This window comes from Carex rostrata, chromosome 3, assembly GCF_964058835.1.
Source record: "Carex rostrata chromosome 3, lpCarRost1.2, whole genome shotgun sequence".
NCBI lineage: Eukaryota > Viridiplantae > Streptophyta > Magnoliopsida > Poales > Cyperaceae > Carex > Carex rostrata.
In genome coordinates, this window is record NC_135920.1 from 1,195,285 (window position 1) to 1,266,899 (window position 71,615).

At 34.0% G+C, this 71,615-nt stretch overlaps 6 protein-coding genes and 1 long non-coding RNA gene across 12 annotated transcripts; 5 read left to right on the forward strand and 2 right to left on the reverse strand.

The window, feature by feature from the left end:
• Positions 1–12,041: 12,041 nt before the first annotated feature.
• Positions 12,042–16,901, forward strand: LOC144552138 (uncharacterized). Of its 2 annotated transcripts, none has more exons than XM_078300252.1 (4): positions 12,042–12,191; positions 15,450–15,899; positions 16,177–16,317; positions 16,598–16,901. In XM_078300252.1, exons 1-4 carry the CDS (start codon positions 12,186–12,188, stop codon positions 16,619–16,621), a joined length of 621 nt encoding a protein of 206 aa, XP_078156378.1. In that variant the 5' UTR covers positions 12,042–12,185; the 3' UTR covers positions 16,622–16,901. The 2 variants fall into 2 exon arrangements, with proteins under 2 accessions (XP_078156378.1, XP_078156379.1); XM_078300253.1 differs by lacking the exon at positions 12,042–12,191 and adding an exon at positions 15,315–15,335.
• On the forward strand, positions 13,292–14,285 carry LOC144552140 (uncharacterized). Its single transcript, XR_013510957.1, has 3 exons — positions 13,292–13,341; positions 13,605–13,745; positions 13,994–14,285. It is a non-coding gene; the product is annotated as an uncharacterized LOC144552140 (long non-coding RNA).
• Positions 16,902–17,923: 1,022 nt separating the features above from the next.
• LOC144552139 (uncharacterized) lies at positions 17,924–19,245 on the forward strand. Its single transcript, XM_078300254.1, has 4 exons — positions 17,924–17,944; positions 18,059–18,508; positions 18,786–18,926; positions 19,207–19,245. Exons 1-4 carry the CDS (start codon positions 17,942–17,944, stop codon positions 19,228–19,230), a joined length of 618 nt encoding a protein of 205 aa, XP_078156380.1. The 5' UTR covers positions 17,924–17,941; the 3' UTR covers positions 19,231–19,245.
• A 9,655-nt stretch (positions 19,246–28,900) lies between these two features.
• Positions 28,901–32,217, reverse strand: LOC144552141 (violaxanthin de-epoxidase, chloroplastic-like). The gene is made up of 6 exons (XM_078300256.1): positions 32,109–32,217; positions 31,736–31,958; positions 31,205–31,380; positions 30,778–30,874; positions 29,830–30,221; positions 28,901–29,562 (listed from the first exon to the last, which is right to left on the reverse strand). The coding sequence occupies exons 2-6, from the start codon at positions 31,943–31,945 to the stop codon at positions 29,070–29,072; spliced, it is 1,368 nt and encodes a 455-aa protein (XP_078156382.1). The 5' UTR covers positions 31,946–31,958; positions 32,109–32,217; the 3' UTR covers positions 28,901–29,069.
• A 1,345-nt stretch (positions 32,218–33,562) lies between these two features.
• On the forward strand, positions 33,563–38,481 carry LOC144552156 (uncharacterized). Its single transcript, XM_078300275.1, has 11 exons — positions 33,563–33,709; positions 33,798–33,903; positions 34,392–34,455; positions 34,766–34,867; positions 35,140–35,201; positions 35,522–35,664; positions 36,353–36,572; positions 37,009–37,067; positions 37,440–37,553; positions 37,926–38,109; positions 38,232–38,481. The coding sequence occupies exons 1-11, from the start codon at positions 33,633–33,635 to the stop codon at positions 38,322–38,324; spliced, it is 1,224 nt and encodes a 407-aa protein (XP_078156401.1). The 5' UTR covers positions 33,563–33,632; the 3' UTR covers positions 38,325–38,481.
• Positions 38,482–41,599: 3,118 nt separating this feature from the next.
• Positions 41,600–43,084, forward strand: LOC144551944 (uncharacterized). 2 transcript variants are annotated; one of them, XM_078300054.1, is made up of 3 exons: positions 41,600–41,905; positions 42,133–42,213; positions 42,670–43,084. In XM_078300054.1, exons 1-3 carry the CDS (start codon positions 41,770–41,772, stop codon positions 43,026–43,028), a joined length of 576 nt encoding a protein of 191 aa, XP_078156180.1. In that variant the 5' UTR covers positions 41,600–41,769; the 3' UTR covers positions 43,029–43,084. The 2 variants fall into 2 exon arrangements, with proteins under 2 accessions (XP_078156180.1, XP_078156179.1); XM_078300053.1 differs by having other exon boundaries at positions 41,601–41,905; positions 42,655–43,084.
• An 11,886-nt stretch (positions 43,085–54,970) lies between these two features.
• On the reverse strand, positions 54,971–58,607 carry LOC144552142 (Galactose oxidase/kelch repeat superfamily protein). 4 transcript variants are annotated; one of them, XM_078300259.1, is made up of 4 exons: positions 58,535–58,607; positions 57,272–57,336; positions 56,194–56,963; positions 54,971–55,760 (listed from the first exon to the last, which is right to left on the reverse strand). In XM_078300259.1, the coding sequence occupies exons 3-4, from the start codon at positions 56,649–56,651 to the stop codon at positions 55,133–55,135; spliced, it is 1,086 nt and encodes a 361-aa protein (XP_078156385.1). In that variant the 5' UTR covers positions 56,652–56,963; positions 57,272–57,336; positions 58,535–58,607; the 3' UTR covers positions 54,971–55,132. The 4 variants fall into 4 exon arrangements, with proteins under 4 accessions (XP_078156385.1, XP_078156384.1, XP_078156386.1 ...); XM_078300258.1 differs by having other exon boundaries at positions 57,272–58,110; XM_078300260.1 differs by lacking the exon at positions 57,272–57,336 and having other exon boundaries at positions 58,535–58,551.
• Positions 58,608–71,615: the final 13,008 nt, after the last annotated feature.

Genomic DNA, 71,615 nt, shown 5'->3' on the forward strand with positions numbered 1-71,615 from the left:
ATAAGATTGTAGATAAGATTTGAATTCAAGTTTTCTTATAAAAGTAATGAAAAACTTCAACCATTATTCTGCAAGTAAACATTTTATTTATAAGGAGGACTGAATTATATAAAAAATTTAAGAGAAAAAATTAATTGAATTTTAATATACATAATTTAATAAGTTAGAATTATAAGGGTGGATTAGCGCTCTTTGAAGTATACAAAGATCCGCCTCTGTACAGACGCCATCACTAGTGTTTTGAGTATCTATATAAAAAAATTTAAAGAAAAAATCTAATTGATTTTTTTTTTTGAAAGAAGTGACATAGTCACCGATTTTCATATAAAAAAAGACCTTACAATATCCAACTAGTACCAATTGTCTGGTACCAGATAAATCAACAGAACAGAGACTTACGACAATATGTAAAAAACCTAATACATCATAACAATAACAAAAACATGCATAACAACCTATAACAACATAAATAATGTTATACATAGGCCAACATTCAAAAAAGATCATGTAAAATTATGAATTGGCAAAAGATACGAGGAACTTGAATTGGCAGTGTCTGTTGCACTAAGGGGCACCTCTAATTGATCAAAAACTGAAATTAAATTGCAATTGAAAGTAAATAGATGAGTTTAGATAAATTTGACACGCGGGATGATAACGGAGTTCGGCAAAACAAAGGCCTACGTCTCCGGGGCTTCGCAACCTTGTGTGGTGCGCCTTTCTATTACCCAATACGAAAGGATTACAACTTGTGAACCGTTGAGCCCTTACACACCAAGCGGGAAGTCAAACGGCCAACTCAAAGAGATGAGAACAAGGTCTCGATTGTCTAGAACACAAGAGAAACACTCAATAGATCACTCTAACCTAATCTATATCAAGATTAGTGAAGTAGGTTTGAGGTTGCTTGAGGGATTTTGAAGTTTTAAGCTCTCACAACAATGGAGTAGGCTAAGCTCTCAGAAAATCACTTTTAAAATTATTAGGGTCGGCTGAGATGATTTGGGAAGAGATCTCATCACTCTATTTATAGTGTCAGCTCAAAAATGAGATGTTTGACATAAAACGTTACAACGTTTAATTCAAATGCGATTTTAGGGTTTTAATTTTCTGACAGCTTAGCAAAACATTATAACGTTTGCAAAACGTTATGACGTTTTAACCTGTAAAAACTTGATCAAAATAGAAGTTATTTGAAGCTTAAATATACTTGAAACGTTACAACGTTTCATGTTGGTACAGTACAGTTGTGCTTCAGTAGTTCTGTAGCTATTAAACGTTACAACGTTTGTTTAACGTTATGACGTTTGTAAAACGTCACAACGGTTGTATAACGTTATAACGTTATAACTTGATTCTTCTTTTGATCAGTTTGTCGTTTCTTACCAATATAAAACGTTACAACGTTTTGAAAACGTTACCAACGTTTTATCCCAATTTAATCAACCTCACACATACTTTACCAAGTTTCTGATTTTACAATTTGTATTCTTGATAAAAGTCTTCGTGATTTCTTCAGTCCAAGCATATTATACTGCAGTTCTTACTCTTCTTGGACCTACATAATCTCAAAATAGAAGAAATCGTAAAATTCAATAATTGTATGTTTTTGCAAATTAGTCAAATAGACGTAAAAGATTATTGTACGAACAACAGTGTCATCCACCAAAGCTATCAATGTTCCATGCATATGGATTGAATCTTGTATAGCTTCTATGGAAATCATAGTGGAACCTATCAGGTCCTTCAAATCAGAAGGTAAGATGAGGTTAAGCTGAGATATAATATTAGTCTTTTGATTCTTATAGCTACATCAATAATCTTGCCCCTAAAACCTATACAGCATGAATCCGCCCTTCATTAAACAAAATTCTATTTCTATCAAGCCATAAGGTCCATAAAACAACACCACGAATTATCTCTACTAGATTAACATCTTTGAGAGGGATGCAATAATATAATTCCCTTAAATCAACAACATAATTGCATTAAAAAACAAACATATTATACGTAGCAATCCAAGACCATATAGATCTAGTAGAAATAATAAGTGACAAATAAGTGATCAACGAACTCCATCTCGGAACAGTATACACATTGCCTATTTCCAGACCAACCCCTTCTACTAAGGTTATCCCATGTTAAAACCCTATTTTGCTTAACAAGACATTAAAAAAAAAAACTTAGGGGAATGTTAGCACATCATATACTCTGAAATTCAAGATTAGGAGCCCCACCATGCTCAAGCCAGCTATAAAAGGAATGAACTGTAAAATTGCCATGTGAAGTCCATCTCCACAAAATTTGATCTAATATGTCATTCAACCTAAAACTCAAAAATTGATTAACTAGAGAGCACCATTCTATAAGATATATCCCATTTAACTGTCTCGCAAATTCTAAATTTATAAAAGCACCTGACAGAACCTCCTACATAGAAATATGTTTATTATATGTAATCTGAAACAAATAATTAGGGTATCATAAAAAAGAACACTCTCATCATACCATCTATCAAGCCAGAATATAACATTCTTTCCATTACTCACCTACCAAAAAGAACTCACATGTATAATATGACTAATCTTTAGAATACCTGACCATAAACATGATTTGGCTCTCAACTCACATGTACTACTATGTTTATAATTTAATTTAATTTTAATAGACATAATTAAATAAGTTAGAATTATAATGGTGGATTAGCATTTTTTGAAGTACACTAAGATTTGCCTCTACATATACGCCATCACTAGTCTTTGAGTATGAATCACTTATGAAGTGAAATAAAGAAACTAACATTTAGGGTATTGCTCTCGGGTAGGGGCAGGGCGGGCCGGGCATACCCGGGCACGGGCACGGGCACGGGCACGGGTATCACGGGTATCTCGGACTGGGTATCTTGGGTTTTTTTTTTCAAAAACCGTACCCTGCCCGTCCTATACCCGTGCCTATTGTACCCTTGAGGGGCAGGGCGGTCCGGTCCGTTTTTTTATTTTAATTTTTTCTCTTTTTTTCTGTTTTTTTTCATACAGAAAATATGTGGACTGGATTAAATCAATGTTATTAAAAGATAGATGTATATTATTCTTTTAGGAATTTACGTGTTCTCTGATAGTTTTTATCAAATAATACTTAAAACTTGTATAAGTTATTATTAGAGCAATGTTGTAAGAATACATATATTAATGCAAACATAGTTGTAATATAACATTTTCAACAAATTGCATGCATAATAAAAAAATTCGTTTAATTCTGGAGTTGTTTCGAGCTAAACTAGTAAAATTACCTCAAATAATTACTAGAGCAACTTAATTAAATTAAAATCTCTTGCAATGCAATTCAGGAAAAAGAAAACGTACATATTAATTGTTTTCAATTAATTTTGGACATATTTCAAGAATTTAAATCACCAAAACTAGTTGTTATACTCCAACTAATATGTAAAAAATAAAAAAATAAAACGGTGAGGGAGGATTTTTTGAAAATTTTGAATTTCAAAATAAAGTGGGTCGGGTAGGATACCCCGGTAGGGATAGGTCGGGTATACGGGTACGGGTACGGGCACAACGGGCACGGGTATGGTCGGGTACGGGTATAAGTCGGTCCGGGTATAGTCGGATTTTTGCCCAAAAAATGGTGACCGGTCTGTTTTTTGCCTGTACCCGTGTACCAGTTTACCCGACCTATACCCAGGCTCGAACACGGGTACCCCGGGCATAGGGTACGGACGGGTAGGGCACGGGCTGCCCTATGTGGGCATAATCAATCCACTACTAGCATTTATCTAGCAATATATGGAATGAGTGAATATTACTAGAGGTGACTAAGTCGTCCTGAAAGTTTTTAAAATTTTAATAATGTATATTATAACTTAATTGATACTTTTATTGTGGTCTTACTAGTTTTTTATTTTATTTTATTTCATTACGTGTGATCTATAAAAAAAAAAAAGATATCTATATTATTGTAGTTTAGATTTTTTTTTTTGTAAAATTTAAACAATCAAATAAGCTGAGTAGAAATAAGATATTCTTAAGCTCATCAAACACTTTGTGAGCTTAACTTGAAAAATTATCAAATTAAATCTAAATCACGAATCCAAACCGTTAAAATTGATCTACTTCAAAAGTAATGTTTTTATATCGCAAACCTATAAATTTTCGAATTAATTTAGTATAAAGTCAAATGATCAAGTAATCATGAAAAATGAACACATTAAAATTGATTTAGAAACTTTGTTTTTTTTTTACCACTTGAATTTATATTAAATTGAAACAAAAAATTACAAATCTGGCATGTAAACACATCAATCATGAAGCAAATCGGTTCCAACGATTTGAATTTGTTGTTTGAAGTCATTCGGATAGAATTTTGAGTTAACCTTACTAACAAACTTGATGAGCTTAAGAACACCTCAGTTCTACTCAAAGAAGTTACTGGAAAAGAACAAAATGAAATGATATAGTATAAATTAATCTCGACAGTATTAACCTTTCTCGTATTCAAATCTTAATTTTGTGGTGGGAGGTTGTGAGTTCAAAATCCGAAAGATAACTTTTTTTTTATTATAATAACAAAAGTATTAAATAGCTAAGTGAATTGATCTCCAACTTTTATTTTAAAAAAATATAAAAAAAATTCTGCTCATGTATTAATTGGAAGTCGGAATTAATTCAAATAATAAGACAAAAGGATAGAAGAGTTGCGCAAGGCAAAGACTTAACTATATAAAAAATAAATAAAATAGACCCAATAAAATCATGTGTTAAATTACCCTACACTATTCTGTTTTATTGTAAGTTAGTGGAAGCAAGTTTTAAAAAATGTTGGTTCATTTTTTATTTTAGCATCTGAGTTGTTGTTGTTTTTTTTTTTTTTTAGGAAAGCATCTTAGTTGTTGTTGCAGAGAATTTTTTTTTTTTTATATTGTTTGTCTAACAAGGAGAAGTTTAGTAGAAATCAAAGGTTAGTCAAGGGCAAACATTTTAACAGAGCAGTTTTGACTTTTAAAACGCACATACTATATAATTGCTGGGATGTACAATAATTTCCAAATTAGCAAAAAATTTTTAAAAGAAAACGTTTGTTTAATGACATGGTGGCTAATTAATTGGTTCAAATTCTTTCTTTCCATATCTGTAGCACTCTCTCTCTCTCTGACAAAAAATGAAGATGTGTTGATGTGGACATAGAAAGAAATTAAAATTAATTGCACTAATGCAGCAAATTAATTCCTAAAATTTCCATAACCGTTGTTTAGCAATTAATTCCAATTGCTGGATTGGAGATGCTCTTAGAAGTTATTATACGCGGTAGAGGATCATAGGGATACGACCGGGGGATGAGTAGTGTGATCAAGATTTTCTAAAATAACTCAAAAAATTTATGTTGGAATTCAAATTGTCTGATTAGAATTCGAATTAATCCAGTCTGAAATAAAATTCCAGAGACTTCCTTTATTACTCAATATTCGTGCAGATTTTGATTGGATGGTCCATATTCAAACTCAAACATTTGAGTAAATTAGGAGATCCTAACATTGAAATAAAAGAAACTCGAGTGCGGACTTTTTCTATAGAATTCTTGACAAAGCAACTCAACTAGATTGTATGTGTCCAGGATCGCAACTAGAAAATTTAGATTGGGAGACTAAAAAATAAAATTTTAAAATATATAAAGTTGTAAATAAAATTTGAACTCAAATTCTCCCACAACCACAATAATTAAGCAACTTGAACCATTGTGCTACAAGCAAATATTTCATATTTTATAAAAAATATTGAACTATATAAAAACTTAAAAGAAGAAAACTCAGTTAAATTTTAATATACATAATTAAAGAATTTAGAATTATAAGGATGGCTTAACACCTTATAAGAATGTCTTTGAGTATGGATCGCTTATGAAGTGAAGGAAAGAAACAAGTATTGATCTAGCAATATATGGAATGAGTGGATCTTACTAGAGGTGACTAAGTCATTCTCAAAGTTTTTAAATTTTTTATCATACATATTAGAATTTAATTGATATTTTTATTGTGGTTTTACTAGTTTTTTTTTTTTATTTCATTATGTATAATCTATATATAAAAAAAGATATCAATATTATTGTAGTTTAGATTATTTTTTTAATTTAGTTTAAACAATAAAATAAGCTGAGTAGAACTAGGGTATTCTTAAGCTCATCAAGTACTTAACTTGAAAAAATTCCGAACCGTTAAAGTTGATCTATTTCAAAAATAATGTTTTTACATCTCAAATTTATAAATTTTTCAATTAATTTAGTATAAAGTCAATTGGTCAAATAATGATGAAAAATGAATGCATTAAAATTAACTTATAAATTTTTTTATTGCTTGATTTTATACTAAACTGAATAATTTTTTTACAAATCTGGCATGTAATTCATCAATCGTGAAGTAGATCAGTTCCAAACTTCCAACGGTTTATATTTGTCATTTAAAGTCACTCTGGTAGAATTTCAAGTTAAGTTTACAAACTTGATGAGCTTAAGAACACCTCAGTTCTACTCAAAGAAGCCATTAGAAAAGAAAAAAAATATATATATATATAATATAAAATAATCTTGACAATATTATTTATAACATAAAATCTTAATTCTATTTTGGGAGATCATAGGTTTAAATTTTGAACTCCGAATAAAAAAAAATATTTATGAGAATAACAAAGATATTAAATAGTTGAATTACTTTATCTTTATTTTTTATAAAAAAAAAAAAAAAGAAGAAGAAGAGAATCTTAATTATGGTCATGTATCGATGGGAAGTCGGAATTAATTAAAATAGTAAGACAAAAGGATAGAAAAATTGCTCTGACTAGAATGGGACAAGGCAAAGACTTAATTATATAAAAAATAAATAAAATAGACCCAATCGAATCATGTGTTAAATTACCCTACACTATTCTGTTTTATTGAAAATAATTAATAGAAGCAAGTTTGAAAAAGAAAAAAACAATTGCTTCGTCAAAACTCCTTTTATCTATATGTGCGGGCTATGAGAAAACGACTTCTTTCTAGAACATAGATAAGAATTTAATTGAACTGGTACACAATAAATCAATAGGAAAATAAAAAAATTGAAAACAAATTGCTGTATAATCTTAAATAAAAACAAATATTTGTTCACTTTAAATTCAGACAATTTAAAGTTAGTGTGTGTTTCTTTTGCTAGTACCTCTACTCGTTCTATGGTTAGAGTTGATTAGTATGTGCTTATCAGGTTAGTTTGATGTGCTTATCAGGTTAGTTTGATGTGCTTTGTTTTGTTGGATATACTGTGCTTTAAATAAACTGAGAATATGTTATGCCTTTATGTTTTCTGATATTCTTTTGGTGCTTCACACCTTGAGAATTTTATTATTTCTAGTTTTCTATGTTTTGTAAGAACTGTTATGTTTTTAATGAAGCAGGTGGCTTGCTACTTTTAGTTTTTTTTTTTTTTTTTTTTTTTTTGAAGAAAGCATCTTAGTTGTTGTTACAGAGAATTTTTTTTTATTTTTTCTAACAAGGAGAAGTTTAGTAGAAATCAAAGGTTAGTCAAGGGCAAACATTTTAACAGAGCAGCTTTGACTTTGTACAACGCACAAACTATATAATTCAAAGAACTCTGCATGGGATTCATCCGTTGCACGAAGCCAAAATTGTTCTGTTAAAATCTTTACCCGTTTGTCAACGGGTGTTAGTTGAGGTGGGCAATAAAATTGAAAATTTTACTTAAGCCACGTGTTAAGTCATAAGTGATTCTAAATATGAATAAAACAAACAAGACTGCTGTTGATAAGCTACCACTTACCAGTCCAAATTAATTGTATCATTACATTAAACAAAATGGACCGTCATGTCTCAAATCTCAATCATTCACTTGAGATAAGATTTTAATATTTTGAATAATAAAATCAACATTTTCATTCGAACTAACAGCCAGGAAGATCGTATATAAAGGCTTAATTTTCTATTTACCCTTCTACTCTATGTTATATCTAATATATCTCTCAACTTTGATTTTCGTTTTTCTATTTGACCATAGAGTTAATTATTCATAGTAGAATATTATCTAATTTATTTGTTTCCGATCATGCCCTTGCCTTTCTCTCTTCTAATCAACCATGCAACAGAAACCACCTAGAAGAGAGCAGTCACAACTTCTCTTCAAATTAGACAGTTGTTTTGCAAGAAATATATCTATATTGTTTCCATCAATCATCAGCTTAAGAAACCCCAACTCCAAATTGTTGGTTTTCTTCTTGTGTTTACAGATCAAATTTTTAAATCTTGACATGACGACAAAGATATCAAAATATATACACATCGCCATCTCAAAATACCTATCTCAGAGCAAGTTTGTACCGAGATAATGCTTCCTCGTACTCTCTGGCACCGAATAGGTTGTTCCCTCATGCTTTTACACCATTAGCTTGGTCTTTTGAAAGAAAAGTCGAACACGAGATATGATCAATTTATTATGGCACCAGTAAACAGTACCAACAAAATTTCTTTGTCTTATTATGGGGTTCTAGAAACTATATATTCAACCTAGTCATTAGGTGTCTCCAAATTCACCCAAAATCAACTAGATTCAAACAATGAACAAAAGAGAAAGCACTAAATCCGCCACAAACTCCTTCAGTGGAGGTCACCATAAGAAAAATATGGGCAGAGCGGAAAAAGAGACGGATGAACTTCCAAAATTAAATAATGGAATAAAATAAGAAAGGGTATTATTGACTTTTATTATTTTAACTAAGGATGTAACTATAGTTAATTTCATAGTTATTGTGTAATAGGTAAAAAAGAAAGAGTTTTAAGAGTTGAGGGATAAATTAGATAAATTTGAAAAAGTTAAAAAAGAAAAGAAAATATGGATTGTGATTTGTGGGCATTGTCTTATATTCATAAAATGTAGATCGTGATCCATACTGACGATCTTACTATGTTGATTGAAAATAATATATTCTATCTGTTTTCGTACATCTCTTTTTTATAATTAGTATAAATAAAAAATTCCCGAAGATCTGGATAAGCTGGCGATGTTATGATGTCATACAATTTGATTCCCTTTCGTCAGTTGTGGGCCACTCTTTTGCGTGGTTAGTTGATTAGTAGTAGTCTTTTCGAATCCATCAATGCTCTGCTCTAACTCAGAAAATTAGTTTAGATTTCATTTTTAGACCCCTGGTTCATGGATCATGCATCAGGTATAAAAAAATTATTAAATTATCATAGGTACACGTACATCTGAGTCTGACCCAACTTTTTCTTTAAAAAAAAATGTTTGTTTTGGTTAAAATGAGTATGAATTTCAATTGACAGAGATATTTATTTTGATTAAAGCGATGTATAATTTTTAATTGTATGACAGCATTTATCTATACTAATACTAGGCAGCGATGCATCCTGAGCCGTCAGATTTGAAGGGATCATAGGATGAGTGAACTGATTTGATTTGATTTGATCTGAGGTGCAACTTGTAGCTAGTGTGCTGTCAGATGTCAATTTAATTAGTTGTGCATGGATCTCAACCCCATGTACATGTTATGTTAGCCACGGGACCTGTTCAATACACTTGAATTTGAATAGTCGTTGTTAGCTGGCTCTTGTTGGCACCTGATACCTGTAGTTGACATATATAACTTCATATGACTTGATTTGGATTGGGTGGAAAATTTACAAGACATGTTTAAATACAATTTTGTAAGAATGCATTTACAGCGCGCTTGAATGCGTAAGTCCAGCTTATTTTTAATCAATTTTGACCGCATTTCAAATTGTAAGGTCCCCAAAATTCTCAGATAGACTTTAACTTGTGTTCTTGATGCATTAAGCGTACATTTGGGTGTGTTAATTTACAACACATATAATACTCACTTAGATTCTATGAAAATATTGTATCAGCTCCTTTCTCCCTCATTTCTTATTGGAACAGAGTCCAGGGGCATAGGTATGTCCAATGAATGTGTTAATTGACCTCTTTTATTTTTATTTTATATTTATGTATGATTTTTTTTTTATATAATTTAGAGATAAATGCCCCCTGCAGAGGCGGGCCACACCCCTACCAGACCGCCCTCTGCAGGGGCGGGCCATACCTCTAGCAAACCGCCCGGGTCAGGGACGGTCCACTAGGGACCAGACCGCCTGTGGTATGAGCGGTCCTCTCTTTTTTTTATTTTTTTTAGAGAATCTTAATAATTTTATGAAGAAAATGAATATTGCCCTTGAATGCAACTAGGTTAGATGGATCAGAGTAAAAATTAAACAGGACTTGCCAGTATTAATTAAAAAAAATTCTTAGAAATTAATTATTTAAATTTTCAATGGTAGATCTCTCTCGTTGTAATTATCGGGTTCGGCCAACCTTATTTTCAAATTAAGTTGATCTCATCTTTACAAATAGCACGAGTATAACATGCGATATGTTTGACGAATATATGCATAGTCTTGTGTTATTTGTTAATTTGCACTAGACATAAAACATATCAAGAAAGCTACCATTCTACAATAGAAAAAAAGGCTTGTTGCTTCTTGTAGTCTAACATTTGATTAAATGACTCCCAAAAATATTGTAAGGTACCTTACACTTTAATTTTGATCAAGTAATGAAAAAACTAATTTATTTAAAAAAAAAAATTAGTACATGATTCACAAATAGTAATGTACTTCCAAAAACTTTTGAGAATACATATACTTTTTTTTAGAAGAACAAATAATGATACTTTAAATCAGTGTTGTAAAAAGCGACTGTTTATACTGATTTAACAAAAATGAGTTTATAAAAAAATGACTTTATATATACATATATATACACATGTATTATATATACCATTATTACAACTTAAACTTAAACTTCATTATATATACATATACATATATTATAAAAAAATGAGTTTAAAAAAAAAAAACCGACATTTATAAACAAAATACTGATCGTTGTATACCTACTGAAAACATAAACTGAATTTTTGAGGCACTAAACGATATTTTTTTGAAATTCTGATGCTTCCAATACCCAAAGGTGACCCCCAAGGTGATATTCAGATTCGTCTCGTCCCCCCTTTCCGAAAAGTGGTCATATGCGCAAATCCGACTTTCCTAGCCAAAGTTATGGCTGTTTAAAGTTTTTTCAAAAGTCAAACTTTGGAAATTCATAAATAATTGTAGAAAAATTCAAATAAATTGAAATTTGTGTCAATTATGTGTATTTTTTAATGCTCTACATGTTAGTGTAATCACTTTTGCAGTTTGGTTCCTGTATCACTCCATACTTGCTAATTTACTAGATGAGGTCAAATTTGATGTTTTTAGTATTTGACTGTTGAGTTTGGACTTGGTACCGTACCAGATGTCAGTCTAGAGTGCATTGTCCATGGACAGAGATCTAATTTGAGATTTTAATATATTTTAGTAGCTCTGAACTACTATTTTAGTACCAGAAATAAAGAAAAGAAGATCAACAAGCTGTCAGATGTTGGAAATTTTTGAATCAATGTCAAGTCCTTAATTAGTGTTATCTTTAAACTTGTGATATCCAAATGACAAACCAAATCAAAGTTATAAAAAGTTACGACATCACTTCAAAATATTAAGATCTCTAATAAAAGAGAGAGAGAGAGAGAGGACCGCCTGGACCCCAGGCGGTCTGGTCCCCTAGTGGATTGCCCCTGGCTCGGGTGGTCTGCTAGAGGTGTGGCCCGCCCCTGCAGGGGGCGGTTTGGTAGGGGTGTGGCCCGCCTCTGCATGGGGGCAGTTTGGTGGCTTTTTGGGCCGCTCGTGAGCCCAGCAATCGAGGCATTTATGAAAAAAACTCCAATGCAAGGTTATTTTTAAAATTAACTTTTTTTTGAGGTATTAATAAAAATGGCCGTCCTATTCCTTTTATTTGACTGTTTCAGATGCGGGAATAGGAGGACAAAACTATAAAATATTTTGGAATTGTGTAGTTTGAAGGGTTCAAACAAATATATATACTAGGCGCTCGTCAACGGTCTCTTTTTATTTATTTTTTCTTTTTCTTCCATCTCTCCCTCTGACAAGTCTACCTTATCGCCTCAAAGTCAAGACTTGTTTCTTCTATAAAATAGACAGAGTGCAGAGGCGAAGGAGAGATATCTTTTCAAGCTCCTTTAATTAGAGAACCACCAAAAGTGATTTAATTGAAGATATTGATGGCGGTTAGCCACTTTTTTATTTCTAATTTTTGTTTACTTTGAACTTCGTTTCTCTTTGAATTCATTAATTTGGTGTTTTTTCTTTTGGATAATGCTGCTTTTCTTTGAGGGGGGTCATTTGCTGCTGAATTTGATTTATAAACTGACACTTAATTGGTCTTGAATTTGTTTCAATTCTGTTATCGATCTAGATTGAGACCCCCTAACAATATTCAATTATTGAAAATGGAGAGGTTATTTTGTAAGAAATGGGATTAACATGAACTAGTTTTTCTTTTGGCTTTTTAGATATCACACAAACCTATTCAAATGATCACACTATTAGAAATTTCCAAATCACAAATTATTTTAGGCTGGTACACAAAAAAAAATGGCGGTACCACTGGTTGCACAATTAATCATAGTTAAGCATGATTAACTCTTGAGTTGTGCAATTAAGCTTCATTTTGCACAATCTAAGATAAATTATCCCTTAATTGCAAATCCTGATTTGAAACCCATACTGGTATTTGACCTAATCAAACTGTATAATATAATATGGTAATTAAACTAATGCACATAGATTTTATTTCATAATATTTTTCACTTAGATTGTTCCTAAATATTCAACAAAAAAGATAGCTAACAACTCATCTTTCTTTCTTTGTTTGTTTTTTTTTTTTTTTTTTAGAATCAGCAATCTTACATCCCTCCATTTCCTAACAGCAATGCATCAGCTGACACACCATATACCCAGGTCTTTGAGAAAGCTCGGAACCAAAGAAAATCAGGTGGTGCACCTGAACCTGTTTTGGCAAACCCCAATACCCCACCGAACCCAAGGCATCGTGAACCCGACCCCCCTCGTGTTACCGCAAGTCCATTAGACCAGAGCTATTTGCCGGGTGGAAAATCTCCACTTCACCAACAAGGGAGCAGCGGGAATGGTTCACGTGGCAGTGGCAGTGGCAGTAGCAGATCGGGTAGTTCACATAAACCCGTTAACCCAAATTACCAGAGCCACCCAAGCCCAAAGCCTTCTGGCACTAGAAATGGTGGAAATGGGAGGTCACATGAGGGTCAAATTGGGTCTAGTACACCAGGTAGACAAATTGGATATGGTACACCAGGTAGACATACTCCAAATAGAACCCACCAGAGGCCTGCAGAACAGGTAATTCATGGCATAATTAATAAACCATCATAATTTGAGAAAATGCGGTACTGGGTACCAGTACCGCACCTGTTGTAATCAGTATTATTGCATCAAGATCGGTAATATATGCCTTATTGGCACCTACTTCCTTGAAAAATGTTGTTACCAGATAGAAGGAGGTTATATGACCAGTAATCCGCTGGTAGTCTGGTACAGCAAGCATGAATTTTAAATTGGTCTCCAATATTCTGATGGTATATATATTTTTATTTCTGGTTCAGTATGATCTGGTGCCTCCATTTCCGTCAGATGGTAAGGAGACAAACTACACTGAGGTGTTTTCACGAATCCGCAATGAGTCTTCTAATCCTCCATCAATGGTACCTTATACACCGCAGCGTGATCAGAGCCCCAAATTAAAGGTACCATTTTAATCTGTACCCTTATGTGCTGATACTGTTCCAATGAGAACTGGAGCCGATACCTCAATTTTCGGCACACAGAAACAATGTAGCATGCAATTCAGTTACTGGTACACATTGCCTTGTGCAAACTGTGTAGTTATGCTTATATCAATTTTAATAACAACACAACTAAACAATAGCATTACTGCGAAAAAACAAGAATGACGAAATAATCTAACTCTTTTATTATTATTTTTTTCTTGCAGAGATGCTCATGCTTTGGGTTGTGAACTGCATTAAATGAAAAACCTCTGAGTAAGGGGGCCCACTCTTACAGAGGAAATATATTCTTAGTTCTTTTTTATAGAGTGCTCATAAGCCCCTTGTATTTTTAATTGATTATTTTTTGTGTGAGTAATTAATTAGAAATTTTCCCATTCCCTTTTTTTTTTCGGTCGAGATGCTTTGTTGCTTATCAGAATCTAAACAGGCTGATATAAATTCCAATGTTGAATTAATTGTAACTTGTAATGAAGAAATAATAAGCATTCTTTGATAGCTCTTATTACCAAATTATGTTATGATTACTCACATTTAAAAGGTCATCATGAAAAAATGACAGAATTCTGAAAGATATTATGAAACTTCATGATCCTAAAGATCCCACAGTATATATAATATATTTATAATAATATGGAAAGAAAATCTATCTCAAATGATGACAACCTTTAATTTCAATAACATTCACATGCACAAAATTTAAGGGTTAATTTCTTTGATAAGAGTAAATAAATACAAAAGGACCGGATAACTTGTACAGGAATTAAGAGTAGAAGAATCTATAAATGAATAAATAAATAAATAAATAAATAGAGGATTATAATGCAACGATAACAACAGCAGCAATAAATAAAAGAATTTTGGAAAAACATCTCAGTTTTCTCATTGGTTTACCGGGCAACTTCTGGACCTCACTGGCCTCCTTTTTCAAAGAGTATATTGGCATTGGTAAAACGACAGGATCACATGTCCATTGAACAGGTTTCATATTTGATTAAAGTATGGTTGTATGAATAATGTGCCTATATATGCAGGTATTAATGTTAGTTTTGAACTGTCAAAGTATTCGTGTTGGATAACATATATATATATATAACAATCTAGCTTGTAAATATTAATAGTTGATAATATAAATGTAAATTATTCATTTACAACTAATTATATACAGAGGTGTTGCCTACGGACACATATTAAGCAGGGTCAATTTCGTCTTTTCCAGCCGACGACCCCCCTAACAAATTACAATAAATACACAACCAATCAATGATAAAAAAAATTTCTGTCAGAGGGGTCATTTGCTGCTTTATAAACTGACAATTAATTTGTCTTGAATTTGTTTCAATTCTGTTATCGATCTAGATTGTGACCCCCTAACAATATTCAATTAATGAAAATGGAGAGGTTATTCATAGTTAAGCCTGATTAACTCTTGAGTTGTGCATTTAAGCTTCATTTTGCACAATCTATGATAAACTAACCCTCAATTGCAGATCCTGATTTGAAACCCATACTGGTATTTGACCTAATCAATCTGTATAATATAATATGGTAATTCAACTAATGCAAATTGATTTTATTTCATATTATTTTTCACTTAGATTGTTCCTGAAAATATAGCTAACAACTCATCTTTCTCTCTTTGTTTCTTTTTTTTAATATCAGCAATCTTACATCCCTCCATTTCCCAACAGCAATGCATCAGCCGATACACCATATACAGAAGTCTTTGCGAGAGCTCGGAACCAAAGAAAATCAGGCGGTGCACCCGAACCTATTTTAGCAAACCCCAGTACCCCACCGAATCCGAGGCATCATGAACCCGACTCCCCTCGCGTTAGCGCAAGTCCATTAAACCAGAGCTATTTGCCGGGTGGAAAATCTCCACTTCACCAACAAGGGAGCAGCGGGAGTGGTTCACGTGGCAATGGCAGTGGCAGTAGCAGATCGGGTAGTTCACATAAACCCGTTAACCCGAATTACCAGAGCCACCCAAGCCCAAAGCCTTCTGGCACTAGAAATGGTGGAAATGGGAGGTCACATGAGGGTCAAATTGGGTCTAGTACACCAGGTAGACATACTCCAAATAGAACCCACCAGAGGCCTGCAGAACAGGTAATTCATGGCATAATTAATAAACCATCATAATTTGAGAAAATGCGGTACCAGTACCGCACCTGTTGCAATCAGTATTATTGCATGAAGATCGGTAATATATGCCTTATTGGCACCTACTTCCTCGAAAAATGTTGTTACCAGATAGAAGGAGGTTATATGACCAGTAATCAGCTGGTAGTCTGGTACAGTCACGCTATGGCTGGTACAGCAAGCATGAAATTTTAAATTGGTCTCCAATATTCTGATGGTATATATATTTTTATTTCTGGTTCAGTATGGTCTGGTGCCTCCATTTCCGTCATATGGTAAGGAGACAAACTACACTGAGGTGTTTTATCGAATCCGCAATGAGTCTTCTAATCCTCCATCAATGGTACCTTATACACCGCAGCGTGATCAGAGCCCCAAATTAAAGGTACCGTTTTAATCTGTACCCTTATGTGCTGATACTGTTCCAATGAGAACTGGAGCTGATACAATGTAGCGTGCAATTCAGTTACTGGTACACATTGCCTTTTATGTTTCCATGCAAACTGTTACTGCATTACTCTGATAGTCCATTCATGCTTGTGCAAACTCTGTAGTTAGGCTTATATCAATTTTAATAACACTGCAACTAAACAACAGCATTACCGTGAAAAAACAAGAATGATGAAATAATCTAACTATTTTATTATTATTATTTTGTTTTGCAGAGATGCACATGCTTTGGGTTGTGAACTGCTTAAATGAAAAACCTCTGAGTAAGGCGGGCCGCTCTTACAGTCTTAGAGAGGAAATTTATTCTTAGTTCTCTCTTATAGAGTGCTCATAAGCCACTTGTATTTTTAATTGGTTATGTTTTGCGTGAGTAATTATTATAAATTTTCCGGTTCCCTTTTTTTTTCGGTCGAGATGCTTTGTTGCTTATCAGAATCTAAACAGGCTGATATAAATTCCAATGTTGAATTAATTGTAACTTGTAATGAAGAAATAATAAGCATTCTTTGATAGCTCTTATTACCAAATTATGTTATGATTACTCACATTTAAAAGGTCATCATGAAAAAATGACAGAATTCTGAAAGATATTATGAAACTTCATGATCCTAAAGATCCCACAGTATATATAATATATTTATAATAATATGGAAAGAAAATCTATCTCAAATGATGACAACCTTTAATTTCAATAACATTCACATGCACAAAATTTAAGGGTTAATTTCTTTGATAAGAGTAAATAAATACAAAAGGACCGGATAACTTGTACAGGAATTAAGAGTAGAAGAATCTATAAATGAATAAATAAATAAATAAATAAATAGAGGATTATAATGCAACGATAACAACAGCAGCAATAAATAAAAGAATTTTGGAAAAACATCTCAGTTTTCTCATTGGTTTACCGGGCAACTTCTGGACCTCACTGGCCTCCTTTTTCAAAGAGTATATTGGCATTGGTAAAACGACAGGATCACATGTCCATTGAACAGGTTTCATATTTGATTAAAGTATGGTTGTATGAATAATGTGCCTATATATGCAGGTATTAATGTTAGTTTTGAACTGTCAAAGTATTCGTGTTGGATAACATATATATATATATAACAATCTAGCTTGTAAATATTAATAGTTGATAATATAAATGTAAATTATTCATTTACAACTAATTATATACAGAGGTGTTGCCTACGGACACATATTAAGCAGGGTCAATTTCGTCTTTTCCAGCCGACGACCCCCCTAACAAATTACAATAAATACACAACCAATCAATGATAAAAAAAATTTCTGTCAGAGGGGTCATTTGCTGCTTTATAAACTGACAATTAATTTGTCTTGAATTTGTTTCAATTCTGTTATCGATCTAGATTGTGACCCCCTAACAATATTCAATTAATGAAAATGGAGAGGTTATTCATAGTTAAGCCTGATTAACTCTTGAGTTGTGCATTTAAGCTTCATTTTGCACAATCTATGATAAACTAACCCTCAATTGCAGATCCTGATTTGAAACCCATACTGGTATTTGACCTAATCAATCTGTATAATATAATATGGTAATTCAACTAATGCAAATTGATTTTATTTCATATTATTTTTCACTTAGATTGTTCCTGAAAATATAGCTAACAACTCATCTTTCTCTCTTTGTTTCTTTTTTTTAATATCAGCAATCTTACATCCCTCCATTTCCCAACAGCAATGCATCAGCCGATACACCATATACAGAAGTCTTTGCGAGAGCTCGGAACCAAAGAAAATCAGGCGGTGCACCCGAACCTATTTTAGCAAACCCCAGTACCCCACCGAATCCGAGGCATCATGAACCCGACTCCCCTCGCGTTAGCGCAAGTCCATTAAACCAGAGCTATTTGCCGGGTGGAAAATCTCCACTTCACCAACAAGGGAGCAGCGGGAGTGGTTCACGTGGCAATGGCAGTGGCAGTAGCAGATCGGGTAGTTCACATAAACCCGTTAACCCGAATTACCAGAGCCACCCAAGCCCAAAGCCTTCTGGCACTAGAAATGGTGGAAATGGGAGGTCACATGAGGGTCAAATTGGGTCTAGTACACCAGGTAGACATACTCCAAATAGAACCCACCAGAGGCCTGCAGAACAGGTAATTCATGGCATAATTAATAAACCATCATAATTTGAGAAAATGCGGTACCAGTACCGCACCTGTTGCAATCAGTATTATTGCATGAAGATCGGTAATATATGCCTTATTGGCACCTACTTCCTCGAAAAATGTTGTTACCAGATAGAAGGAGGTTATATGACCAGTAATCAGCTGGTAGTCTGGTACAGTCACGCTATGGCTGGTACAGCAAGCATGAAATTTTAAATTGGTCTCCAATATTCTGATGGTATATATATTTTTATTTCTGGTTCAGTATGGTCTGGTGCCTCCATTTCCGTCATATGGTAAGGAGACAAACTACACTGAGGTGTTTTATCGAATCCGCAATGAGTCTTCTAATCCTCCATCAATGGTACCTTATACACCGCAGCGTGATCAGAGCCCCAAATTAAAGGTACCGTTTTAATCTGTACCCTTATGTGCTGATACTGTTCCAATGAGAACTGGAGCTGATACAATGTAGCGTGCAATTCAGTTACTGGTACACATTGCCTTTTATGTTTCCATGCAAACTGTTACTGCATTACTCTGATAGTCCATTCATGCTTGTGCAAACTCTGTAGTTAGGCTTATATCAATTTTAATAACACTGCAACTAAACAACAGCATTACCGTGAAAAAACAAGAATGATGAAATAATCTAACTATTTTATTATTATTATTTTGTTTTGCAGAGATGCACATGCTTTGGGTTGTGAACTGCTTAAATGAAAAACCTCTGAGTAAGGCGGGCCGCTCTTACAGTCTTAGAGAGGAAATTTATTCTTAGTTCTCTCTTATAGAGTGCTCATAAGCCACTTGTATTTTTAATTGGTTATGTTTTGCGTGAGTAATTATTATAAATTTTCCGGTTCCCTTTTTTTTTCGGTCGAGATGCTTAATTTGTTGCTTATCAGAATCTAAAAAGGCCGTTATAAATTCCAATATTGAATTAATTGTAACTTGTAACGAAGAAATAATTAGTATTCTTTGATAGCTCTTATTACCAAATTTTTTATGATTACTTACATTTAAAAGGTCATCATGGAAAAAATGACAGAATTCCGAAAGATAGTATGAAACTTCATGATCCTAAAGATCCCACAATATATATTTATAATAATATGGAAAGAAAAACTATCTCAAATGATGACAACCTTTCAATAGCATCATCAGAACATTCACAAAATTTAAGGGAATTAATTTCTTTGATAAGAGTAAATAAATACAAAAGGACCGGGTAACTTGTGCAGGAACAGTAGAAGAATCTTTAGTGCAACGATAACGACAGCAACAATAAATAAAAGAATTTTGGAAAAACATCTCAGTTTTCTCATTGGTTTGCCGACAGCTTCTGGAAATCACATCCTCTCCAATACCTCATAAGGTAATCTTTTACAATTACTAGATCTGGACCGTTCTTTTTAACTTGGCACGAATCTCAAAGCCCAATAATACTGCCCCTACGGTGACCCGAATCCCAAACCAGTTGAGATTCCGTAAAGTGGGGTCCGGATCCCCTAAAGTAATCCAACTTTTGGATTTTGGATTAGGACCATCTGATTCGAATCCGGAGTGAGATCACATCGGAATTCGGATTCGTGACTTGAGATGTGTGTGCTCCACTTTGGATGGATTATCACAAATTAGAATCGGACGGTCCGGATCCAAAACCCAAAAGTTGGGTTACTTCTATCAAATTGTATATTACTGCAAAGGATCTCAACTTCTTTTTCAAATAGTATCTTCGTCTTGGCATTGGTAAAGCGACAGGATCACATGTCCATTAAACTAAATTTTTTTTGATGGACTTCTATTAACAGGTTTCATATTTGATTAATGGATACTCTTTCAACTGAAATTCGAATATAAAAACACTCACACATAATTTATTATTTTAATCACTACATAAAAATATTGATTTCCCTCTCCCTTTTAACCGACATTTGTTTCTGTTTATATTAATTAATTTGAGAACAATGAGCATGCTTTTCTGGGATATTGGCGGTTTTATGTTAGGCTTAATATTTTTTTTGAGGAAAAACAAGGGTCATGCCCTTATTTCATTGATTAAAAAGGCGGTTACAAGAGTTTTGTAACTTCAAAATAAAGACAATTGCAGCTCAGAACATCTGAGCTTAAAAAGTAAACTAAAAAAGAAAAGAGAAAATGGTAGATATGTCTACTGGTAAGACCATACCAGTAAGACTAAATCTTGAAAAAAAATAAAAATAAAAATAAAAAATAAAAATAAAACCCACATCTGTGGTCTTCAACTATGCTGGTATGCTCTCCTTCACAGCAAGCTATATCTACATTGCACCTCTTGAAGAATGAGGGCAATAGAAATGTGCTCCAGTGTCAACACATTCCTCCTGACAGCGTACCAGTATGCTATTTTCTCAATACAGCATACTAGTTCAATGTCCGATGTCCTCCTGTCAGTGTACCAATTCATTTGTACCAGTCCTTAGTTCTCCAAACACCTGAGCATCGTACCAGTCTTTCTTCTGTACCCAGTCCGATCTGATCAGTGGCATTCCATCATTGCCCCTGTGATTGTTGTTGCAGTTTAGACACAGGAAGCCGATGGTGAGGCTGAAAGCAAGCTGTATCTCCACTGGTCTTGTACTTGCGTTACCAATTCTGAAATCTCATTTGTAGAATCTCTGAATATTCTACTACATCTTTCCCTCCACAGAACAAATTGTGAGATTAACAAAATTGATCTTTCCTTCTTTGTGTATCCTTTATCGATTATGGCAGAGATCGCATCACTTCCATGAAGAATTGAAACGATCGGCATTCTGACACCGAATATCACAGCCACTCTTCTATATAAGCTTGTTGCCATGGGACATTCACTGAATAGATGTTTTACTGACTCAGATTTGTTTTTACACATGATACACCAATTTACAAGGCACCATCCTTTCTTATTCAAGTTGTCAATCGTCAGAATTTTATTAAGCAACAGTAACCATGCAAAAACCTTCATTCTTGGTGGCACCAACAATTTCCATATTCCCCGGTTATTGTTTGTGATCGTTGGACCATTCATGAAAGCAAAGTATGCTGATTTGACTGAGAAGTTACCCCTCTCAGTCCATTTCCAAATAACTTCATCATTGGTGTGACTATCCAAATTCACAACAGATAGAATTTCGCCTTGTAAAGATATCAATTCCTCACACGCATCCTGAGACAAATTACTCTGAAATTGCAATGATAAAGGTATGGTTGTCATGACCTTTGCCAATGTCACCATAGGATCAACACTGTAGGTGAATAGAGTAGGATATTTGTGCTTGAGAATGCCAAATCCCCAATCATGTACCCAAAACCCAATAGAGGAACCATTACCAGGTTGTCTAATAACCGAAATATCAAAAAATTGGTAAGCCTCTTTAAGGGTTGTTGAAAATAAGGTGGAACTAGGGATCAATTCTCTTGATAGATTGGTTAAGTAGAAACATGATTTCCACAGCCTTTCCTTCGGTTCAGCCCACTGCCAACACCATTTCATCAGCATAGCCAAATTGAATTTTTTGAGATTTACAACACCAAGACCACCAAGCTTTTTAGGCAAACAAACAAAGTCCCATTTAGCAAGGTTCAGTTTATGAGACTCCGTTGTAACTCCATGCCATAGAAAGCGTCGTCTGATTTTATCAATTTCCTTAATTGTCCATGCCGGTAACCTAAAAACTGACATATAATATGTTGGAAGAGAAGATAAAACCGCATTTAGCAGCTGTAACCTTCCTGCAATAGAAAGGTTCTTGGCTGCCCATCCCGCCAATCTTTTGTTGAATCTCTGTATCAAAGGTAAGAAGGCGGCTCTTGTAAGGCATTTGTTTGATAGTGGGAGACCAAGATAGGTGAATGGAAAAGAACCGAGTTTACAACCCATCATCCTTGCAAAATGGTTTCCTTGGTCATCTGGATCCTGAGAGAGTAGCAGTTCAGATTTGGTTAGGTTAACCGCTAAACCAGATATCCCTTCAAATGCTATAAAAGCAATCTTTAGCATTTGTAATTGTTGAATCTCCGGCTTCACAAAGAAAAGCGCATCATCCGCATACAAAAGACACGATTTCATTCCTTGAAATGGCAGTCTAATGGCTCCATTTTGCACCAATTTATTGAACCATCGCGTGATAAAATCCATTGCCATGATAAAAAGAAATGGCGATAGAGGGTCTCCTTGGCGCACGCCTCTTTTCAAAATAATCTTCTTACCAGCAAGACCATTTATGATTACTTGAGAGGAACCAGTAAGGACAATCTCTTTTATCCAAGACAACCAGCATTGCGGAAAATTTAAGTTTTCCAGCACCTTTAGTAGAAATTGCCAGCTGATGGTATCAAAAGCCTTTTGAATATCAGCTTTAAAGATCGCTAAAGGTACTTTTGTTTTGTATGAATGTTGCAAGACTTGTTGAGCATATATAAATCCTTCTGTTATTTGCCTTTCTTTTACAAAACCTGTTTGAGCCAAGTCAACTAAGTCATGTAAACAGCCTTGAAGTCTATTAGCCAAGACTTTTGAGAACATTTTCTGTATACTGTGGATCAAGCTTATTGGTCGAAAGTCTTGAGGTCTTAGAGCATGGTCTCTTTTTGGGATGAGCACAATGTATGATGAATTCAGAGATGCAAGAGAGATATTTTGGCTAGTGGATGTTCTGAAAACTGCATGAATGTCCGGCAACAGAATATTTGCAAATTTCTTAAAAAATTCTGCGGTGAATCCATCCGGCCCAGGACTCTTGTTGTTGGGCCATTGGTCAATGACATCCTTTAGTTCTTGCATTGTGATGTCAGAAGCTAAATGCCTAAGATCATTTTGCCTCTGATATAGGTTTGACCAAAAAATAGTTGGCATCTCTTTAGAATCAGCACCCATTAAACTGGTATAAAACTGAAAAAAAGCATCAGCTTTTGCCTTTTGGTCTGAAAATTGAACACCATTATGCTCAATTTGAGGAATAGAATTCGAATTCTTTGATTGAGAGGCCATGTCATGAAAAAACTTCGTTCCTTTGTCGCCTTGCAATTCCCATTTTATCTTGGATCTTTGTTTCCATATGTCTTCTTCCAAGACACTAAGTTCAGTGTATCTCTTTTTTAGTAAGCATGCAACTAGCTTCTCAAGTGGAGTCGGTATTCTTATTTCTTTTACTTTGTCTATCCAACCTAAGAAATCTCGACAAGATTTGATCTGCTTCTTAATTGAACCGACTTTGAGATTTGCCCATTCTTTGATCGCTCTCTGTAGAAGACATAATTTCTGGTGCAGCTGTACCGGGTGAGACGCCATTGGCAAGGATGTCCATGTTCTGTTCACTACCTCTTCAAATTGAGGAAACTTCAACCAACAATTTTCCATTCTAAAGAATCTTGATTTTCTGAAGGTGGTTCTTGCAATATATACAATCGGACAATGATCCGATGAGGTGTTCGGCAAAGCCTTCTGCATTGAATTGGGAAATTGCATATTCCATTCGCTTGAAATGAGAAAACGGTCTAAGCGTGCCATAGCCGGCTGACTCCTTTCATTAGACCATGTGAACTGTCGTCCGTGCAGTGTGATATTCAAGAGACCAAGGTCAGATATTAACCTTGAAAATTGCAGAGATGAGCGCCAGACTGTATTATTATTGTTTCTGTCTTGTTGATCCAAAGTGTTGTTGAAATCCCCGCAAACTATCCAGGGAACAGAGCTGATTGGTTTGAGAGAAGATAGTTCATCATAAAATTCCTGTTTGTTCTGATTGGAGGGGCCATATACAGATGTGAAAAGGAATTTGCTGCTGTCATGAGTATTCTGTAGCATTGTTGAAACATAATATCTTCTTATATCCGAACTCAACAAAGTAAATTTGTTTGGGTTCCAAGCCGTAAGCACTCCACCTCGTGTATTCTGAGCATTAAGTACTTGGTAACTCCTCAATCTGAAGCCACAAATCTGACTCATGAGTGTATCATCCATCTGAGAAATCTTTGTTTCTTGTAATGAAACTATGTCAGGTCTTTCCAGAAGCAATGTTTGTCTTATTGCCAAGCGTTTGGGGCGCTCATTTAATCCTCGAACATTCCAACTAATGAACTTTAATTTAGTGTTGTAACTCATTGTGAACTAGCAAATCTTCTTTAAACTCTTAAAAAGCTTCATTTCCACATAACTGATACAACATCGTATAGAACCCGATGCTTAGCCCAAACTTGAAGCCCTTACAAAAAATTAAAACATTGCTCCCCTTCCCCTGAGACCTTATGCTGCCCCATACTTGGCAGTCATCATAAAACAAATACCGAAAACAACCGGTAAACAAAGACCCGAAAACCACAAAAACAATCATAAAACTGACTCTACCCTTCATCATAAACATAATTAACCCTATCCAAACCACTTGAACACTGACATAGGAGGAGCTTTGTAAATCCATTAAACTAAATCATTAACAGGGCTTATTCCCTGCTCCACTCCTTCCTCCAAAGCCTTCTTAATTTTGACCGCAATTTCCCCCTCCATAGAAAGACCAGCCATTCCCACAATGGCTTCAGCATGTACTTCAGATAACGGATTAAAGGATTTGAGATACTCCATATCAGGTTCCTTAAAAGAACGAGCCCTCTTTTTAGTATGAGATGTCGAGGTGCCCGAATCCTTATATCCCTGGACAATTCTTGCCTTGTCTATTGCTGAAACATATGGTCCCTTGTGCTTGCCGCTCAATCGCGGACTTCTTCTAATTCCAGAAATATCATTGTTGCTAACCCGGGCCTTTGTCTTAGTAGGCCGAGTTGTGTTCTGACTCTTAAAAGATGGTCCATCTTCAAAACCAGGTGGAGGGCCATCAATTAAATCCTGGGCCGAATGGTGATCAGCCCATGAGTTGTTCACTTGAGCATCATTTTGTAGGATCACTTTGTCATTAAAATTTGAACTAGTAATTGCAAGTGGTTGTTCAGTGATATTAAAACCAGAAACCTTATTTTGAAAGTTTGAAAAAGTTGGTCCAGCAAGCAATAAATTCGGTGGGATTTGGAAAGTATCAAGAGAAAATTTGAATAACGGCTCTATAGAGATGCCATTAATTCCAGAATTATTGCCATGCGAAATCACTTGTTCCCAGGTCCTTTCTACGCAAAAAGAGTGCACCACAGTTGTCATCTTCCCCAGGCTATTAATTTCATTAATTACCACATGCATGACCTGTTTGACTCGTCCATTCTGTTGTTGAACAGGAGTCTCCAGTATCTTGTTTTGCACCCATTGCTGTAGAGGGCGGCCTTTGAGACTGCCATCATCCTCATGGTGATGAAACCATGACAGTTCTCGGTTATCCCCGTTGCGTGCTGCTACCAGACCTTGATCCTGTGGAGCATCTGGTAAGGGCTGGTTTTGCAACATTTCCTGTTGTTGTGGAGCATCCACTTGCGGCTGATTTGGTTGTTGTAGAGGGCCCTCATTTTGATGCACATGCTGATTACCATGGCCATCATTAGGATCCTGTCCTCCGTTCGGTCCTTGACCTCCCTGATTGTGTTGCTGTTGAGGTCCTTGCATGAAGCGGTTTGTCCATCCCTCAAGTTCAACTTGAACATAGGTTGCATTGGGATCTTCAGATATCATCAGTGCTCTTGGGATGTTGTTGGGATCATGAACCGCAACTAGAAGGCGTAGAGTCGCATAATTACCATTGATAAAACAAGTTGCAATACGCAACAGAGTACCGAATCCAGCAACAACAATATTAAGATCTTGCCTATTCCAGTATTGAAGAGGAAGACCATGAAGTCTGATTCTTGCCTTTTGGGTTGTTGGCTCGAACGTGGTGTCTAGCATGGGGGACCATTCTATAAGCTGAACCTCAACATTGTCACCCAAGTTAAAAACACCAATAGAAACTGCATGATCCCTCATACGGGTTGTCGGGAAGATAACTAGATAATCACCAAGGGTCGGGTCTATTGTTTCAACAGAGATATCCCTAGTGTTTATTCGAAAGAGCCTTACCAATATGTTTGCAAGGCGACTCGGTATGTGCCGGTTGTTATAGTGAGGGCCAATCATCAGAACTGCTGATTTATCTAGGAATCGATTAGCCTCATGCAAACCCATTCTAGGAGGGAGGTAAACCCTTAATTCATCCGGTCTATTATTTACCAGTTCAGGAGCCATCATCCGTGTAAACTGCCAATTGTTGCGTCCGTCCATGTCTTCTTCAGATGGGAAAGAGATATCCTTAGGTTCAGGGTTGTTCAACAAGTTTGGTGTGGTGTAGAAACCATGTTGCCCTTCTTTTATAGATGATTCTTGATGCACAGTATTTGACTGATCATTAATTTGAGACCTTCCATCTTCCTTTTTGGCAATTGTATTGCCATTACTCTTTGGAGAGTTTAACAGACATCGACGCAAGATATGGGTTGTGCTGCCGCATTTAAAACATTTCCTTAAAGATTTGCATTCAGCTCTTCTATGCCCCCTTTGTAAACATTTAAAACATTTCCCTTGTTTTAAAAGAGCTGTAATGGTTGGGTCAAATGTTGCATAGGTTTTGACAGTAGGTTTGGGCTTCAAGGCTCTTCGTTTCCTACGCACCACTGTCCATCCATCCTCTTCATGAATAGATGAGTTAATATTTGAGGGAGCCAACGGGTTACCTTTATTCAAAGTTGTGTCTTGAGAGGATGCTTCGGATGAAACAAACAACTGGAGAGGTTTTTGCATATTAATGGGATTAATAGGATTAATGGGAGTATTAACTGAAGAGGTATTTGTAGATCTTTTTTGAGAATCAAAGTTATTCTCCCTGTGTAACAGCTTATTTCGAAATGCACCAGCATATGTCAGAAGAGGTGATTCTCTATCCATGGCTGCTCCTTGTGATTCATCTTCTATCTCCAGTTTTCCGCTATCGTTAGCCCTTATCACTGCCTCCTCGACTTCGAGTTTGTCTCTGTCTTTTGTTGCTCTCGCTATTGCTTCCTTGGTCGCCTTTTTTTTTGCCTTTCGAATCAGCAATCCCTCCATCGGTCCTTGTCCAATCGCTTGAATCGCCTGTCTCCAAGCGCAGGGATTGTCAGTCTCCAATCTCTTCAGCTTCCCATCTCCAGTCGCTCGAATTGCTCTCGCCACTGATTCCTTGGTTGCCAGTTTTCTTATTTTCCGAATCGCCAGTCGCTCCGATCGCCAGTCACCTTCCAATCGCCTTCCAATCGCCAGTCGCTCCATCTCTACTGTTAGGCTTAATATTTTGAAAGCAATTTATCTTAGTTTAGTTGGGGTGACTGTTTATTTCGTCTGGATTAGGCTTTAAAGTGGGCTTCGGCCCGGATTCAGCCCATCCGTGTTATTTTGGGCTTATTCAAGTTAATAGGTTACTGGTCTTTTACTCATTTATACATTGGCTTCTTGTTTTCTATCTTTATTTTTTAATAATTTGAGATTATAGGACAAAATAAGATGCCTAGATAAAAATAAAACTGTTGGATATAATCTACATCATTTTATTTATGCACGTGTAAAAAATTATGACATTTCAACTTTGTTTTGGTTGTCATCAAAAGTTTGTAAAAACGTACTAATGTGGATAATTTCTAGACGTTGATTTTTCAACTTATTAATTTACATATAAACAAAACCAAAATGTAATATTTTTTTTATGAGCACATAGAGAAAATAACATAGATCACATCTAATGATTTTATTTTTATGTTTATAATTTAAATTTTGAGATATTAACGTTTTAAAAATGGAAGGACAGTGGAGGCACAAAAAATAAAGGCATTTAAACCCTCCTATTTTTCAAAAGAATGTTACAATACAACTAATTCTGGTTAACACCAGTAGACTCGTCCTTTTCCTGATTCACTGGCAACGTCCAGTTCTCTTGATCAACAGCTCTCAGTTTGTTTTTGCTTTAAACCCACACTTATGCTTTGGTTTATGAACTTCTAAGTAGGAGCTCAAGTGTGCAGGGCAGGAAAAAAAAAAAAAAAGATAGAAGAAGAAAGCTATTAGCTGTTGTTTTCATTTTTTTCCCAGAAATGCTGGTCCACTTAAAGAATCGGCAAACCAAATTAAAAATTAAATATCATTGTAAGGCCATTCTTATCTATGCATTTTTATTCTTGGTCTTTTTCTTTTATGGAGAGTTTATGTCCCTTGTATTAGTAAAAGCTTTTGTGCCAGTAATTGGAGGACTTTTACTTTTCCTTTTTCCTTGATGTGCTCTGTTGGATGAAATGTAGAAAGAGCCCTTACAAAAGTAACCTGCTTTTGACAAGATAGCTGTGCAGAATTGCAGTTTCAATGTTCAATTGTTGTAGAACTTGTAATTAAATGATGTGTATACTATTAGTAAGGGTAATGCATGCACAGAACAACTACTTAAATTATACCTATATATATTGCATTTACATATTTACATATAACCAAACTTGATGTTTCTGGAGGGGTATACAAACACAAAAAAGCCCAAGAAATTTAACTAAATTTATCTTATGTCTGCCTTTACCTTGGCGCCAATAAAGGAACAAAAGACTATCGCAATTTCCTTATAGGTAAAGCACGGCCAAACAACTTCTCAACCTCGATTGCTTCCATTTTTAACCCATCTAAAACCTCCATTTCTTCCTTACTTAAGAAGTTCTCAGCATCTCTCTCCACCTCATTGAACCTCTCAGCTAGCTTCTGAAGCAGGGTCAATTCTGTCTTTTCAAACTGTACAACCTCCCCTTCTATCTCCTCGACCTCCCTCACTATACTCTTCTCTCCCTCCTCCACTGTCTTCTCTATCCTCTCCACCAACGGCGGTTCAGGGCCACACGTGTTGTCGGTGCGAATGAATTGTGAGAAATCACGGTTTATGCTCTTAGCAGCACGTTCTAGCTCAGGAATTACTGTGGCCGGCACAGTGCGGTTTCTTGTGTATAGCACTGCACCTCCATAGCCATCCCATGCATCATTTCGCCCACGGTAGTATACAAAAATGTAGTCATCAGGCTTGCTTTCTACCTTCGATGAGATAATATACCTAAATTCCATTTAAACAAAGTAAAATAAATATGGCAATGATGGATTTCAATATGGTGCCAATATTCATTTCTGCATAATTGGGCACAATGCAGCCTTTATTAATTTGGAAATTTTGTTTTGAAGTAATGCTAAAATTGAGCTCAAAACAGTCCACAACAAAAAAATGCCATAGAAAGTTGCCTGATTGTAGAGGTACCCTGATTGTATCTGATGTGTGTGCAAGACAGTGTGTTGCAGAGAGAGAGAGAGAGAGAGAGAGGGATACCAGTCATCCTGGTAGTGCAAATACTCGTTATCATGGTTATACAAAATTCCAGGTCTAGAAGGATCCTGAGCAAACTTCTGCACAGCGGATCGTGTAAAGAATCCGGTGTCTGGGGTCCGGATCCTCCATGTCAGATTCCCAACAAGCTTATCTCCCTCTACTTTAAACTCATGAGCCTGACAATCAAATGTGTCGAAGGTTGGGTTCAACCCACTAGAGATGTACCACTTTCCAGTGAAATCTGACAGGTTGAAGGATCTGACGAGGGCTCCCGGATCAGGTTCCGGGAATTCACCCAGATCTGATTTGCGGGGCACACACTTCTTCTGGGAGACGGCACACTCGTTGAACTGATCAACAACACTGTTCTCGAATAGGTCGCCACATTTTATCTGCCAGGAAGTTAAAGAAATTCAGTATTGCTGTGCCTCTAGGAACCAGAAAATACCGTCATATCACCACAAATTTATGATGTCACCTGACAAGTCATGGAATTAAAATTATCCAAACAAATGAAATTTTTTTTGACGAGTCATGAAATTGAAGTATGGTGTTCTAGTAAACGTAGTTATCTCGCTTTACAGATTGTGAAAAAAGAAAAAACTGTTAAGTTCAGGTCACCTATGTTAAGACTGTTATATTGTGGTAGTGAACTAGGTAATTAGGTACCAACAAGTCATAAAATAAAAGAAAATGCTTACAAATAACAAAAATATGTCACAGCTGTTACACCTAGCTATCTGGTAAATTTTATTTTTTATTTGAAACCCGTAGGTCCTATCTGGTAAATTAGTCCTTAGGCAGGGGTATATAAAGATACCATACAATTAAATCGAACTACCTTGTATTCTTTTGTGAAAAAAAAATAAAGATGGAAAAGTTTGAATCTACTGTTAGTGAAACTGAAATCAAGTTCTGTAGATGCAAGTGCCACTGCTGTCATAGTACCTGGCACTCGGTTTCATCAGGACGGTTGTTGCAAGTCTGTAAGCATGCTACATTTGCAGCGCATGACGGGTTTGCTATGCACTTCGCCAACTCAATCCTGATAAAAGCAACAGATTGTTGCCCCAAAATATCCCAAATTTCTCTTAAAAGTTATGCAAGCACCTTATGCAAAATTTATACCTCATCATACCTCATCTGGGAAACAACACTTCCATTACGAATTACATGGACAAGCTGGTCTGGTGAACCCAATATAATTAGTTCTAGCTGGAAAGATCTCAAAACTTCTTCATTTCACAATTCTTTCTTAGAATAAATAAGAAGATCTCTTGAGTTCATTGGCTGAATGTTGTACCTTAAAGTCTTGCTAAACTATAGTATGATAGGAGGATAAAAAAGAACAAAATACATGTACAAGATAACATACCGGCATTCTTTTAATAGACAAGTGCACGTCTTCAGTGCATCAGTTGCATGGGCCGATGGAATTACTAAAAACGAGCATGCAACTATTCCAGTTATTGTCACAAGCTGCATTCTGCTCCAACTCTTGGCATTATTCCACAGTACTGGCTGAGTGACTGGTATTAGATCTGCTTTTTCCTGTCAAATATTGTACTTCTTTATGAGAATTTGTGCATACAATAATGAGGGCATGACAAAGCTATAGTGTTCAGTTAGCCTAATTCCTCCTCTTTGCTAGCGTTGCATTAACTTGATTTCAGGATTAAAAGGGAATTAGTAACTTCCAAGTCAATTCCTCTGCCAATTAGCCCAGATAGATAAAGAGCTATTCAATCAAACTATTTGAAGAATTAATTAACCGAGTGTTTGGGTTAAGCACATTCCTCTAGAACTGCATTTTATTGTTCAATGCAAGTTTTACTGAGCAGTATGCACAAGCCTTATTTCATTCTTGTGTTAATTGAAAAGAAAACAAAAAAAAAATTCCATTAACCTTTGACGAAGGGGTGCTCACTATAGATAATGTACAATCAATGCGGTGAGAATTTGCAAGAGAAATTGACCATTTTGCCCTTGGAAGCACACAACAAACTTTCACCTTATCTCGAGTTCTGACCTTTCCTGATACATTTCTAAATTTCTCTGTGTTCCTTTCATATAGACATGCATGCTTTATGCATGACCGAGATGTCATAGCTCTCATTAGATGAATTTGCCTGAAAGTGAATAAAACAAAAAGAAATACATAAATATTTATGGTTAAACCTTTAATATTTAGTTGAGAATATGCAAAAGATCAGAAGCAGACATATACAGGAATTGTTATATAACAAATCAATTGGCTTGTAGTGGGAATTTTTGTAAACCTTAAAGGAAGAGAGAGCGAGAGATCAGGCCCACCAGGTGAGTGTTCTAATTGGTTGGAGGGAGGGTAATGGCGGGAAAGGAAGAGAAAAGAAGAAAAGAAAAAAAAGAGAGGGAGAGTGTGAGGTTGAGGAGAGATTAGGAAGGGAAGGTGGGGAAATGGAGTTAAAATTCGATCACCAAAGGTAACAGAATATCTATGTTTGGATCTGAACCGTCCAATAGGAATCCGCACGACTGTTAAAGCGTACCCAAGCGTTCCACCACGGACCGGATTTGCTGGGATTCCGATTGGACGGCAGTGATCTAAAAAAAAGAAATCTGTTACCTTAGAGGATAGTATTCATTAGAGTGGAAGGGTACTTTGATAAGAACAAAATGTGTGGAGCTTGGGATTCGAATGTGTTCTTGGGCTAATTTGGGCTAATTTGGATTCTCCGTTCTTCGATCCATGTACGGCTTTCAAAACACGGGCTCGATTCCTGTTTACTGAACTTTGCCGAAAAAGCTCTCTTTCTCTTTCTAATGTGATAAGGCCCAATACAAAAGCTGACCCGCATCAGATAAAGCCCACATTGGAAAGAAAATTAATCACCATTTTGCCTGCTAAGAATCAAATTTCTAAACAAACAAAATGAGTTAATGAGTGTCAATCAATACACAAAGTAGAATTTCGTGAATAATTATTTAACTACTTTTTAAAAATGAAATAAATTTTCCTCATTTTTAAATGTCCATAAAAAAAAATTCATATATGTTTTAGATCGAATTCATATAGCCTACAGTAATTCAAATTTTGAGTTTAGATCCGGACCGTCAGATCTATTTTCAGTTTTGACACAAATTAAAAAGTCTTGTGCATTCCACATTGGATCAGATTGTCTCGATTTCGAATCAAATAGTCCGGATGTAAACTCAAATTTAAGTTACTTTGAATGGTCCGGACTCTTTTAAATCTGCAATCTTCCATAAAAAAATCATTATATTTAACATGTAATTAAAAAACCAATTCTCATAAAATATCTCTCATTTTAATTAACGGCAAGGATAAAAATAAAATAAAAAATTTGACCCATCGATTTGTGAAGCATCTATTTGCAAATGTCGGATAACATACATTTTAATTTATTTAATTTTAATGTCAAAGAAATCGGATATTTTCTTCGAAATGGTGATCTCGATTCCGCAGCTCAAGTATTGAAGTTGTACAGGAATTCATATCAGCTAAGGTAACAGAATATTTCTCTTTAAATCTGAACCGTCCGATCAGAAGCCGCACAAATATTAAAGAGGTGCCGTGCAGTCACCTTCTGGGTGGTCCGGATTAGTCGGTTTCTGATCGAACGGTCCTGATTTAAAAAGAAATATTGTGTTACGAAGATTTGAACTCTTTTTAGTAATCCCTATTATCTACTCTAAAAATAGGCGGGGGCTGGTTTCAAAAATAAAAAAAATAAATAAGCGGGGAAAAGGAACACCGTACAGTGTTGGTGTCTCGTAATCTCTCGTCTCAAGTGCTAGTGGCAATGGCAGAAACCCTGACCCCATCACCAACCGAGGGTTTAACAGATCGGGAGGGGGTTGATCTGAAGACGATTCGAAGGTTTTTCTTTCTAGCTTTAGTTTTGCACCGGGTTGAGTTGATTCGGTTGTACCCTCCGGTAACCTAATTTATTTCTTTACATCTACAGCCGAATCGAAGAAATATCAAAAGAAATTAAAGATGGATTTCAACCGATTGATTCGTCGACGATGGATCGCGACAAGCTATTGGAGGATTGTCTATCTGAATATCGGGTAATAATAAGCTGTATATGAAATTTATTTTTTTGCTATAACAGCCAAAGCCTTTTCCACTAGGACAAATTTGTGCTGACGAATAAGCGGGGAATTAACCAGCTTTATCTAATCCTCTTAGGGAAGAGCTTAGAGTTGCTTTCTCTTTTCATTTGTTGAAATGGATAACCTAGTTTTATTCCAAGAAACTTTTGCATTTTTCCAAATTCACAGTGAAATGGCGCCTAGCAATTAAAAAGAGAGTATACATTTGGAGTGTACAGGAGAAATGGTGAAATTTTGATAGGACTTTCTAAACAGGATGCACAAATTCTGGTGTATGAGAGTGTTAATTACCTTTCTTTGCAAAACCTAAGAAGAGGAAGAAGTAAAAGCATATTGATAGCTTCCAATTAAACAGAAGGCACTGAAAGTTGCTTTTGGTGTCAGAAAGGTAGAAAATTGCTCATTACTAAATTACAGTTTTCTTTCTTGTCTGAAATTTCCAGGAAATTATGAAGAGGCTAAAGAGTCAGGAATCAGATGTTCCTGTGCTTGCTGAGGAGGGTTTAGGCAAGTCAACTCCTCCTATGCCAAAAAAAAGTCTTAAAAGGAAATAAAATAAACACTGTTATGCTCTATTTGTTTGAACTTCAAAATTTTGTCTATGGACTATCTAGTTTTATGGTATTTTTAGAAGTCTTCTAAAAGCTTTCAAAAATTCTAAACTTGGCAAAATTACTATGGGACCCTAACCCCACTAGATTGTTAATTATTAAGACTGTACTGCACTGGTGCCATTGATCTGTTGTATACCAGCTGATATGGTATTTTCAAGTGGATATATTGAGGAATAATGCATTCTTTTTCTTTGCAATTCCAGGTTCATACTTTGATAGTTTGACAAAGGAATTAAAATCAGTCGAAGAAGAAAACACAAAAGTAGACCTAGAAATTGGCCGCCTCATGGATACCTTTGCTACTGGTAAAATTCAAGCTTCCACCAGGCATCTATGAGTCTATGACATACTAGAGATAACTGGTATTAAAGCAGTACCGGTTGGATAGAGACCAGATTGCCCTATTGTCTCTCTTTTGCCTCAACCATTTAAGTCACAATAAAAAATATATCCAGAAAATGACCACCATACTGTTGAAATCATAGCTAATATATCTCCAGGTCCAAAGTTCCTAGTGTGGTGGTAACATTCCCGTTTATTTTCTTTCTCTTATTTTAGTACTTTATTTTCTTAACAGATGCAAGAAAAATGGAAATGGACCTTGAAGAGTGTGATTATTTGCTCAAGTATGCTGGGAATGTAGGTTCCTGCTTCACTCTGTTTGTTACGTCAACTAAGGATTATTATACTGGATACCAATTACGTGTGTCATATCCTGTTATGTGATTAGATTTAATATGTTGTGAAGGTGTACCATAAAAACTTGGAGGAAACAAATGCTTCTAGAAACATGTATTAAAGTTTTTCTCCTATGTAATTTGACTGTTTTATTTCTGATGGTATAGAACCGACCTGTACAACCAGTTAATGGATTAGAATAAATATTTTTTTTTTGTTTTTGTTACTTCTTTAAAGAAATGCTATTATTGATGCTCAACATTTCAAGTCATCTTTTGTAGGGTAGCCAATCGGGTAAATTGAATTCAAGTCGAGTTTCCACCTTTCCACATCAAGAGTTTGAGATACTGGAACTCGATCGGCAAATCGAGGAGTCCCAATCAAGGCTTAAAATCATGCAAGACCTTGACAATGCCTTAACACGGTATCAGCTCATGCCAATTTAGGCAATATACGGAAATTTTCTTAAAAAGCCCCTAATTTGAAGAGAAATTGCTTTCCCTTTAATCATTGAAGAGGATTTTCTGTTCATAAATAAAGTTCTATTGAAACTTTAATTGGTTTCCTTTTGCACAGATAAAAGTTGGTTGGTCTTGAGATTGTTTTACAGTTTACACTGCAGGCCAGAGCCTAGTCAATGAAATGGCATGACAATTTTGAGACTTTTAAATTTGAAATAGTAGTTTTAAAGAGCTCAAATATATTTTAAATAATGTTTTCTTTTCATTTCTTGTAAATAAACAGCATAAAGAGAAACAATTGCATTAATATCAAATTAACAGCAGTCTCTCCTTTCCATTTTCTGCAATTTTATTGCTAAACATCAAGATGAGATCAAGTGCTTCTTAGAAGGGCCCACAAAAATTTGTACTGTGCAGGTTTGGTCCTGTTCTGGCAAGTTGTACCGCCAGTATTTTTAATGTCTAAAATTGCTTCTCTTGGTCAGTGCCTTAGTTTGTTTACTTGTTCCTTACTATGTACCCTTGTCAGTTTGGAAACTATAATCCTTGCAGTCACAATCTACTGACAAGTTGTAGATTGTGACTGCTCTTTTCATCTTTGTTCAAGTTGCCAGTTTGTTTATATATTTGATAATTTTTATGTTGTTGCAGTGTTGACACACTAGCAGAAGCCAGCTCCTTCCTATCTGATGTGAAGGTACTAGAGGCGAAAGACAATTCCATAAGGCTTTTCATTACTGGGCCCACCTTTACCTCAGATATGCTACTTATGGGTCAAAAGCTGGATTTCAGTATAGAAAAGCCCATTAATACTGATCATGAGTTGTTAATAGAATTTGCTGAAGGAAACATGGAGCTGAAGAAGATGGAGGTAAATCTTTTTTACTATGTAGAAATCGTGCCACTTTTGCTGGGTACAGTTATTCCGGTGCTTGGGTCATGACATGATATTTTCTGCAGTATCCTGAAACTTTAATTAGTGCATTCTGGAAGTTGTACCCACTGAAGAGTACTGGTTATGTAGTTTTGTATTGGTACCTTTTTCAGTCCAGGATACGGATCGAGGTGTGTGAAAACCATGTTAAGAATTTTACCAGCTTTAAACACTGGAGTAATAATGCCACAGTTCATTACTGGTTTCTTTTTTGTTTGTATATCAATGAACCTGAATTAGTTATTAGCCTGCTTTTGTTGCTTCATTATTTCTTTCTTTGTTTTGACCTGAAGGCACCGAAAGATGGAGCTTTTTAGTTTTTTGGTCTTCATGGAGCATTGTTTTTTTTTTTTGTTTCTTTTACATCTTCCAGATATTTCCTGATGATGTGTCATTAAATGAAACATTTGACATGCTCAAGTCCTCATGCCGGTATGTTCTTTCTAACAAATGAAATTCGTGCAAGTTGAGAACTGGTTATGTGTGTTACCAAACTGTCTTAGTAAATTATTTGAGCATCTATCAAGCTTTATAGAAAGCTAAATTAATTAAACAGATGTTATGATTGAAGTAAAATGTTAATTAATTGAAGCAAAAGCAAATATGATCAATTCACGTCTAATGAAATTGAGATCTAGCTGGTATGAAACTCGGTAGTTGTGTACCTTGGTAGGATGTGCTTTTACTTTGTTTAAAGTGTTGTTTGCAATCTTTTGCGGGATTTTTGTGTGCACACGCACATGGATTGGCAGGTGAGTGTCTGGGATTGGCATGACTGCACTATTCTTATTCTTGGATTTGCAGGGATTTCCATTTGGCAGATACGCCATTTCTGGGATCTGTTGTTCGGCTGATTCAGCACCAAATTCTTTTGTGTACCACAAGGCGCCTTATGTTAAAAGATGCAAACAAGTCGAGGTTTTTCTTTCCCCAATTGTTGTCATGTAAAACAATAAAATAAATAAAGAACTTACCAAATGATACATGCAGCTTTAGGGACCCTAACTAAAGCATGAGATTATATATCATATAAGGAAACATCCACAAATTCCAACAAAAGCATAATGGAACAAACAGCAAACAACCGGTGAGAAATTTTAATACTAAGAAATTAAGTATAAAGTAAGCCTTCAAGTATAAAAAAGTGACTTTGTTGATCAATGTCACATGTGATAGATTGTTCGCATGGCATTGATGCCCCTTGATAGCATAATCTCATCTTCATATATCTTATTCTTTTACAGATATTTGTTTAAATTAATTTTTTGTTTGTTTCCTGGTTGTTTGTAGACACTCGTTTGAGTACTCAGAGAGAGATAAGATGGTGACAGTACATTTCGTTGGGGGGATTGATGCCTTCATAGAAGTACCCCTAAACTGGCCTCTCACCTCTGCTGCCCCAGTTCTTCTCTCGATTAAGAACTCCAGCTCACACTCCCAAAATCTAACACTGACATTGGTTGGCCGGGTCAAGGTTTTGCAATTCTCCCCATCTCTTCTTCTCTGTACTGTCCAGTATATTCTTTTTTTTTAGATGTTCCATTTGATCTAATCTTTTGTTAAGTTTTCTTTTCCTTTTTTCTGTGGCTACTCCAGGCTCTAGCTAACAGTTTGGAACATCCAAGACACCACCTTGTTCGATTTGCCAATGCCATTGAAGAAATTCTTGTTCAAGAAATGCAAATTTGAAATTTGTAATTCTAGCAATACAACTATGTAGTGGTAGAAAAATGCAGCATCTTTTTTGTTTAAAATGACCGAATGTTGTACATCATTATGGTTTGTTCAGTTGCTAGTATCCATGCATCTGCTATATTTAAAAAATGCTAAATTGTTTTGAAATGTATATTTTGGAATTATGTACGAGTTATCCGATGGAAAAACAATAAGAAAAAACTGAGTATACATTAAATATATTTTTTGGAAGGTTCAAACAGAAGACTTTACTAAATAAATAAAAAATGTGGTTGTAATTTAACTCATGGGTACGGTGTCTCCAACAATTTGTGCGTTTCCTCAAAGAAAAAAATGAGGCCACATGTACAAATAAATAATAATTTAAAGATATATACCTGGTTTTCTATATTATAATTACAGAAGAGGTAGCCTCAGTATCATTATTAAACCATGACAGTCTAATGCAATTAATTTGATATTTGCCGTCCGATTTGATAATAGCCACTGGATTTTTTTTTTTCTCCAAGAGAGAAATTTGCTGTCGAAGTTCTCTACCATCCATTTTATTTTTCAAGATCTGTGCGTATTAGATCATTATAAATTTTAAAACAAATGTACATAAATATTAAAACAACACACATAGATTTTAAAACGAATGGAACAATACAAGAATCTATCCAACTGAAGAACGCAACCCGTTCCCCTCCAAGCCTCCTAAAAATATTCGGACAAATTCGGATTTTCTAATAAGCATTGGATTTTTATCACAGAAGTAAATACAAGTAGCCATGCACCTAGAATGTTTTGAGGTTATTCAATTAAATAAGAATAGAACTAGGTGCTAGTGTTCTTAATTTCATCAAGTCTTTTGGTAAATTTAATTTCAAAATTTATTGAATTAACTTCAAATGACGAATTTAAATTATCGAAATTGACATACTTTATGAGTGATATGTTTACATCTTAAATTTGTAATTTTTTGAATTAATTTATTATAAATTCAAGTGGTAAAAAATGATAAAAATGAACGCATTAAAGTTAACTTATAAACAATCTTTTTTTCACCGCTTGACTTTATATTAAATTAATTCAAAAATTAAAAACTTAACATGTAAACATATCACTCGTGTAGTACATCAGTTTTAACGGTTAAATTTGTCATTTAAAATTAATTTGATAGATTTTGAAATCAAGCTTACTAAAAAAACTTAACAACACCCTAATTCTACTCATTAAATACAATACATATGAAACTCTTTTAGAGAGAACAAAAATGGCGAGTCTGAATAAAGTTTACAGCTGCTAGTTGAAAATTTGAGATCCAAGGAGCATACATAGAACAAATACAAAAGTTATAGAACTTGAATTAAAATTTGCATATATATTAGCTGCCACAAATTTAAAATATGGGGTTGACTATCGATGTCAAAAGTTCAAATTGCTTCCGTTCAACTAAAAATAATAATATTACAAGTGATATATATATATTTTTAAATATACGGTTGACATCTTTTGCGAATTGTCTCGTGTTTGTATTATTTTAAATGATTGGCTTTCTCTTAGCGCTTTTTGGAATTGTTAAAGGATGAATGTACGACAGAATATATTTCCTGTAATTGTATTATTTTTTCTAAATGTACGCCTTTTTTATGACAAGACTGGCAGCTGGTAAAGTTGTGTGGGTTGCATATTTTACATATATAATTAAATAGAAGTAATATTGGATGAATAATTAAGCATGGTTGATTGGTAGACATTACAATAAGCATTTGGTGGTTGAAGGAATATTGATTATCAGGATTCAATTCCTCTCTTTATATATCTCTCCTCCTTTTCTTTTCTTTTCTCTTTGTCACTCTCTAGAATATATAGCAGGGTCTGTTATCCGCTAAGATATATAGCAGCAGATTTGTATCATGATTATTTATTAAGCAAAGTATAATTAATAGTCTATTAATTATAATACCTTGTATTTAACATCGATCTTGTTGGTACAATTTGGCGTGCATTGACATTTGACAAACACTGTGACTTTTTTTACTTAAAAATATGTTTGGACAGTAGTAAGTTACAAAGGATGATGTATATATTGTTCAAATTAATTATTTATAGTTTGAAAGCTTATCACATGAATGTTATTTTATACTGCATGTTTTTTTAAGTAAAAAGTTGAAGATCAAGTTATTCTATTATTTAATATTTAAAAAAAAATTATCTAAATTTTAATAGACTGTTATCTAAAATGAGAACACCACATTTTGTATAATGATTTTATGCATTACTTTGTTATATTTTCATCTGAATATCTAGCGTACGTCATCTAAAATATTCACATGATTCATTTAGTGTTTACCTGTAGGTGTTCAGCTTTGACCACAATTTGATATCAAGTCATAGCCGTTCCATTTGTATTAAGATTCGTGTAAACTTTGATGTGCATTAATCTTAAAGTTCTCTGACAAATTTTTTATGCAGTTTTTAAGAAAACTTATTTCACTTTTTATCTTTTAAAAAAAAAGAATCTTTATGATATCTAACTACTATTGATGGTAACTTCCACGACCACCAAAAAAATGAAAACAAGGAATAACTTGGAGTAAAGTTTAATAATAGTGTAAAATGGGCCCAAAATCCCAAATAAGAACAATATATCACCAAATCACAAATCACAACTGACTACTGAGAGATACAAACGCCCATTTGCGGTGGGTCCTGCATAAGACCAAATTCACGTTGGCATGTTCGCCCTTCCCTCATTTTTAAATGAACCCGGTTCACCGTTTTACCAAGATATAAATATCACTTCTCTTCGGGCCCCACATTTCAGTTTGTTACTTCGCTTCAAAGTGCACAATTGAGGCACGGATCCATAAGCCTCGTACTCCGCGTCTCGCTGGATAAAGCACCTGTGATCTTCTATAATTTTTTTTATGTAGATAAATATGTTACCATGGTGGTGACATGGTGAAAGAAACCGTTACAAAGACTTACACTAAAATATGTATATAGAGAATCAAACATACAAATTCCAATGTAACTTATATATAAAAATAAGAGTTAAGAAAACAAACAAATATTTCCTCCTGTTTCTCTCTCCTCTTCTATTTTAATATTTTTTTGAGAAAATCTTTCATCTTAATTAACGAAATAATGCTAATTTCCACCGTATAACATTCTCTCTCTTTCTCTTTATTGAAAGATACATCCTCTTTCTCTTTCTCTCTCTCCGTGTTTCTTTTCTTAATAAAAGATACATTCTCATTCTCTCTGTTTATTTTAGTTTTTTTGAAACGCCAGATAGATACCTTCTCTCTCCCTTTTCTCTCATTTGGAATGTGTGTGTGTTCCTTTGTTGCTTGAACTCACAAAATTAGCATTTTGGTCAAATCATCAGGACTTTCTGTCGTGGTGTTTGTGTGTGAAGAAAGAAAAAGAAGAGACTGAGAAATCTATAAAAATGGAGCTTACAAGTCAGAAAAGCAGCAGGAATAAGAGTCGCATGCGGTTCTTTACTAGAAGAAGCAGCTCTAATAATTCAAATGTTAGCTTCAAATCCGTTGGATCCACACTTAGTTTCTCCAGTGCAAATTCAGGTATGCCCACTAATCATTTCTCCCATTCCATTTCTTTTCTTTTCTTTTCTTTTCATCAATGTATTACTCTTTTTATGTCGCTTCTAAAAATCCTTGTTAGGATCATTCCAAGTTATTCAATGTTATAACAGTTGACCTTTTATTTATTTTTGCATTATTATTTGTTTTTTGCCAGTACATTTTCTAATCTTTAGAGAACATCTTCGTAATTAATTGTCTCAAAACAGGCAGTAAAGATGAAAGCTTCTTTGAATCCAAATTGAATTTCGAATCTGACGCTGATGAGGAATTCCACAGTGTACATGAAGGTAAACAACAAAAAATAAAAAATTCTTAACATGCTAACCAAATTTCCAGTTTAGTACATATATAAAGGGTTTGTATCTTTGATAAAGGATATGTGTATTAGAATTTCACAAGAAAATTCTACTAATATTGCATTGGTTTTTACCAGCATCTTTTTGTCGGTTCCAAATAAATGGTACAATATTCATATCAATTAGTGCTGTACTGCAAGAAACAGAACAATATTAGTCAAGATAAATCAATTTTAAAAGCCTTCTATTAGTGTTTCTTTGCGTTTTCTTTTCGTGATTTCGCTGTGTGTTTGGTAAAATGGATTGCTTAAAACTAACTCATTGAAATATCTGGTACCCACAAAATTAGAACTGAACTGGCTCTGCAGTTTTCTTGATTTCTGTCTCTCTTTTCTTTTTAATTCTCATGCTGTTCTACATATTCCTCTTTAGATTCTGCTTCTTCAGAAACGGCAACGCCAAACAACCATGCAACCGCCGCAAGTTCGAATTTAAGCAAATCCACATATATCGTACCAAATGTTTCAAATAGTGAAAAAGAAACATCGAAATCTAAGCTTATCGACCTCCTCAAAGAGGAGCAAGACGGAATCAAACAAGAACAGGTGATAGAAAGTTCGAACAATTCCAAATTGCAGAAATTGTCAAGCATTGAAAGTAGAGGGAGTTCTGTGGATGAAATACCTCAGCAATCCAAAATTATGAGAAATAGAAGTTTCAAGGCCATGCCGTGTTGCGTTCCATGCCAAGTTTTCACTTCTTGTGTCAAGGACAGAAGAAAAATGAAGACAGATACCAGTTCATGAAAATGCACTGACATATTTACAAGGAATTGCATGTATCTATTGTTTGAAGAGATTGAGTTAATTAATAAAATTTGTTCATAAAAAGCTGGGGTAAGATTTTGAGATTGTTTTTATTTTTATTTTTTATTTCCTTGGAAGGAATTTGAGTGTACATTTCTTCAATTTTCATTACCTGGGTTTCTCAAGAAAATTAATAAAGCATTGTAGCTTCGATTTGTATATAAATATATGAAAATAATGATGATGTGATATGGGTGAAAACAGAGTGGATATCTGATCTGTATTCGAACCGTATTCAAAAAATTAAATATGGATATTCGACATCTGAATATCCTTGTAGATAAATACACTCATTTAGTTTTATGTTTCAATTATCTGTATTCAAATAGTAGATATATACCATATAATTTAACATAGAATTCATTATTATAATAAGATAAATATTATGAACTTTGATATTTTTTTATAAATATCTAATATGATCCGTATCCGAAAAATAAAAAACGGATATGAATGTGATTATCACTATCCCCTACATATCCAACATGTTTTCAGTTTTCACTGTTGGGAATCATAAAAGCCAAACAATTACGTTTTATCTAGAGATCAAACAATTACATCTCATCTAGGGGTCAAACACTTACACCCCGGGAAAGAAGAAACAATCCCCACCTTAACCTAAGACCGTCCTATGCTAAAGAGACCCAAAACATAATCTTTAGTGCGGAATACAATACCTGATTCCATGTCGTTTGCCATGGAATATCAAACCCTAGGTTGGAGAAGCAACTGTCTCCGTGAGCGCGAGACAAGACTCTTGCAAGCTTTTCCTTTCACGCCCTTTTGGTTGAATCTTAGATTAGGTCTTCCAAAGCAACAAGATCGCCCTTGAGAAATCCTTTCCAAATTTCTAATGGATTTCTCCTCTCAATTCTTTGATGGTGGAAGAAGGGAGAAGGCTCTCAAAATTCTGTCTAAGAATAACCTCTTTTAAGAATTCTGAGTTGAGTTGGTTATCTTGTGCCTTGGGGACCCATCTATATATAGTTATACACTTCTGGCGACACGAGTGCGTCCGCACTCAGGTCCAGTACGGGTGACCCACCCGCACTGGGTCGAAAAAAGCGTCCTGATAACCAACCGCCTTACTTAGCCCCGAAAATAGCAGTGTGTCCTCACTCAGGTTCAGTGCGGGTGAGCCACCCGCACTGGACTCAAAACAGAACTTTCAGAAAATTGACTAAGTCCTCAGTGCGGGTGAACCCCACCCGCACTGGAGCTCAGTGCGTCCGCAGTACGCTCGGACTTTTTTTCCTGCGTTGTTCTGAAGTTCCCAAAAATTGGCTAAGTAAAGTCCTGAGTGTGGGTGTACTCAGGTCCAGTGCGGGTGGGCTCACCCGCACAGGGCTCCCATAATTTGGCTAAGTTCTGAGTGCGGGTGGGCCACCCACACTGGGCTCCAAAAAAACAGTTTTCTTAATTGCAAATCTCATAATCAGTCCATCAATGATTTGATCTTTGTCCAAATTGTTCTACACACTTATGGACCACATCCTATTGAATACATTGATTATCCAATATCTTAATTCCATATTAGATCACTTTAATTGTGACAATCATATATGACAGTAAACAATTCATAATTATATTACATATATGCTCAACGTTGGATTAAAATCCAACATTCACCCCTATGATGTGAGTGTTGGGGTTCACGCGGTGCTAACCGGAAACCGTTTAGGCTTAAGTTGCGGAATGACCGTAGAACAAAAATTTCTACGGCCAACTTAAGCTCAGGATTAAACGGGGTATGTCAGGAAACATTCCAAGGCGGTCCACCTTCAGTATTCCTTTGGCATCAAAACCCAATTTAATCATTTTACAGATCTACTCCATGATTGATTTCTAAAACTTTAATCTACTTACAAATTAAATAGATTAATATAACATATTTATACCTTGTTTCCAAATCACAGTTGGAATGCAGACCGAGCGAGTAGAGCCTCACCAGGGAAGGAATCGACTCGGAGTATCACACGTGTGATACCTCTATCGGTTATCCACCAGGACTAACCGGAGAGCGGTTTATTTCTTCTGCCAGAAATACCGTAAACCGCGGAATTATGCAAAAACACTATTCACGGGGAAAAGACGAAAACCCGTAAACACGAATTTTCGGTTGCTCAGTTTCATCAATATGCAAAACTGACATACCGCTAAATTCGGTAAAACACTATTCATCGATCCCGTAAATATTCTCCACAACAACCCGCAAGATTATACGTCAACTACGTATAACTTTCTTTTCTCAACCGAAACACTATTTGGGAGAGAAACCGAGAAAGAGAGAAAATACCGATTCGTTTCTGCACGAAAAGATACATGTGAATGTGCATATGTATATATGTGAATATATCTTTCTCTCTCTACCCCTCCACCCCTATTTATAGTGTTTAGATTCGGTTGCAAAAGACCAAAATGCCCTCCAAGTTCGGCCTATTTACAAGATATGCCATTGACACCTCATCCTTTTATATGTGAAATGACCAAAATACCCCTTCCACACCCTTCCACATTCTTCTCCATGCTTCTACACATGCAAGGTGGCATAGGTGTGAAATGACCATTTTGCCCTTGTGGATAGGATTGATGACATGTCATCTGGATAGGATCAATGACGTGTCATGCGGATAAGCACGAATCTGAAAAGACCCGAATGCCCTCGGCCCGAACACAAATAATATTCGTATAATTATTCTGAACAATTATATATATATTTTTCTTTCGGTTATTTGTTTCGGTATCGATGACGTGTCATCTGGATAGGATCGATGACGTGTCATGCGGATAAGGACGAATCTGAAAAGACTCGAATGCCCTCGGCCCGAACACAAATAATATTCGTATAATTATTCTGAATAATTATATATATTTTTCTTGCGGTTATTTGTTGTTTCGATAATTTATACAATGTGTCCTGCACATTTATAAATTAACCGGTTAACTTTTATACAACGTGTCATACACGTTTATAAATTAACCAATGTTTTTGCTTGTTATTTTTACATAACATTTATAATTTAATTATAACACGTATAATTAATTATAACCATCTTAATATTAATTATAATCAATTTATAATTAATCAGTAAGATTCTCCGAGTAGCTCCTATATGGTGTGACCCAATAGGATCTGTGTTATGTTGGTAAACAGAGTTAAAACTGTTTTAACTTCTGTTAGTCATGGGTGGCATCTGGCAACACATCATGACCATCCAATTACACAGATGATGCTGTACTGTACAATATCACGATCCAGTAAACAATTTACTTGTGTCTGTTCTTCTGTCTCATAGCTATCAGATTAGTTTCAAGGTAGATGTGTGTCATCCTTGCTAACTGAATCTTTTCTTGATCTTGAGCAGATTATCAAATATAATTACTCTTGTAATTATACCGCTAGCAGATAATCTAACTCTATCAAGGGGCCCAGTGATGCTATAGCTCGTATAGAGATACGAGGGACAAATAGTATTCTTGGTAAACTATCACTTCCTCAGCTAAGCTATATATATCGAAATGCTACCGTTATGACTGCTTTTTACGGACAGCGTTAGATAACACTCACACATATATATTTCTTAGTGGGAACGATAAATACCTCATACTGTAGAACGTGACACTGAATGAAAACATAAATGACACGAACACAATTCTATTTAATGTTTCATTCGGGGTCTGTCAAATACCATGTTTCTAGAACATGTATCTATGTGATTAAAATGACATCTCGTGTCAGGTGGTTTGTAAAACTTAACCATCTTTTAATCCACATACTAACCTTATAGCGGTAATTAGTGTTCCTGCTAATTACCTTGGTTAGTGACCTTTTAAGATTAAGAGTATATATCATCTATATTATGGAGTTTCACAATTTCAGTCATGAACTCGAAATGATCCATAAATTCAATAATACTCAAGGCAACAAAATGATATTAATCATCCAATTCATGAACAAAGTTTTATGATAAATTATCGTATTATCGACTTCTAGATTATTACAAACTAACAATCTCCCACTTAAGCTAGGAGTCAATCATCGTAGACCCTACTTATATACAAAATTCTTTATTCTCTAAGATCTCGTAGATCCTGAGAAAATCACACAGCCAATCTTCTATGTGTTCCAGACCCATAGAAGCATTAAGCATCTCGTGCTTGGCTTGAGGAAGAGATTTTGTGAGTGGATCAGCTGTGTTGCTGATTGTGTCAACTCTACTTATCTTTACATCACCTTTATATTAATTATATATTTTATAATTAATTATAAGCCTCTTATGATGTTTACGATCTCTCGTATTAGGTGATAACGTTGTAGACGAGAAACATATCCTTAGTTCTCCTCAAGAACTTAAGGATATTCTTTACAGCATTCCAGTGCTTTATGCCTGGATTAGCCTGATATCTACTCGTCACACTCAAAGCGTACGAGACATCTGGGCGAGTGCACAACATGGCGTTTATGATAGAGCCAATAGCCGAAGCGTATGGTACTCTACTCATAGTGCTTTGCTCATCAGTTGTCGAAAGACACTGAGTCTTGCTAAGCTGTCTACCATGATTCATTGGCAGGAATCCTCTCTTAGAATCCTGCATGCTGAATCGATTCAGCACTTTGTCAATGTACGTGCTTTGACTTAATTCTATAAGTCTCTTTGATCTACCTCGGTAGATCTTTATGCCTAGTATATAGACATCCTCGCCCAAGTCCTTCATCGAGAAAACTTTTCTTTAATGAAGACTTGGCTAATTGTTATAGAGGAATATCGTTTCCTATTTAGAGTATGTCATATACATATAAGATTAAGAAAGGGCGATGGCACTCCCACTAGTTTTTATGTACACATAAGATTCTTCTTCGCATCTGACGAAGTCAAGCTTTTTGACTTCTTCGCCAAATCGAAGATTCCAACTCCGTGATGCATGCTTCAATCCATAAATGGATTCAAGAAGCTTGCATACTTTCCCGGCATTCTCTGGATCTTCAAAACACGTAGGTTGTGTCATGTACACATCCTCTTCTTAAATTTCCATTTAAGAAGGTGGTTTTGACATCCATTTGCCATATTTCATCTTCATGAAATGCGGCAATTGCTAGGAGTATCCGAATTGACTTAAACATAGCCACGGGTGAAAAAGTTTCATCAATTCCCAGAATTTGTTTGAAACCTTTTCGCTACTAGCCGTGCTTTGTAAATAGTCATATTGTCATCCATGTCTGTTTTCCTTTGAAAACCCACTTGTTAGCTATGGGCTTCACCCCATCAAGTGGTACAACTAGGTTCCAAACCGTGTTGTCATACATGGACTGTATTTCGGATCTCATGGCCTCCAGCCATTTATCAGAGTTAGGCCTATCCATTGCTTCCGCATAGGTCAGAGGATCTTCAGTGTCAAAAACTGAGACCTCGTGCAGTCCCATGTACCTCTCAGGTGCATGGACTATCCTCGTTTGACCTACGTAGCACTTGTTTTTCAGGCTGTCAAACTTGATCCACAACTGTCTGCGGATCCAGTTCTACTTCAACTTGCATCGAAGTACTTGAGCTCGGGACTAGAACCTCATCCACAGCTACTTGTGGACTTGGTACTTCCAGATGCTCATCAGCCCAAAAATCAAGAGGTGGGTTAATCTGATCTAGTTCAGATATTGTATTGTGTGATGTATCTTGAATTTCTTCAAGTATTACATTACTCCCACTACTTCCTTTTGCAAGAAACTCGTTCTCCAAAAGTATACCATGACGAGCAACAACTAATTTGTTCTCGGACTGGTAATAGAAGTAATATCCTTTCGTTTCCTTAGGATACTCTACGAAAAAACACTTGTCAGATTTGGGATCAAGTTTGTCAGACGTCTGGCGTTTGACAAATACTTCGCAACCCCATTTTTAAGATAAGACATATTTGGGATTTCCCAAACCATAACTCGTATGGAGTCTTTTCAACTGACTTGGATGGAACCATATTTATCGTTAGTGCAGCAGTATCTAGTGCGTGTCCCCAAAATGATTTTGGAAGGGTGGCGTCACTCATGATGGAACGAATTATGTCCAGCATAGTTTGTTTCATTTTCTTGGCAACACCGTAATCATTGCGGTGTCCCTAGAGGTGTGAGTTGTGAGACTATCTCACATTCCTTTAAGTACGTTTTGAAAACCATAACTCAAGTATTCGCCTCCACGGTCCTACCGTAATGCCTTAATACTTTTGTTCAGTTGATTTTCTACTTTAGTCTTAAATTCCTTGAACTCGTCAAAGGATTCAGACTTATGTCTCATGTAAGTCAATACTTTCATGAAACGTTTTGAGTCTTTTGTTATTGATGTTAAACACGTGGTTTTGCATTTCTAGCATATAAAGATCATTTAACAAGTAAGATGATCCATAATATGTCTCATTTTTATAAATAGAACATCTATTGTCCTTTATAACAAACGAGAAACCATTCATCTCTAAACATGAGATTGATATGATATTTCTAGAAATGGTAGGAACAAAATAAACATTTTCTAGTTCCAGAATAAACCCGCTAGGCAAGTACAATTCTATCCTACCGACTGTAACGGCTGCAACTTGTGCTCCGTTTCCAACTCGGAGTTGTACTTCCTTATTGCGTAACTTCCTCTTAGTGAGTGCATATTCGTGCAAATATGAGCACATGATTCGGTATCCAGTACCCAATCATTAAGAGAGTTCGCAACATTAATTTCAATAACATAAATACTTGAGACTGAGACTTTTGAGACATTCTCAAACTTCATATCTCCAAGATACTCCGGGCAGTTTCTCTTCCAGTGACCTTTGCTATTGCTAAAATAGCAGTCAGAGTTAGCAGAAACATTTATCTTGGGAGAGTTCGTTCCTGGAACCAACTTCCCTTTGCCTTTGTACTTAATCGCCGTTTTTCCCTTTTGCTTTGTTGATCTTCCTCCCACCTTCTTGGATCATGAGGACATGAGAGCTATTCTCGATGTCTTTATCAGTGATCCTCAGCATCCCTTGGGGCTCCTGCAAGCTCTTATCCAACTCTTGCTTATGGGAGTTTCACAATGAACTCCGAATAACTGGGAGGAAATGAGTTCAGGATAACTTCCGTGGCCAACTCGTGGCTCCACGGACAGTTAAGCTTCTCCAGTTTCTCATCATCGCTTGTCATACGAAGCGTGTGAGTACTGACAGAGCTGCTCTCTACTATTTCAGCAGGGACCGGTGTATTTAGGATATATTCCTTTTTCTCACGTATGTCTACCTTTCGAATAGAGAGCGTAAAGAGAAAGACGTTTCTTTAACCATATTTCTACAACGTTTAAAGTAAAGATTTTAGCTTTGTTCATGTAATGTTTTATTCCAATAATAAAACTCCCACTGCAAATTTGTTATATTCCCGTTTGCAGTAGGACCAAGATCCATATTTTCACTAATAACCAAGGCAGTGTATGCATATCATGGCTATTAGTTATCTTAGGTAAGCAAACTTACTAATCACATCTCTTTGTGATTCTTGGTTTCGTTAAAACATCACGTGTATTTAACGAAGACTTTGCCCCGAGCCCAAAACTGTTTTGGAAATCATCGGTAAGTAACCTCACTCTATTTGGTTTGATATGTCGGACATAACCCTCGACCACCAAAGGTAAAAGGTGATGTCTACTGAGTAGTTTAATCATCAACCAATGAACAATGGTTTGAGGAGGATAGAGTGGGAAGGGCATACTACTTAATATTTAATGGGTTGGTGTTTATGCTTAACAGTGCCAGCAATCTCCAAAGGGGTATGTGAGAAAGAACGACTAATGTGATTCTATTCGTATCTTTATAGCGACTTCTTTCATATGCTTCATTAAGCAATTATGGAAAGAAAGTCTTGAATACTGAATGTGATCTCCATTTCTTTTCTTATCTTATGTTAGAAAGAACGATTAATGTGATTCTATTCGTATCTTTATAGCGACCTCTTTCATATGCTTCATTAAGCAGTCGTGGAAAGGAAGTCTAAAATATCGAATGTGATCCCCATTACTTTCTTTTCTCAACATATGTAAGAATGACTAAATGTGATTCTATTCGTATCTTTATAACGACCTCTTTCATATGCTTCATTAAGCAGTCGTGGAAAGGAAGTCTTGAATACGAAATGTGATCTCCATTAGTTTATGTTCTCATCAGTACCTCTTTGATACGCTTAGCTTTGTTAAGCAGTCAGTTCTTGTAACTGACTTTGGACACGTGAAAGTCGTCTGCCAGAAAGACAACGGTGAGTTCCTTCACAAATCTTTCTTTGACATCACGTTCTTTCACGGTTCCTTTGAAAGCAATAAATCTAATTTATTCAATTCATATCAAAGCAGTAAATCTAATTTACTTATATACAGGAGCAAGTCAAGTATATTATTTATCAGTTCCTAATTCTTTATTTTGCAGCTATGCTCAGTTCTTATTTATACCATTTAAAGCACATAAACAATTTATATGTTTTAAAATCATATATTCTTTTCGGTCCATAAAGTAATTTGGTAATGTGACAAAGTTCCTTTTGGGCCAGCCATTAGGACACGTGAAAGGGGCTCCCAGGAAAGATTGGGGTCACGAGGACCGCTTAGACTCAATCTTTCCTAGACAGAACCATCTCTTTCTTGTGTGGAAATGACAGCTCTTACTCAGGTACTTTATTGCTTCATCACATTCTTCGATGAACTTTACTTATCCGAAGGTTTTCGAAAAGGCGAAAAACTTACACTAAATTTTGCCATTTCAAAAGCATAGAGTAATTTGGTAACATGACAAAGTCCCCTTTGGGCCAGCTATCAGGACACGTAAACGAGGGTTAGACGAAAAGCCGAGACTTTTCTTGTCATTAACCTAGTCGTTTACGGGTGGAGATTAGCAGTTCTTACTTGGGTACTTTATTGCTTCATTACATTTTTAGATATACTCAAATGCAGTTGAAAGTTTTGAAAACGAAAACATAAAGAAAGCATAAAATCCTATTTTATCTTTCTCGGTCGGAAAACCGATCCAAGAAATGTAAAAGTTTACATTTCATAAGAAAGCATAAAGAAAGTTTAAATCTAATTTAACTTTCTTAGTCGGTAGAACCGATCCAAGAAAATCTCATTTCTAATCGGTTTTGGACTTAAGCTGCAAATGTAAGAATTAAACTAATATGCGGTATATGCACTTAATTTGCATAAGTTATAACTTTTAGAAAATCAATCAGCGGGAGAGCCTTCTGCTCTGATACCACTGTTGGGGTTCACGCGGTGCTAACCGGAAACCGTTTAGGCTTAAGTTGCGGAATGACCGTAGAACAAAAATTTCTACGGCCAACTTAAGCTCAGGATTAAACGGGGTATGTCAGGAAACATTCCAAGGCGGTCCACCTTCAGTATTCCTTTGGCATCAAAACCCAATTTAATCATTTTACAGATCTACTCCATGATTGATTTCTAAAACTTTAATCTACTTACAAATTAAATAGATTAATATAACATATTTATACCTTGTTTCCAAATCACAGTTGGAATGCAGACCGAGCGAGTAGAGCCTCACCAGGGAAGGAATCGACTCGGAGTATCACACGTGTGATACCTCTATCGGTTATCCACCAGGACTAACCGGAGAGCGGTTTATTTCTTCTGCCAGAAATACCGTAAACCGCGGAATTATGCAAAAACACTATTCACGGGGAAAAGACGAAAACCCGTAAACACGAATTTTCGGTTGCTCAGTTTCATCAATATGCAAAACTGACATACCGCTAAATTCGGTAAAACACTATTCATCGATCCCGTAAATATTCTCCACAACAACCCGCAAGATTATACGTCAACTACGTATAACTTTCTTTTCTCAACCGAAACACTATTTGGGAGAGAAACCGAGAAAGAGAGAAAATACCGATTCGTTTCTGCACGAAAAGATACATGTGAATGTGCATATGTATATATGTGAATATATCTTTCTCTCTCTACCCCTCCACCCCTATTTATAGTGTTTAGATTCGGTTGCAAAAGACCAAAATGCCCTCCAAGTTCGGCCTATTTACAAGATATGCCATTGACACCTCATCCTTTTATATGTGAAATGACCAAAATACCCCTTCCACACCCTTCCACATTCTTCTCCATGCTTCTACACATGCAAGGTGGCATAGGTGTGAAATGACCATTTTGCCCTTGTGGATAGGATTGATGACATGTCATCTGGATAGGATCAATGACGTGTCATGCGGATAAGCACGAATCTGAAAAGACCCGAATGCCCTCGGCCCGAACACAAATAATATTCGTATAATTATTCTGAACAATTATATATATATTTTTCTTTCGGTTATTTGTTTCGGTATCGATGACGTGTCATCTGGATAGGATCGATGACGTGTCATGCGGATAAGGACGAATCTGAAAAGACTCGAATGCCCTCGGCCCGAACACAAATAATATTCGTATAATTATTCTGAATAATTATATATATTTTTCTTGCGGTTATTTGTTGTTTCGATAATTTATACAATGTGTCCTGCACATTTATAAATTAACCGGTTAACTTTTATACAACGTGTCATACACGTTTATAAATTAACCAATGTTTTTGCTTGTTATTTTTACATAACATTTATAATTTAATTATAACACGTATAATTAATTATAACCATCTTAATATTAATTATAATCAATTTATAATTAATCAGTAAGATTCTCCGAGTAGCTCCTATATGGTGTGACCCAATAGGATCTGTGTTATGTTGGTAAACAGAGTTAAAACTGTTTTAACTTCTGTTAGTCATGGGTGGCATCTGGCAACACATCATGACCATCCAATTACACAGATGATGCTGTACTGTACAATATCACGATCCAGTAAACAATTTACTTGTGTCTGTTCTTCTGTCTCATAGCTATCAGATTAGTTTCAAGGTAGATGTGTGTCATCCTTGCTAACTGAATCTTTTCTTGATCTTGAGCAGATTATCAAATATAATTACTCTTGTAATTATACCGCTAGCAGATAATCTAACTCTATCAAGGGGCCCAGTGATGCTATAGCTCGTATAGAGATACGAGGGACAAATAGTATTCTTGGTAAACTATCACTTCCTCAGCTAAGCTATATATATCGAAATGCTACCGTTATGACTGCTTTTTACGGACAGCGTTAGATAACACTCACACATATATATTTCTTAGTGGGAACGATAAATACCTCATACTGTAGAACGTGACACTGAATGAAAACATAAATGACACGAACACAATTCTATTTAATGTTTCATTCGGGGTCTGTCAAATACCATGTTTCTAGAACATGTATCTATGTGATTAAAATGACATCTCGTGTCAGGTGGTTTGTAAAACTTAACCATCTTTTAATCCACATACTAACCTTATAGCGGTAATTAGTGTTCCTGCTAATTACCTTGGTTAGTGACCTTTTAAGATTAAGAGTATATATCATCTATATTATGGAGTTTCACAATTTCAGTCATGAACTCGAAATGATCCATAAATTCAATAATACTCAAGGCAACAAAATGATATTAATCATCCAATTCATGAACAAAGTTTTATGATAAATTATCGTATTATCGACTTCTAGATTATTACAAACTAACAGTGAGAATAGTAAATCTTCATTTTTGAAAATATTGAAGGCATTACGAGTAAATCTTCATTTTTGAGGAAATTCTATTTCGGAATTTGCTGATCATATGCAATATTTTTGATAAAACTACAGTAAACGCTGGCTTTTGGAGAAAACCAAAGCAAAAGAAAGAAACCTACGAAGACAGAAAAAAGGGAATACAGTGGGTGGAAAAGGAAACCTACAAAGACAAGCAACATTGTTCTAATCTCACCGTATGATACCTGATTTGACGGAAATGGAATCAAAAACCAAAAACTTGCTCAAATAAATAGTCATAAATCATAATACATCATATTCTTCCAGTTCAATAAAAATAAACAAAGCACCTAGAAATACTGCAGAAAACATACATCTAAAACCACACAAATATCAAAGTAGATAATACACAAAACCATAAATCACGCCTCAATTGTGATGCAGTTGAGACATACGCCAGGTGGCCGAATAGCTGATGTCATCCACTCTGACCCGGCTGGTGCATCCGGGTTGTATACCAGGGTCCGGTACCCGGGTTGCTCTTCTGAAGAAAACAGCAATAATTTCCCCTCTAACATCCCAAAACAAAAGCAGACACTCGAGCTACCGGTCAGTGGAATTTGAGCCTCATGCCAGCTATTATCCGCTGGATCGAAAATTGATAGACGTCTCTGGTTTTTCCATTCCACACAGAACAACCTTGAACCTAACACCGCATGGGCTGTGACCATCACACACCCGTTCTTCATCTCACGCCATGTGTCCTTTTTGGGGGCATAGATGTCCACAGAACGGGAATTTCCAATCGTGAAGCTAGACCGGCCTCCCATTACATAGAGGTTGCCTGACAAGCCATATGCGAAGCAGCCCCAGCGGGGCCGGCGAAGGCTTTTGACAAGCGTCCATTGGTTGGTATCTGGATCATACACCTCAGTGCTTGAAAGGCTGTCACCGTCAGACCCGAATCCTCCGACAGCATAGACCAGGCCGTCCACCTCAGCGCATGCAAAGTCATACCGCGCCACGTTCATCTTGGCTAGTATGGTCCATCTATTGAAGAAAGTAAGAAAAATTACAATGAGGTTATCATATTTATGTTAATTAAATACTGTCAATGGGCCTCAACGTACCCTGAATCCCCGATGTGTTTTGTTCAATCCTGCAATTAAGCACTGGTGTTTACTTTACCCAATTAAGCGCTCAATAAGGGAGTTAAGTCAATGTTTAGATCCTTATACAGAAAGTACAAATTTATATCACTTTTTCTAAGTCAATGTTTATATCTCTTATAAAAAACATTTTGAGCACTTAAGCCTCAATTTAGATTGTACAGTCCCAAGCTGAACCCCAATTGGCCCGGTTCATCAGCAGTTATAATTGTGAAACATAATTAATAAGAATAATAATGAAAAAAGAAAGTGAAATCAAAGTAAGTTTACTGAACCATTAACGAATTTGGAGATTTTGAACCAAGTATACATACCGATTAAGAAGTGAATCGTACTCATAAACCTCATTGGACACTGCAAAGCACTCTCTTTCTTCATCAAGAGTATAACCAGCCAGAACCAAGAGCTTTCCATCTACAACTATCACCCCAAACCCACCACGGACCTGACCCGGCATAGGTGGAAGCATCTTAGTCTTGCCTCCAGCCAAACCCGAGCCTGAAACCTCCCAGTGGATCCCCTCCTTCCCTTTTGGGTTACCGGTGAGGAAGTAGATCCACTCCTCAACCCGACCCGCTTCACGTCTAACAGCCATGAACTCCTTGCTTCGGATGTATTTTCTCCATGCCTTGGAAACAGAACCCATTGTCGGGAGGTAGGACCTCGGTACAAGTGCAATGCATAATTTAGCAATCTCCTCAGGTAGACCCGGAATTAATGGGTCAAATGGGTCATACTTCTCTTGCCCAAAAGAGAGCTTACGGAAGCACATTCTTTTGTAAAACTATCAGCAGAACTAACTTTTATTGCTGTCCCTTGAATATGATTTAAATTTAGAATGTTTTTGAGAGTAATACTATAAATGGTGTTCGTGGTACCCGTCACCTATGGGGATTTTAAGAGAGACAGGTTCGAAGGATGAGGAAATGATGTTTTTGAATCTTGAAGATGTTTCTCTTTTCGATTTTGATGCGTCAGATTCCATCCGAGAGTGCTGACTCTTCGAATTGGTTTTCTTTGATGATATTGGAGAGCAGCAGTATTTGAAGGATTTCTTGGTCTCTTTACGTAACATTTCCACAATCTTTGAGTAAAACAACAGATGCATTAGAATTAGATGGAGAACAACAACAGATGCATTAGATTGAGAAGTTCATAACTCATAAGAGAATTGCAAACTGATATAGACAACATCCAGAAATCGTAAAAAGCCCCTTTTTTTATGTATTTGCAAAAGCTCATGCCTCATGTAGTTTCTCCAAAACTGAAGGATTTTATTCTTCAAATACAAGAAAATAAAGCAACTTCTTGCTATTTCCTAACAACACTGTTTTTTTTTTCTTTTGCAGAAAGTCCCTTTCAAATGTTTGTCTTTGAGAGAGAGAGAGATACCTATTGGCAAAAAAAAAACTCTGGAAGAATCTAACCCCCAGTCACCTCCATCTTCATATATAATACTACATAAGCATAAATTAGAAATTCAATTGGATTAAACTTCTCAAGGTAACACACATTTAAAGCAAATTTTGAATATCCAAATCTACTTTAGAATATGGTTGGTGGCTTGGTGCATAGGCGCAGATAAAAAAATTACTGTGTGAGCGCAATTAGACATACATGTTACAGAGTTCTGAATATAAAATAAAAAAAAATAATAATCTCTTATAAATAACAGGTTTAATTTTTAGCTAATAAATATGCACGACATAAGAACATCTAATGCACTTTGCACAGGATTTGTGTCTCTATTAAAATGAATAGTCAATTTGAAAAGAAAATAATGCGATTTAATTAATAGCTAATTATTGGTGAGCTGTCACTATCAGTATAATAAGATATTTTTAAGTCAAAACAACATAACTTCTTTGAAGTTTCCAGCTCCAACAAATCCGTAAGCGCAATTAGACTAGTCAATCAAATCCTATTAGCTGGATAGGAATTTAAGTATAAAATAAATGTAAAATAATCTCGTCACCAACAAACCATCAAAATCAATTCTTAGAGTACTATTTTGTTTTTTTTTTTTTTTTTTTTTTGCAGAATAAAGGACGAACGTTCTGATAGCAAGCAAAATTCGGTAGGATTGATTTCTAACCATATACAATAGCAGAACTAAATATGAAATTCAATTAATTCGAAGAAATGTTATATATTAAGCATCTATCAAATCTTCTCAAAAAGTAATAAGCATTCACCATATCTACTTATCTTCAGAAGCTACAAAAGAAAATCTATCAACAATAAAACAGAACAACAATATGAAAGCTAGAATATTTCCATCTTCTAGCTTGTCTAGTTGTCTTCATGAAACTTTCTAAATTGAAGAAGGTGATTGTTAAATTGAAAATGGGAATAAGGTTTTTCATTAATTTGACAACAGAAATTTAATCTGATAGCAAATATCTCAAAAGGGGTAGCTCATATATAAGTAATTAAGTAAAACTTCTCAGATCTACCTTGTATAATAACGACAATATCTCAGAAAACAACCAATAAGCATGATATTCTCCACGAAATTAAATTCTAGATAAAACAGTTAATAGTCTATCACGATGTAGCTGAGCTGAGAGAGAGAGAGAGAGGTACTAGCAGCAAGTAAAGCTCTTATCTTTAGCTAGCAATAGAGACTGAGAAAGAGGAAAAACAATTAAATACCCGGAAAAAAATGCTCTTAGTTGAATGATTTCCAAATTTCCAAAATAGCCGACAACTGATTGAGAGAGAGAGAGAGAGGAGGTGAGTGAGGTAAAAGGAAAATGGAAGGTTATATATAGGATGAGGGAAGGGAAGAAGAGATAAAAATGCCACACATGTGACCACACCAAGAGCTTATCCTGTTATCCGGCTTATCTCTACAGCAGGATATACACACATATTTCTGTTACAACTTCTCTAATACGGTTGTTGTTACATGTCAGAATTCACTGACGTGTCCGTAATCGTTAATAACTGTAGCAGGGACTACAACAGAGATTATGTAACAGAGAATTTTGACCCCTTCAAAGTTTTTTTTGAAAAATATTTGCTGTTATTCCTTTGGGATAACAGGATCCTGCTATTCTTCATCCAACCATTCAAATTTTTCATGTGCCGATCTCAACAAAGATACTTTATGATACACGAATCTCAACGAAGTTGAACGGCTGAGTGAGGAATAACAGAGTCCTGTTATCTCAAAGAAATAACAGCAGATTTATTTCCTAAATCAGTACATAACGTCTCTAAGAACCTTACATTCTTTAATCCACTTCCTTTTGGCTTTTTTTTTTTTCTCTCGTTCTCATTTCATTTTTTTGGGGAAACAAGGTCGATTAGACTTTAGCTTTAAATTAAGAGAGCTATCATCATTATTATAAGATATTTGTTAACATTATCATCATCATTATTATTATCACTATAATCTATTTGAATTGGTCATTCTTTTAACTAGTCAATAGTCAATACTAGAAACCATCTGCCTAGGATTCTCAATGCTTACCGTGCGATTTGGATCACATGCCGATTTGTGATCAAGTTAGATTTATACGTGTTGTGCAGTGATCAAATTTAAAAGAATGGTCACGGCAAGTTAGTCACACTGTGACTGATTATGTTTAACTCTTTTTTTTTCTTCAGAATTTAGGTTAGTTTATTCAAGCCGCATCATGCGATCAAGATCTAATAGTCATAATTACATCTGACTCGCGTGATCACGTGTCGTTCCGTACCATGATCAGATCTTTTGCGTGACGTACTGTGTAAATTTAAAAAAAGGGTTACACATGTGAATGGTCACAATACGAGACACGCAAATAACTTTTTTAGATTCCTACATCTGCCTCTCACAGACTAGTTCAGACGGTGCTCATGCAAATTTCTGATAAATTTCAACTGAAATATTCAAACTAAATAATAAAACCAACAAATTGAATACTAATGCCAATAAACTGAATTGTGAAAAAAAAAAGTTTTGTAGCCTAAATCTTCAAGTATATAAGGTGAATACCAAGGTCAATAAACTGAATACTAATGCTACTAAATTGAATAGTATGACCAATAAATTAAAATGTAAAATAATAATACAATCCAAACCTAATAGTCTAAGACTTAAGACATATAAGTTGAACACTAAATAAAATAAACTGAATGCTTACATTAAATAAGTTAAAATAACGTAACATAAGTTTTGTGTCCTCTTAATAATTAATATGTAGTAATAACCTGAATATAAATATTAATTAGGCCAACGAGCTGAATACTAAAACCAATAAATTGAAAGATACAACACACAACTTCAATTTTGTCAGAGCACATGCTATAATAGTCTAAGACTTAAGACATGTAAGTTAAATTAAGACCAATAAGTTGAACATTAAATAAAAGGAAGCTGATAATTGTCTCCGCAATATTCCGCACAAACTGTCAAAAATATTATGGGGGGACCGCTCAATTATTAATAAGCGTTTAGTAAACTCTTAGTATTTAACTTGAAGCATCAAAGTATTTATCTTGATTTTCAAAATATTAATCCCTTTGCAGTGATCTTTATTTATGAAAGAATAAATCAATCCATTAGTTGTTCCCGCATAAATTTTTTTTTTTGAATCGTCCCCACACAACTAGGGACATTAAATAAACAATCCCCTCATAAATACTTGTCAATTATCCCCGCACAAATTTTTTTTTTTTAATTGTCCCTGCACAACTGGAGACCATTAAATAAACAATCCCCCTCGTCCAATGATAAATACTTTTCAGACATAATTGCAACTTTCAGTAAAACATTAATGATAAATACTTTATGATACATGAATAAATATTTTATGTTACATGAATAAATACTTCTTAGACATAATTGCAACTTTCAGTAAAATATCAATAATAAAAACTTTTCAGACATAATGATAAATACTTTAAGTTATATGGATAAATATTTTTCAGACATAATTGTAATTTTCAGTAAAATATATGTATGTCAAAGACAACGATAAATACTTCTCAAAATCAATAATAAATACTTGTCAGAAACAATAATAAATACTTTCTTGAACTTTGTTCTTCAACTTGTTAATAAGTAATGTTTAATCAAATTAAAGTATTATAATGTCAGAGACAATGATAAATACTTCTTAGACATTATGATAAATACTTGTCAGAACAATGATAAATATTTTCTTGAATGTCAATAAACATAAAAGCATTTTTTAGCGGGGATGGTTATTAGATTATAGCATAATTAATGCGGTGATTGTTATTAAAGGACAGTATAATTAATGTGAGGATTGTTATTAAATGATAGTCTAATTTAATGCGGGGATAAATGAAAGTTATTAGTGGAATAAATGGGGGGGATAAATGGCTATTAAGGAAGTTAATATTGAGAAGAGAGAGTGCGGGAAAAAAGGAGAGACAGGGGTGAGAAGATTTGTATAATTATTCTAAATAAAATAAAGTGAATGCTTACATTAAATAAGTTAAAATAACGTAACATAAGTTTTGTGTCCTCTTAATAATTAATATATAGTAATAACCTGAATATAAATATTAAGGCCAACGAGCTGAATACTAAAACCAATAAACTGAATGATACAACACACCACTTGAATTTTATTAAAATGAACTAGAAATTCATGATAGGAGATGCTAAAATTAAAATGAACAATATATTGTTGGTGGAAATTGAACTCAAATTCTCCACAACTACAAAATAAACTCTAACTACTAGACTACAAATAGACATGTGATATATATAAGGGAGTTAAGTTATAAAAAATTTAAAAAATTAAAATTTAATTAAATTTCAATATATATAACTCAAATTTTAAAATCATAAAATAGCTTACCACCTGTACGGATAAACGTAGATCCATCTCTGAATTCACTGAAAACAAATCTGCTGTGATTCTTGAGAATTACAGGATCTTGTTTTTTCAAATCTATCCATTTATTTGTTTTGAGATTTGTGTATATAAAACAACAGATTTTGAACTTTGTACATTTAACAAAATAGAGGGGTGGATTTGAAAAAGCAGGGCCCTGTGACAGATTTATTTCCGAATTTAGGTCGTCGAACATCATATAAGGTAGAAAAATAATTACTTGTGTCTACCTCCATCTTTCTCTCAAAAAGAAGAGAAAAGAAGATCTGTACTTCCTGATTGTCATTTGTGGGAATTCTAGATTTACTTGACAATTTTGAGAACTAGCTTTGTGTAATTCTAGGTTCCTTTAATCTCAACCGTACAATCATAGATAAGATAAGATAAGATATTTATTTGGAATGTGAATTTGAAACTGGCCAAGTGATTAATTTACACATACATATAAATTTAAAGCAAAATATGAGTTTTTAACAAGTATGAGAAATTAGGGTTTCTTAGGGTTCCTATCCACTAGTGTTATGACTAATTGGTTTATTAAATTTGTTCTTTTAGTTATGAAGGCACAGTTGGGTGTTGTAGGTACAAAGGGATATCTCTATATTAATACCATCTTTAAATTAGAATAAACGTCACCTCTCGGTACTTGGCTACCCTAATCTAAAGTCATTAAGTTCTTACTGTCCCAATAAATCTAGAAAACTATCTTTCACCTCTCGGTACTTGGCACAATTCTCTAAACTATTAGGTAAAGCCCGTATAAGACAAGCGTCACATCTCGGTACTTAGCCTATCAAATACCCTATTCCTTATGGTATGGACCTAATATTCAATTTCTCAATTGCAAATGCCAAATCCTAGGGTTTCATGTGATTTCGATTAAGTCCTCACAATCAATTAAAATAAAGAATAGATCACAACAAAGAACAAGAATATATAAAATAAAACCAACTAAATCATAACAAAAGTTTCAAGTACAACCCTAATCAACCCTAGAAAAGCCCTTAGCCAGTCATGGCTAAAGCACAAATCAAATCAAAATAATAAAAGAGTTCCAAAGGAAGAAAAGAAAATAATAAAACCGGTTGATCAATGATCTCTCCTCCCTTCTTCTCTCTTCTTGCTATTCCTTGCTTTTCCTTGTTAAAATCCTAGAAATTCTGCCTAAAAAACGTACTCAATCTGTTCTACAGGTCCCTATTTATAGCCCCCTCTAAAACCTAGAAATAACCAACCAAAAATAGCAAATTCGGACTCTGAACCGACCTAATTGCGGGCCGCAATACAATCATTGCGGGCCGCAATACATTCATTGCGGGCCGCAATGTACTGTAGCAGTTAACAGACTGCGCAGAAAAATTCTGAAGAGGTCCTTGCGGGCCGCAATAAAAGTCCTTGCGGGTCGCAATACATTCCTTTTATATTCTCAGGTTGTAGATCTTCTCGTTAGCTTTCCAAAAAGTGGTCACAAGCCTAAATCGGAGTTACGAGTCAAAAGTTATGGCTGTTTTAAGTTCAGACTCTATTTTTGGCTGACTACTACAGTGCGTTGCGGGCCGCAATAACTGTGCTGTAATGAAGAGGCTCTGACTTGTTTGGTTGCGGGCCGCAATAACTCCATTTCGGGCCGCAATAAATGTTGGTAGAAGCTCATTTCTTCGTGCTAACTCACCCGTTTTGCTTCGTTAAGGTCCAAACACTTGATTACCTGTAAAACAAACATAACTAGGGCAGTAACTTGAACTTTTGGACATTTCTAACATAATTAAACCTAATTTAAACTAATTTAACCAAAACTTGGCTTAATTTACATACCTAACCCTAGGTTTAAATAGATACAATTTTGGCTTATCAATACTTCTCAGACATAATAATAAATACTTTAAGTTATATGGATAAATATTTTTCAGACATAATTACAATTTTCAATAAAATATATGTATATCAGAGACAACGATAAATATTTCTCAAAATCAATAATAAATATTTGTCAGAAACAATAATAAATACTTTTTTGAACTTTGTTCTTCAACTTGTTAATAAGTAATGTTTAATCAAATCAAAGTATTATCATGTCAGAGACAATGATAAATACTTCTTAGACATTATGATAAATACTTGTCAGAACAATGATAAATACTTTCTTGAATGTCAATAAACAGAAAAGCATTTATTAGCGGGGATGGTTATTAGATGATAGCATAATTAATGCGGTGATTGTTATTAAATGACAATATAATTAATGCGATGATTGTTATTAGAGGACAGCATAAAATGTGGGGATTGTTATTAAATGACAGTCTAATTTAATGCAGGGATAAATGAAAATTATTAGCGGAATAAATGGGGGGGTAAATGGCTGTTAAGGAAGTTAATATTGAGGAGAGAGAGTGCGGGGAAAAATAGGAGATAGGGGTGAGAAAATTTGTATAATTATTCTAAATAAAATAAACTGAATGCTTACATTAAATAAGTTAAAATAACGTAACATAAGTTTTGTGTCCTCTTAATAACTATAATATAATAATAACCTAAATATAAATATTAATTAGGCCAACGAGCTGAATACTAAAACCAATAAACTGAATGATACAACACACCACTTGAATTTTATTAAAATGAACTAGAAATTCATGATAGGAGATGCTAAAATTAAAATGAACAATATATTGTTGGTGGAAATTGAACTCAAATTCTCCACAACTACAAAATAAACTCTAACTACTAGACTACAAATAGACATGTGATATATATAAGGGAGTTAAGTTATAAAAGATTTAAAAAATTAAAATTTAATTAAATTTCAATATATATAACTCAAATTTTAAAATCATAAAATAGCTTACCACCTGTACGGATAAACGTAGATCTGTCTCTGAATTCACTGAAAACAAATCTGCTGTGATTCTTGAGAATTACAGGATCTTGTTTTTTCAAATCTATCCATTCATTTGTTTTGAGATTTGTGTATATAAAACAACAGATTTTGAAATTTGTACATTTAACAAAATAGAGGGGTGGATTTGAAAAGGCAGGGCCCTGTGACAGATTTATTTCCGAATTTAGGTCGTCGAACATCATATAAGGTAGAAAAATAATTATTTAAAGTGTGGACTGGTCAAACTATTTAAAAGCAATGATGATAACGACATTCATGTACACCCCTTAAAAATTTGAAAATTACATATGTTATCCTCTAAAATCCATAATATCAGATTTATCCTTCTAAACTTAAAAGCTCACAAATTTACCCATTTTAATGTTTTTCTATAAGAAAAGCTTATTTTAAATTTATGAAGTATCAATTTCTCTTAGTTAAAAAAAATAAAAAATATGTAGCATATTTTTGAAAAATGTTAGTCTTTTAATGGGATAGTTTTCGAGAGTAAATTAGTTATTTATCTACTATTGACGCTTACACAGTGACATTTAGGCATATGTATGTGTAAGCGTCAAAATTAGATGAATTACTCATTTGTCCTCCGAAACCGACCAATTAGAATACTAACATATTTCTAAAACATCCTATTAGTTTAATTTTTTAATATAGGATAAAATGAGTATATCATAATTTTAAAATAAGTTTTAATAAAAAAGATAATAAAATGGGTATGTAATTTGTGAGTTTTTGAAGTTAAGAAGGGTACATATGATATTATAAATTTTAGAGGGGAAATAATGTAATTTGAAAGTTTTTGAAGGGTATCATGAAATCCCCCCTGACTAGAATAATATCTCCATAATTTTTTTCTTATAATTTATTAAAAAAAATAATTGCTGATTTTACTTTAGTTGTACTTTTTTCTCATTTTGGTCTAAGAATTTATTATTTATATTGTTTGGTCCGATTTTTTATTTATATCAAAAAAAAAAAAAAATTTAAAAACTAACCAAACTTCTTGTTTATTTCGAAAACTACCCAAACCGGAAAAAAATTTTCCGGTTTCAATACCAATTTCCAGAAAAAAAAATTCCGGAAATTGGATCCTAAATCTGGAATATTTTTTTCCGGTTTTAGGATTTTTTTTTTTTTTTTTTTTAGGAAATTTTTTTTTTCGGATTCTTTTTTTTTTCATTTTTCATTTTTTATAATTTATTTATTTTTTGTATTGAAGTATTACAAATATTTAATCAATTTTTTTAAAAATAGATGAAATACTATATAATTTGATTTATTCGAAAGACTGCTACAAATAATCCGGATCAACATTTTTCATGCCGAATTTTTTATGGCCGTAAGAAAAATTAATATAATATAAGTATATGTATATGTATATGTATATGTATATGTATATGTATATGTATATGTATATGTATATGTATATGTATATGTATATGTATATGTATATGTATATGTATATGTATATGTATATGTATATGTATATGTATATGTATATGTATATGTATATGTATATGTATATGTATATGTATATGTATATGTATATGTATATGTATATGTATATGTATATGTATATGTATATGTATATGTAGAGTACGGCTAACGCGCTTCCTCTAGCATATGGGCCGAAATGCTTCCGGTGGAAATTTGAAATTTCAAAATCCAAAAAGTCGATCTGAACCGTTCATCTCCTTCTCCATATTAATATCTGCTTGGAGACCAAATTTTACATTTTTCTGAATTTTTTTACTATTTATTAAGCCACTTTGAAAATCGCTGATCCAACGGTAGCTTCTGATTTTTACTGTTTGGCAAGCCACCGTTGGATCAGCAATTTTCAAAGTGGCTTAATAAATAGTAAAAAATTTCAGAAAAATGTAAAATTTGGTCTCCAAGCAGATATTAATATGGAGAAGAAGATGAACGGTTCAGATCGACTTTTTGGATTTTGAAATTTCAAATTTCTACCGGAAGCATTTCGGCCCATATGCTAGAGGAAGCGCGTTAGCCGTACTCTGTATATGTATATGTATATGTATATGTATATGTATATGTATATGTATATGTATATGTATATGTATATGTATATGTATATGTATATGTATATGTATATGTATATGTATATGTATATGTATATGTATATGTATATGTATATGTATATGTATATGTATATGTATATGTATATGTATATGTATATGTATATGTATATGTATATGTATATGTATATGTATATGTATATGTATATGTATATGTATAGGTATATGTATAGGTATAGGTATAGGTATAGGTATAGGTATAGGTATATGTATAGGTATAGGTATAGGTATAGGTATAGGTATAGGTATATATAATATAATATATGTATATGTATATATAATATAATATAATATATGTATATGTATATATAATATAATATATGTATATATATGTATATATAATATAATATATATGTTAAAATGTGCTTGCATATCAAATTTTATATTTTTTTGAATTTTTTTACTATTTATTAAGTATTTAACAAAATCGCTATATTCAAACCATTGAATTTTTGTACCCATCTTAATAAATAGTAAAAAAATTTAGAAAAATGTAAAATTTGATCTGCAAGCACATTTTAAAATATCCATCATGTTGAACGGTTTGGATCGACTGTTTGGACTTTGAAAACTTTGAAAATACCGATCGTTGAATGCCTACCGTTGAAAGAAAACTTAAACTGAATTTTTGAGGCACTAAACGAGGGTTCCAATGCCTCATTTTTTTTATACCTCATCATACCTCATATTTTATATCTTCATTTTCTTCATATTCAAAGTCTAAATTGTCGATCCGAACCGTTTAACATGATATCCATATTAAAATATGGTTAGGGATGAAATTTTATAATTTTTGAAAATTTTTTACTATTTTTTAAGATGGGTAGAAAATCACTGTTTTTTGAACGGTTCGGATCGAATAAAAATTTTTGTTGAACAGTTCGGGTCGAATAAAATTTTTAACATATATATTATATTATATTATATATACATATCCTATATTATATTATATATACATATACATATACATATACATATATTATATTATATATACATATACATATACATATACATATACATATACATATATTATATTAATTTTTCTTACGGCCGTAAAAAATCCGGCATGAAAAATGTTGATCCGAATTATTTCTAGCAGTCTTTCGAATAAATCAAATTATATAGTATTCCATCTATTTTTAAAAAAATATATTAAATATTTGTAATACTTCAATACAAAAAATAAATAAATTATAAAAACTGAGAAATGAAAACAAAAAAATCCGAAAAAACAAATTTCGGAAAAACAAATTTTCCTAAAAAAAAAAAAAATCCTAAATCCGGAAAAAATTATTCCGGATTTAGGATCCAATTTCCGGAAAAAAATTTTCCGCAAATTGGTATTGAAACCGGAAAAAAAAATTCCGGTTTGGGTAGTTTTCGAAATAAACAAGAGATTTGGTTAGTTTTTTAAATTTGTATATTTTTTTTATATAAGTAAAAAAATCGGTGTTTGGTCTTATATTTCAAAAGTAAAGTAAAAAATGAAATTCTACATTCGTATCGATACGATCATGATTACGCACGTGTTGAACTTTCTAATAAATTGCCGAAATATCCAAGGAAATAATTCTTAGGTGACAATTTGTTTTGTTATAAATGATATGATCATTATACATGTATTTAAGTTCATTTCAGTGGGTTTGGAGAATTTTTTTTATTAACCATAATTAGAAAAAAAAAATTATGAAACAAACATGATTACTTTGTTTTTTTTTTTTTTACAAAAATCATAAGAACTAAAATGTCATTTCAGTTTTTTTTTTTTTTTGGGACCGAATTGTCATTTCCAAAAAAAATAAAATTCGGGACCGAAATGGCATTTCGATTTTTATGATTTTTGTAAAAAAAAAATAATCATGTTGGTTTCATAATTTTTTTTTTCTAATTATGGTTTATATAAAAAAAGTCGGATTTAGAGGTACAAGAGAGGGGCTTGGGCTTGGGTTTGAAGAGGGACTTAAGTTGCTGCCGAAATATGTTTGGAGAATTTAGATGTTCTAATTGATATTTTACCTTTTTTATGGGTAAAGGTTGTTTGATTTGATTAGATTTTTTTTTTAATATATCTAAATATGTTTTGCTGTGTTGAGTTTTTTTTTGTCATGTTGTGAGAAAGGAAAAGAGAAAATTTAGAAAATGGGTCCTGCTTGTGTCTACCTCCATTTTTCTCTCAAAAAGAAGAGAAAAGAAGATCTGTACTTCCTGATTGTCATTTGTGGGAATTCTAGATTTACTTGACAATTTTGAGAACTAGCTTTGTGTAATTCTAGGTTCCTTTAATCTCAACCGTACAATCATAGATAAGATAAGATAAGATATTTATTTGGAATGTGAATTTGAAACTGGCCAAGTGATTAATTTATATATAAATATAAATTTAAAGTTTGTTTCGAATTTAAATTATTTATTTCTTATAATTTATTTGTTTCGAATTAATAATTTTTTTATTATAAACTTTAGCGAAATATTTCCCAACAAAAATTCCCTTACACAAGATATATAATAACTTGAGACTTAAGCTATTGAATTGATATTATATGCTGATACTTTAGAAAATGTGCCAGGTACTAAACTGTTGGCGCCAACAGAATCAGTTTCTATGCATAATTCTTTGTTTTCATTTTTTTTTTTTATCAATATGAGATATATGATACAACTAGTAAATACATTTAACTGGAAATGAGAACTGATGGGGTAAGTATGATGCAATGACAATGACAACAATTAATCAATATGTAATAATATAAATCTCTTAATTGTCAATTTTTAGAGTAAAGATAAGATAAAGCCTCTCAACTTAAATCTAATTGTTAATTGTTATAGGAAGCTTTTTTATTGTTAATTGTCAGAATTATTTTCAAATTCACAAGTAGCAGACGCATGATAAAATAAAAATATTTTTACATGAGTATCAGTCTAGAAACTGTTAGTGCGCTTATCACAGATGCAAATAACAGCTCACACTTTATTTACAGTGAAATCTGCTGGAAAAAAATTAGCAAATGTACATACAATTTTAAAAAAAAAATTAACAGATGAAATTATGTCTGATAAATATTATTGTAAAATATATTGGATTAATAATTTGATGAAAAATATATATATGGTATCCTTTGTTGCCTCGTTTATTAGGTGTTTTTACCATTTTTGTTAAATGCAATAATGTCAAGTAATGATATTGACAATGCTAATTTGACTTCACACAATATATGAGTCATTTATTTCTTTTTCTTTTTTCAATTCAACTCAATTATCCGTATGTTGTGTGGAACCAAAAACAACATTGTCAATATCTCTATCTAGTGATGTCTAGCGACTCACTTTTATTATTGGTGGATGAAATATGAAGCTATAATTGAGAGTATTGTGACTTGAGTATATGTGCTATTTTTTTTTTTTTTTGAGGAAGTAGAATATTTCTAACTGAGTTTTTTTTTTTCTTCTTTTTATGATTATTATTTTTTTATATTTACTCATTATGACTATAAATGGTATCTTATATTTAAAAAAAAAATAGTCTGCTTCATCAATCACTATATATATGACAACGATATAAAGGGTAATATGGTCTTTTACTTCCCTCCTACTATTACAGATTTTCTTATTTATCATCATTAATTTCCCAATTTTATCCTTATACTATAACTTTCTAAACATTAGTTGCTTAACCGAGCTTAAATAGTTAACCTTAATTCCTTAATCCACCCTAATAATTATTTTTATCTCAACAATTCGTTACGAGCTACAATAATTGTTCCCTCAAGAATTGTAAAGGATCAGTTGCTAATCCACCAATTATTCCATTCAATTTTTTTTCTCAAAAAAAAAAAAGTCCATTTAGTCTGATTCTGACACGTGACAAGATTCTCAAATAATATTAATATATTTCATCAATGCATATTTGCGAGATAATGACACACGTTGCAAGATTCTAAAATAAAAATATTAAATTTTTCATCAAGACATATTTGTGATCTTTTAATTGTGATATTTTATAATAGAAAAATAATAACGATCTTTTATTATTAAATACATGAACTAACGAATCTTTATTATTTTCAAATTTGATTGATCAGGGCCAATTTTATTGACCGAACAGTATGATGCCTGAGCAAAAAAAATATATACAGAGCAAATTAGCACAACTCCAAAAATATATTGTAATGACGTTAAATCGTTAAAACACGTTTATTTTATGAGTGATGTATGTACATATAAAAATTTTAAAGTTCCGAATTCATTTAGTAGCAGTAAAAAGATGAACTTTTATAAGTTATTTTATGCATTCATATTTCATTATTTTATAAGTGCTTTATTTTGTACTAAATATATTCGAAAATTTAAATATTTTATATGTACATGCATCACTCGTGAAGTAGATCGATTTCAACAGTTAGAATATTCGTCATTTTAAACCAGTCTAAAAAATAAAAAAATAAATAATGACCATATTGTAAATTAATCATAACATTCAATTAAGGTGTCTAAAATTTGGCCTAAATTTGTACCATAGAATTGCCAATTTGGCATAGAAGGCATTTTCACACTTTAAGAATATAAAATCTTATCATATGGCATAAAATCTCCCTTGTTTTGAAAAAAGCCTTAACTTTAACTAAGGGAGGTGGTATCTGGTGAATCTTTTTCTTTCTTTCTTTTATTTTATTTTATTTTATTGGGAGAGAGTATGTGGTGGTATTTAACTTGTGCAATAGTATGAATCTGATCTACAAATTATTTTATTTCATTTTTCATATTGGGCGGTTTTTTTTTTATCTAAATCGTTCAATTTATGTTAAAATTTGTATTGACGATTTAGATTTATGCAGAGACAGAGTCAAACTTTCAAACTATGGGATCAAACATGAATAAAAGTCAAT

Bases quoted from the DNA above. Each gene is read 5' to 3' on its own strand.
- LOC144552138 (XM_078300252.1), top strand. The intron at 15,900-16,176 runs GTAATTCATGGC...TTTCTGGTTCAG, and splicing joins ACCAGAGGCCTGCAGAACAG to TATGGTCTGGTGCCTCCATT. The intron at 16,318-16,597 runs GTACCGTTTTAA...TTTGTTTTGCAG, and splicing joins ATCAGAGCCCCAAATTAAAG to AGATGCACATGCTTTGGGTT.
- LOC144552139 (XM_078300254.1), top strand. The intron at 18,509-18,785 runs GTAATTCATGGC...TTTCTGGTTCAG, and splicing joins ACCAGAGGCCTGCAGAACAG to TATGGTCTGGTGCCTCCATT. The intron at 18,927-19,206 runs GTACCGTTTTAA...TTTGTTTTGCAG, and splicing joins ATCAGAGCCCCAAATTAAAG to AGATGCACATGCTTTGGGTT.
- LOC144552141 (XM_078300256.1), bottom strand. From the start codon at position 31,945: ATGAGAGCTATGACATCTCGGTCATGCATAAAGCATGCATGTCTATAT. The intron at 31,381-31,735 runs GTTAATGGAATT...AATATTTGACAG, and splicing joins TGAGCACCCCTTCGTCAAAG to GAAAAAGCAGATCTAATACC. The intron at 30,875-31,204 runs GTATGTTATCTT...TGCTTTTATCAG, and splicing joins TGTCTATTAAAAGAATGCCG to GATTGAGTTGGCGAAGTGCA.
- LOC144552156 (XM_078300275.1), top strand. From the start codon at position 33,633: ATGGCAGAAACCCTGACCCCATCACCAACCGAGGGTTTAACAGATCGG. The intron at 33,710-33,797 runs GTTTTTCTTTCT...TTACATCTACAG, and splicing joins GATCTGAAGACGATTCGAAG to CCGAATCGAAGAAATATCAA. The intron at 35,665-36,352 runs GTATCAGCTCAT...ATGTTGTTGCAG, and splicing joins CTTGACAATGCCTTAACACG to TGTTGACACACTAGCAGAAG.
- LOC144551944 (XM_078300053.1), top strand. From the start codon at position 41,770: ATGGAGCTTACAAGTCAGAAAAGCAGCAGGAATAAGAGTCGCATGCGG. The intron at 41,906-42,132 runs GTATGCCCACTA...GTCTCAAAACAG, and splicing joins TTTCTCCAGTGCAAATTCAG to GCAGTAAAGATGAAAGCTTC. The intron at 42,214-42,654 runs GTAAACAACAAA...ATTCCTCTTTAG, and splicing joins ATTCCACAGTGTACATGAAG to ATTCTGCTTCTTCAGAAACG.
- LOC144552142 (XM_078300259.1), bottom strand. From the start codon at position 56,651: ATGTGCTTCCGTAAGCTCTCTTTTGGGCAAGAGAAGTATGACCCATTT. The intron at 55,761-56,193 runs GTATGTATACTT...TTTCTTCAATAG, and splicing joins TACGATTCACTTCTTAATCG to ATGGACCATACTAGCCAAGA.